This window comes from Microcaecilia unicolor, chromosome 1, assembly GCF_901765095.1.
Source record: "Microcaecilia unicolor chromosome 1, aMicUni1.1, whole genome shotgun sequence".
Lineage (NCBI taxonomy): Eukaryota > Metazoa > Chordata > Amphibia > Gymnophiona > Siphonopidae > Microcaecilia > Microcaecilia unicolor.
This window is the reverse complement of record NC_044031.1, coordinates 86,013,925-86,086,013: the sequence shown is the minus strand read 5'-3', so window position 1 is coordinate 86,086,013 and position 72,089 is coordinate 86,013,925. Positions and strand designations below refer to the sequence as shown.

Genomic DNA, 72,089 nt, shown 5'->3' with positions numbered 1-72,089 from the left:
CCCTTTCGAAAATGCCCCTCTGTATCACCTAAGTTAACCGGACACATCAAACTGCATAAAAATCAAGGCTATCTTTATCCAATTTTACTTAGGTGACTAACCTGCTTATAATCGAAATAGAAAAACGCCTATATTGTGACCCAAATCGGGAGATAGACGTTTATCTCACAAAAACGAATAAATCGGTATAATCGAAAGCCGAATTTGGACGTTTTCAACTGCACTTCGTCGCGGATGCGGACAAAGTTGATGGGGGCGTGTCGAAGGCGTGGGGAAGCCGGAACTGGGGCGTGGTTATCGGCCGATCAGAGATGGGCGCCTTTCGCCGATAATGGAAAAAAAATATGCGTTTGTAGCGAGAATTTAGGGCACTTTTCCTGGACCCTGTTTTTCCACGAATAAGGCCCCAATAAGTGCCCTAAATGACCAAATGACCACTGGAGGGAATCGGGGATGACCTCCCCTGACTCCCCCAGTGGTCACAAACCCCCTCCCACCACAAAATATGCCGTTTCACAACTTTTTATTTTCACCCTCAAATGTCATACCCACCTCCCTGGCAGCAGTATGCAGGTCACTGGAGCAGTTATTAGGGGGTGCAGTGGATTTCATGCAGGTGGACCCAGGCCCATCCCCCCCACCTGTTACACTTGTGCTGGTAAATGGGAGCCCTCCAAACCGCCCCCCCCAAACCCACTCTACCCACATGTAGGTGCCCCCTTCACCCCTTAGGGCTATAGTAATGGTGTAGACTTGTGGGCAGGGGGTTTTGAGGGGGATTTGGGGGGCTCAACACACAAGGGAAGGGTGCTATGCACCTGGGAGCTCTTTTACCTTTTTTTTTGTTTTTGTAGAAGTGCCCCCTAGGGTGCCCGGTTGGTGTCCTGGCATGTGAGGGGGACCAGTGCACTACGAATCCTGGCCCCTCCCACGAATAAATGTCTTGGAGTTATTCGTTTTTGAGCTGGGCGCTTTCATTTTTCGTTATCACTGAAAAACAAAAACGCCCACCTCACAAATTGTCGAATAAAACATGGACGTCTATTTTTTCCGAAAATACAGTTCGGTCCGCCCCTTCACGGACCCGTTCTCGGAGATAAACGCCCATGGAGATAGACGTTTCCGTTCAATTATGCCCCTTTAAGTGCTGAATATCACACTTAACCGGATAAGGGATAGCTGACTTCATAAACCCAGATATTCAAGATATTCAGATATGACCCGAAAAACGTTGACCACCACCAGCTGAATATTTAACTCTGACATTTAGGCCCTAACTCTTACAGCAATATGGCTTATGTAAGCGCTCATGACTAAGGGGCCAATACACAAAAGTCCCTGGAAAGAATCGCTTGTTATTTCCACCTCGGTTAGTATTACCAAGGTGGAAATAGCAAGTGATTCTCAAATCACATGCAAATGAGCTTCACGGACTTTTAGCATGCAGCTTGGTAGTGCCGTAGCAAGGGCGGCTGCCACCCGGGGCGGCTCACCGCTGCGCACCCCCCCCCCCCCCGGGTGCAGCACGGCACCCCCCCTCAGCGCATCAACCCCCCCCCCCCGGATGCAGCACGACAGCACCCCCCCCCCCATTAGCGCATTGATAGCTCCCCCCTGGAGTGCACTTACCTGCTGGGAGCTGCGTCGGTTCTGCTAGTTCCCTGCTCTCTCTGCGCCGGAACAGGAAGTAACCTGTTCCGAGGCAGAGGGAGCAGGGAACCAGAGGAGCTGACACCCCCCCAGCGGCGTGCACCCGGGGCGGACCGCCCCTCCCGTCCCCCCTTCCTACGCCACTGCAGCTTGGTAGGAAAAGCAAGCAGTGCATGCGCATAGCAGACACTCGGTAAGCATGGCTGCTATGTGCATGCCCAGAATGTTTCCACAGCGCTTTGCGGCTTTTATACATGCATACAGCTGTGTATATGAAAGCTATGTGTAGCTTTTTTTATTATTATTATTTTGCAAAAGTTGTTATTGGAAAAATCTTTGGGATCCCTGAACAGTGCCAAAGTCTTGAGCAATTTTTGAACAAACGTTTGCAGCTCGGGAGCCCCTCCATAATCCTGCACTTGCAACTCAAGTTAGAGAATGGGTGAAAGCCCCGGTGCCTCCAGTCACTGCTGTTGCTGGTGGAGCTCTGCCATGCCTCCTCGCTTTTCCAGGAAGGGAAGAATTTGTTCCAGCTCCAGCCATTGCTCCTGAGCCTTTTCCCTGGGATCTTGGATTCCTGGGTGCACTTTTTCTCTGTGGGACCGATCAGGAGGAGAAACAAAAGACACGGAGCTAAAAGACAGCGTGCAGTGTGACAGCTTGCATCTGGGTGGCAGCTTGCTTTTCTCCAACTCCCCAACATTTCTCCCTCCTTTGTTTGGGTTTTCGGGTAAGGATTGGATCCACCAGCCTGCCTGGACTTTTCTGTTAACAGTTTGTGCTTGCCATCTGGAAAATGTCAGCAGCAGAATCATGGGGCTTACAGCTTTGGGAGTCTCTGGCGGTAAACGAGGCATCAAGGTTCCGTTTTGCTCCCCTCAGCTCTGCACGATGGTGTTAAAGACACTGGAAAAAGCCAGTGACACTCTGCTATGGCTGCTCCAGTCCTCCCGTAAAATTTCTCCCAGTAAATGTAGGTGGGCCTTTCTGTGAATCACTCGTAAATGGCTATACGTCCCTCGGAATGCTAATTTTAGTACTGATCAGCTCACTAAAATACATTAATATGCCATTCCTGTTGTCTGCTGCTCCGAACAGAAAACAGCCAGCAGAACCCCTTTGTGCATCTCCTGCTGAATAATATGCTCGCTAAACCGGCTGGAACCAGTCAAAAAAAGCACGTTGCTTGCCCGGTAAGGTTTTTTGCTTAAGGCCATAAATGGTAAGCATATATGGCTAGTGTTCTATAATGGAAAGTAGGCGCCTACATTCATTGTATAGGTAACCCAGGTCTCACTTGTGCATTAGCTTCAGCCCCGGGGCCACAATGCAGATCAGTTCAGTTTATTTATTTATTTATTTATTTATTTATTTATTTATTTATTTATTTATTGTATTTGTATCCCACATTTTCCCACCTATTTGCAGGCTCAATGTGGCTTACAGAGTCCTGTTATGGCTTTGCCATTCCAGGATATCAGATACAATTAGAGATGTGATAAAATTGAATAAGGGAAAGAAGAGAAGATTTAGGCGGATAGGTATAGAAAGTAGACTTTCATAACTGGGTAGGTTGGCGTAGTGATTTAGTAGGGTTGTGGGTTTTCTTTGTAGGCCTTGTTGAAGAGATGTGTCTTCAGTGATTTGCGAAAGTTGGTTATTTCGTCAATAGTTTTCAAGGTAGTAGGTAGTGCATTCCACAACTGCGTGCTCATGTAAGAGAAGGTAGTTCCATGTATCAGCTTGTATTTTAGTCCTTTTTCAGCTGGGGAAGTGTAGATTCAGAAATTTGTGGGAAGATCTTTTGGCATTTCTAGGAGGCAGGTCCACGAGGTTTAGCATATAAGCTGGGGCGTCTGCGTGGATGATTTTGTGAACAATCGTGCAGATCTTGAACGCGATGCGTTCCTTAAGTGGGAGCCAGTGAAGTTTCTCTCTTAGTGGTTTTGCACTTTCATATTTAGTTTTTCCGAATATGAGGCTGGCAGCAGTATTTTGTGCTGTTTGGAGTTTTTTGATATTCTGTTCTTTGCATCCAGTGTACAGTGCATTGCAGTAGTCCAGATGACTCAGTACCATTGATTGTACCAGGGTATGGAAGATGTATCTTGGGAAGAAAGGTTTTACTCTTTTGAGTTTCCACATGGAGCAGAACATCTTTTTCGTCATATTTTTCGCATGAGCATCAAGTGTGAGGTTACGGTCAATGGTAACTCCAAGAATTTTTAGATTTTGTGAGATGGGAAGAGAACAGTATGGTGTGGTTATGGTGGTGAAGTTTTTTGTGTTATGTTGTGAGGTGAGTACAAGACATTGTGTTTTTTCTGCATTAAGTTTTAGCTGGAATGCATCCGCCCAAGAGTGCATGATTTGGAGGCTTTGGTTGATCTCATTGGTGATTTCATTTAGATCGTGCTTAAACGGGATATAAATTGTGACTTCGTCTGCATATATGTATGGGTCGAGGTTTTGATTGGCTAGTAATTTGGCTAACGGTATCATCATTAGGTTAAAGAGGGTTGGTGAGAGGGGGGATCCTTGGGGGACTCCACATTCAGGTATCCATGGGGCTGATATGTCCGTGTTCGTTGTTACTTGGTATGATCTTGTGGTCAGGAATTCTCTGAACCATTTGAGCACTGTACCTCCTATTCCAAAGTATTCTAGTATATGTAGTAGAATTCCATGATTGACCATGTCGAAGGCACTGGACATGTCGAATTGTAGGAGGAGTATGTTGTTACCAGTTGCAATTGCTTGTTTGAATGAGTTCATTGCAGACACTAGCACAGTTTCAGTGCTGTGATTCGATCGAAGTCCTGATTGGGACTCGTGTAGAATTAAGTGTTTATCTAGGTGTTTCACACTCACCTTACTCATCCATTCCACTTCGCCTGCAGTCAAGCTTGGGAGTGGGTCTGTGGTCCGGATAGCAAGCTGAGAGTTTGAGAGGCACTTGCACCCTCATGCTCAGGGGAACTCCCATACCACTTCTCCTCTCAGGTATATTTAAGAGGATACCTCGTGGGCACCAAATATGTGCATATATACTTCACCTGTCTATGCCTATCCTGTAGGCAGTGCTATTCTCGGTGTCTGTTTCTCCTTGTCTCAGCACAAATTCAATCTCTGCGGGCTCAGATCATCCTCTGGTCTGTCCCTCTGCCATCGGTGACCCCTCTCTGTATCCACTCTGGTCTTGGGACTGAGCTCTCCTTAGCTCCAATCCCCTGCTCCCTGGCTGGGTCTCTACTCTGCCCATCTGTAGCACACAGTCTCCCAATTGCCACTTTCAGGAGCCGCAACCCTCCTTTCCAGCCAATAATCACACTCCTTTCACTTAAGATTCCCATTTTCTTCTCCTGGTATCTTGGCAGGGGACCGTCAGGCAACCAAAGACCCCTCTCTATGCATAATTCCAGCCTTGATCCCTTTTGTACGCCTCCCCTCCTAGTCATTCACTACAAGGGCAACTCTTTCCCCCTGCATTCTCTTTCAAAACCACTCCCCATGGATTGGATCTCCTCCCACCCAGAGACATCCTACCACTCCAGCCCTCTAGCAGGGACCTCACTCTCCCCCCCCTCCCCCCAGGGAACTGGAAAAATCTATCACTTTAGCAATACCTATTCCATGGGGTATTACATATAGAATAGACTCCTACCAGGCCCCTGTTTATAGAATTGCATTCTAATGTGTGATGCTCATAGTGAGAGGAATAATTGAAACTCTGAATATATACTCCTTTAGATTGTAAGCTCTCTTGAGCAGGGACTGTCCTTCCCCATGTTTTAACTTGTACAGCGCTGCGTAACCCTAGTAGCACTATAGAAATGCTAAGTAGTAGTAGTAGTATAAAAATATGAGCTATAAGGAAATATCAGTGGTAATCAGCTAAAATGTCAAATGGAGGCTTTATAGGCACCACAGCGTACTGGGTTGGGAAGAAGCAGGAGGAAAGACGAGGTGGGGGATTTTGACTGGTATGAACTCCTTTCACCTTGAAGTCCTGTTCTTCTGCAAGTAAACACTCCTACAGAAAGTAAAAAGCCACTGATTCACTGTACTCTTAAATTATATGAAGAAGTCACAGGATTAGCTTAGTGAAAAGAACAATGTGTTAAGAACCAGGGAGATCAAATCTTGCTGTTTCAACTGAGTCTCCTTATGTCCTTAGGCAACCTTCTTAACTTCAAATGCAACTTAGATTGTAAGCCTTCTTGGGGAGGGACATACCAGCTTTATTTGAATTATATCTCGCCTTGTGGTCAGACTGGAAATGTTGAATAACTCAAATCCAAGGGTTGTACCTTGTGAAAAACAGAATTTGTTTACACTTTTTTTTGAAGAAAGGTATTAGTTAGATACTTTGCATAGTGTTCTGTATTTCTGAGTATTTGATCCATTTTCCAGTCTGAGAAATGTCACTATCACAAATCTCAGAAAGGGAATGAGATAAAATAAAAATACATAGATCTATATTTAAATACATTTATGTACATAAACACAAAGGAATCCTGTTTAGAAGGAATGGATCCATGGAATCTTAGCGGAGATTGGGTGGCGTCGCCAGTAATTGGGAAGCAAAACCAGTGCTGCGCAGACTTCTATGTTCTATGCCCTGATCATGACTGAATAGATATGGATGGGCTTGAATGTAAATTTTAAGGGGCTTCGATATTTGCTTCAGAACTTTTAGTACAAGAAAGGTGCTGGGCAGACTTCTACAGTCTGTGCCCTGAGAATGACAAGGACAAATCAAACTTGGGTACACATATAAAGAATCATATACTATGTAAAATGAGTTAATCTTGGGCAGACTGGATGGACCATACAGGTCTTTATCTGCCATCATTTACTATGTTAGTATGTTACTATCCTGCTTATAATCAAAAGAGAAAAACGCCTATATTGTGACCCAAATCGGGAGATAGACGTTTATCTCCCAAAACGAATAAAGCGGTATAATGAAAAAGCCGATTTTGGACGTTTTCAACTGCACTCCGTCGCGGATGCGGACAACGTTGATGGGGGCGTGTTGAAGGCGTGGTGAAGGCGGAACTGGGGTGTGGTTATCTGCCGATCAGAGATGGGCGCCTTTCGCCGATAATGGAAAAAAAATATGCGTTTTTAGCGAGAATTTAGGGCACTTTTCCTGGACCCTGTTTTTCCACGAATAAGGCCCCAAAAAGTGCCCTAAATGACCAGATGACCACTGGAGGGAATCGGGGATGACCTCCCCTGACTCCCCCAGTGGTCACGAACCCCCTCCCACCACAAAATATGCCTTTCACAACTTTTTATTTTCACCCTCAAATGTCATACCCACCTCCCTGGCAGCAGTATGCAGGTCACTGGAGCAGTGGACTTCAGGCAGGTGGACCCAGGCTCATCCCCCCCCCCCCACCTGTTACACTTGTGCTGGTAAATGGGAGCCCTCCAAACCGCCCCCCAAACCCACTGTACCCACGTGTAGGTGCCCCCCTTCACCCCTTAGGGCTATAATAATGGTGTAGACTTGTGGGCAGTGGGTTTTGAGGGGGATTTTGGGGGCTCAACACCCAAGGGAAGGGTGCTATGCACCTGGGAGCTGTTTTACCTTTTTTTTTTTTTTGTAAAAGTGCCCCCTAGGGTGCCTGGTTGGTGTCCTGGCATGTGAGGTGGACCGGTGCAGTACGAATCCTGGCCCCTCCCACGAATAAATGTCTTGGAGTTATTCGTTTTTCAGCTGGGCGTTTTCGGTTTCCATTATCGCTGAAAAACAAAAACGCCCAGCTCAAAAAAAGATAAAGGTCCATGTTTTTTTGAAAATACGATTCGGTCCGCCCCTTCACGGACCCGTTCTCGGAGATAAACGCCCATGGAGATAGGCGTTTCTGTTCGATTATGCCCCTCCAGATGTTACAGATAGGTGCCATATCCATGAATTTTCAGCAGCACTATGGACTGGATTCAGTAAATGGTTTGGGTAGTCCTTCAAAGTATATGTGTATTCCATATTTTAAAAGACAAATACACATATACCTTGTAATGTATCTCTGTCATTATTTACACCTGTCTAAAACATGCATATTCTTTAGCTAACATCATTGGACCTGGAGTTTCAAGACGTTTTTGAGGGGAAATTGTGCTTACCTTTCTGACATTCGAAACAGCTTATTTTGCCAAAATGTTGAGTTTCAAACTTGGATCTTTAATCAGCTCTTCATAGATGTGCATAATTAAGGGGATCTTTTACAAAGCATTGGTAAGCCCAACACAGGCTTACCGAACGCTAAATCAGGACTACCGCTGACCCAACATGGCCGCCGGCAGTAGTTTCACCCTGAGTATGTGTCATTTCTGGGGGAAAAAGAAACCCCCCAGAAATGGCTTGCGCACTGGTAACCCAGATGTAATCAAGCATCGCCACGTGCTGCCCAGTTACAGCTGGGTCATCATAGGAGCCCTTATTGTCACCTCAGTGGGTGGCGGTAAGGGTTTCCTGCCGTTTGGCCATGCGGTAAGAGTTCTCTTACCGCATGGCCATGTTTGTCTAGGGGCTTTTTACCTGCTGTGGTAAAAAGGGCCCTGGCGTGTGGGAAAAATGGCCCCCACAGCTAGCGCTGGGCACTTTTTCCTGCAACTTGGTAAAAAGACCGCTAAAAGTTTGCCACTTACACTGTGCCCCCTAATTTTATAAACGTTTTTGCTCAAATTTCTGACTAGCTCACAAATTTGCAAGCGTAAGTTATAGAATATGATTGGTTGTCCATGTAATTTAATTCAATAATTGGCTGTTTGGAGTTTGACAAATATTGCTTATAATTAGGGCTGCATTTCTGAAGTAGGCTGTGAAAGCTGTAAGGCTGTTTATTGTTGTTCTGATGTTTTGGCTTCTTTAATTTGCAATTTTTCAGTTTATATTTCACATTTCTTATCTTTTCATTACTTTTTATTCTTTAATTATTTTAGGGCTGAATTTTGATTAAATTATATACTCCCCCCCCCCCCCCCTTTACAATGCCGCACTAGCATCTGCCAGTACAGTAATGAGACGGAGAGTGAGTGATTAATCAAGCAAGTAACAGTATATGAGCCTGCAAATAGGTGGGAAAATGTGGGATACAAATGCTACAAATAAATAAAATAAATATGTTATTTATTTACTTTTGTTCCTACTGCAGCTCCTTGTGACTCTGGGTAATGGAGGGTTAAGTGATCTGCCCAGAGTCACAAGGAGCTGCAATGGGAACAAAAAATAAATAACAAGCGAATCATGATTAAAAATTTAATTGAAATACAGCCCTACTTATAATTGGCCTTAATTGGAGTTAATTGGCACCAATTAGCAGTTACATAACTGTGTTTAGTTAGAACATAAGCATTGCCATACTAGGACAGACCAAAGGTCCATCAAGCCTAGTATCCTGTTTCCAACAGTGGCCAATCCAGGTCACAAATACCTGGCAAGATCCCAAAACAGTACATTTTTATGCTGCTTATGCTAGAAATCAGTGGATTATCCCAAAGTCCATCTTAATAATGGCTTATGGACTTTTCTTTTAGGAAGCCATCCAAACCTTTTTTAAACCCTGCTAAGCTAACTGTTTTTACCACATTCTTTGGCATGGAATTCCAGCGTTTAATTACATATTGAGTGAAGAAATATTTTCTCCAATTTGTTTTAAATGTACTACTTTGTAGCTTCATTTCGTGTCCCCTAGTCCTAGTATTTTTAGAAAGCGTAAACAAGGGATTCACGTTTACCTGTTCCACTCCACTCCACTCATTATTGTATAGACCTCTATCATATCTCTCCTCAGCCATCTTTTCTCTAAGCTGAAGAGCCCTAGCTACTTTAGCCTTTCCTCATAGGGAAGTCGTCCCATCCCCTTTATCATTTTCGTCAACCTTCTCTATACCTTTTCTAATTCCACTATAGTTGCTATGCTATAAGTTGCATGCTCAAATTTTAGAGTGTGCAACTTCAAGGGACATGGATCTGGGAGGGGCACAGCAGCCTGGTTGCGTGTCAAGCACTTACATGTTTGGGTTATAGAAAACTATCATTAAATCATTTATAGAAAACTATCAATTTGGCACTAGCATTTATGCCAGCCTTTGAGCTGTGTGCACAACTGCTGTTATTTTGCACTTAGCGACATCATTTTGGTGCCACATTTGTGCAAACCTTTGAGAACTTTTCCCATGAAGGGTAATTTTATGAATGATTTCCAAACATAAAACGTTGATTTAATTTATTGTATTTAGAGCACTTCATCCTTGGAAACACTGGCCAACAGGACAGTATGCAATACAGTCAAACCCACTTAATATCTCATTCAGGGGACCGTTCAAATCATGTGGAGTTGATATTAACAGGAGTAGACATTTACAGTGCACTAAAAGCAGAGAAGACAGAACCAGAGGTTTTTATTTTAGCTTTTATTCAACGGAGTTGACACACTATGCAGTATACAGAACTCGAAAAGATGGTACCATTCAAATCAAATACACTGATCTGCAGCAGAAAACAATTGTGTGATTTTACAATATGTGAGATTCATTGGCCTGTTAACAAGTCCTGAATACAAGCCACAGCATTGAAAACATCCTCCTGTACATCTGTCAAATTGCCAATAAAAGCATGTACCATTTCAAAAGCACTCTCAGACTGAGCAAGTGTAACAGTGGTCATTTCTTTAAAGGTTGTTTTGTCCATGTCATCTTCAACACATTTTGCGTCCTCTAGAGCACAGTTTTCATTGTTTTTACAGCAACTTGCAGTGATTTCAAAAGAGATACCTTCTTTCTTAGTCACTATTTGTGACGGGTGTACATTTAGGCATTGGTGTTGCTTATGGAATACATCATGCCCATGGTTTCTAGTCCCGCCCAGTGCATACCCATACTCTGTCCCAAGCACACCCCTTTTGGGGGCATGTACATGTGTGAGCCATGCTGCACAAGTGCGTGCCTGGTTTGCCTTTATAAAATACTACTTGGAGGAGCATTTTCAAAAGAAATGTCTAAGTTGGAATTTGGACGTTTTACAAAGACGTCCAAATTCCGAAGCAGGGAGAAGGTCATTTTCGAAAAAAATGGACGTCCATTTTTTGTGTTTGAAAATACCATGGACGTCCTTGGATTTGGATCTTTTGCGATTTGGACGTCTTTGATTTTCGGCCAAATTTAGTTTAAAACATCCAAAGTCAAGCCATTTGGACGTGGGAGGAGCCAGCATTTTTAGTAAACTGGTCCCCCTGACATGCCAGGACAGCAATTGAGCACCCTAGGGGACACTGCAGTGGACATCATAAAATGCTCCCAGGTACACAGCTCCCTTACCTTGTGTGCTGAGCCCCCCATCCCCCATCCCCCACCCCAAAAACCCACTACCCCCAACTGTACAACACTACCATAGCCCTTACGGGTGAAGGGGGCACCTATATGTGGGTACAGTGGGTTTCTGGTGGGTTTTAGAGGGCTCACAGTTTCCTGCATAAGTGTAACAGGTAGTGGGGGTATGGGCCTGGGTCCACCTGTCTGAAGTGCACTGCACCTACTACTAAACTACTCCAGGGACGTGCATGCGCTGTAATGGACCTGAGTATGACTTCTGAGGTTGGCATAGAGGCTGGCAAGTAATGTTCATCATCACAATTTTGGGGGGTGAGAGGGGGTTAGTGACCACTGGGGGAGTAAGGGGAGGTCATCCCCAATTCCCTCCAGAGGTCATCTGGTCATTTGGGGCACCTCTTTGTGCCTTATTCGTAAGAAAAACAGGTCTAACTGAAAACGTCAAAGTTTTAGTCCTGCACATCTTTGTTTTGTTCCATTATGACTCAAAGACATCCAAGGAACGCCCAAGTCCCTCCTTAAACACACCTCCGGTACGCCCCCTTGAGATTTGGACATCCTTGCGATGGACTTCGGAGAAAGACATCCAAATTGCAGTTTCGATTATACCGATTTGGACATTTCTGTGAGATGGACGTCCAAGTGCCAATTTATGTCACTTTTTGGACATCCACCTCTTTCGAAAATGAGTCATTTAGTATATTCCCTGTTTTGAGGCACCCATGTGGTGTTTTTTGGTGTGGTAATGGTGCCTAACTTTTATAGAAGTGCCATCTAAATGGGCCCCCGCAGATTTCGCCCTGGACCCCCCCTACCGCCATCAACCCTCCCCCGCTGCCGTTGCTTACCTTTGCTGGCAGGGGACCCCACTCCCCGCCAGCCAAGGTCCGCTTGCCACCTTTAAAGATATTCTTCAGCTGGCGGGGGACCCCATCCAGTTCGGAGTCTGACGTCCCAGCACGTTGTCCTGCACGTACAACATGCTGGGACGTCAGAATCCGAACTGGATTGAGCAGCTATCAACTACAGCACGGCCACGGAGGCTGAAGAAGACCTTTAAAGATGTCGGGTCAGCTGGCGGGGGTTGGGGTCCCCCGCCAGCTGAAGAAATATCTTTAAAGGTGGGAAGCGGACCTCGGCTGGCGGGGTGTGGGGTCCCCCGCCAGCAAAGGTAAGCAACAGCAGCGGGGGAGGGTTGGCGGCAGGGGGGAGGGTGGAGAGCAGTTGGTGGGGGGATCTGGCAATGGCGGGGGGGTTCTGGCAATGGCGGCGGCAGGGGGGGTCGTTGGGGGGGGCTAAAATGTGCCCCCTCCCTCTGGCTCTGGACCCCCTACCGCCGGAGTCTAGATACGCCCCTGCTCTACATATAGGTTGACCATCTCTAAGGTCGACCTAAATGCTGAGATTTGGGCGTCTTTGACCGTATTATCGAAACGAAAGATGGATGCACACTAATAGAAATGTATCATTACACTCCCTTCTGAATTTTCTTCCCTCGTATGCTCCCCACATTCACAATCAACCCACAGATAAATTGTTATACCCTAACGCTCTCTTGCTATTATCCGCTCACCCTACCATTCCCCCTATGTCTCATCCCACAGTGTCTATGCCCCAAAGATGATTTTACTGAATTTGTCTCCTATTACTCTTCATAATGTAACCCATAATCGTAATGTAACTAACTGTACCTCCATTATTCACAATGTATTGTAAGCCACACTGAGCCCGCAAATAAGTGGGAAAATGTGGGATACAAATGCAATAAATAAATAAATAATAGCGGTTTCCCCACCCCTTCGCCGGGACTTCCTTAGAGATGGACACCCTTAGAGATCGTCATCCCCATTCAATTATGCCCCTCCACGTATGCCCTGTATCCTGTATTCTAATAAAAGAAACACTTCTGCCTTGATCAATATAAATTAAAGCCGCATCTTCCTCAAACTGAAGGGGGAGGGGTGTCTGTATGAATTAAGACAGTATTTTGTTCACATGATTTGGCATTTTGTTTAATTAATAGTTAGAGATGCAGCTGTGTTGTTTACAGATTCTGGTTTTGCATCATAGTAATTTATTACAAGCTATGCAGTGTATTCTTGTGCCTGTTAAAGACCATGATTATTACATTTCAGTGATTTGATTAAAACAAATCTTCATTTTTATGGCTTTTGTAAGTATGCCAAACCCTAATATTCCCAGGGCTTCTCTGGCACCATAATCATTTGGCAAGGAACTGTGTATGGCACTGGAAGACAAGTAGATATTTTTTCTCCTTTCTAAAGGCATCATATTAATTCTTTTCATGTTTATTTCTACTGATATTTACCATTATAATTTATATTCATTTTTTAAATGTATTTGGTAAAATAGCAACGTAGAAGATGATGGCAAATGAGGAAACTCAAATCTCATTAAAGAACTGAATCAAATGTGGTTGACAAAATCTTCTATTTGAGATATCTAGGACTAGATTCAGTAAATGGCACCCAAATTTGAGCACCAAAAAAAAATGCATGCTGAGCGTAAACAATGCACTGAGTTGGGTGTCATTTATAGAATTAACGCGTAGTGCCAGGATCTACGCCCATCTTGGGCATGAGAATTTACACCAACTGAAACAGGTTATAAATTCGTACGCATAAATTAGGTGCATGCCCCCCAAATTGTATAATACTGCATGCATCTTTAGTGAACATCCCTGACCTGCCCATGCTCCTATCTTGACCAGGCCCCCTTTTCAGTTGTATGTGCATCTTTATAAATAGAATTAATATTGCTTATGAGAAACCTCTAATTACAAATCATAGCAAGCACATTCGATCTTACTGTTCTCTTTGAACAGAGGAAAAGACTAGATGCTCGGCTTTTTGTTGTGAATTTTTCAACAGGACTGCCATGCAAACTTCCTTATCTGTCATAAAAATCTCCATTCCGTAAATTTTTATTTTTTGATAATTTTTTTCTTTTAATTTTCTTTTTGTTTGCTTTCTATCATTGCTTTATGATGTAGTGTTACTATATATCCCCCATATTAGGAACCTTAAAAATCAAGGACACTTATCTCGATTTCGATATGCTGCACATCGGTTTGCTCAACTATATGTTGACAATAAAAGATTTTACGAATCCAATTGACAATAAAAGTTATACCATCAAAGGACACATGGATTGCAATAGCAATCACGTAGTTTATATTCTGATTTGCCCTTGCCTGAAGATTTATGTGCATAATAAGGTATAGGGAAAAGAAATATATGTTTACAGAACCTGCACACGTTTCTACATTTATAACCTCGGTGAAAATGGAGAAGCTTTAAAGAAATATCAGCTCTGCTTAGTATAGTTTGAGTTACCTTAATGTTTTTCTTTTTCTCTTTTTGATGTTCCCGATTTCTTAAAATCTTGGATTCAATTTATGGACTTGAGTGTCACTTTACCTCATTGAATATGTTAATTTTATTTTCAAATATTCCATTAATGATGCTTTACTAAACAAGATTTGTTTCTTGTAAGATATTGAATAAATGAATTAAAAAAAAAAAACAACAATCTATCATCTCAAAAGGTCTCAATAACAAAATAGAATGGAAGGCATTTTTGTAAATGAGGTAATTAATTAAGGGCTCCTTTTACTAAGCAGGGGTAAGACCAACACGAGCTTGCCACTTGATATACAGGAAGTACTGCCAGGCTACCACAGCAGCCTGGCTGTATTTCCCACCCCTAGAGCACTATCATTTCCAGCACTACAATAATGTATTTATTTTTGTAGTGCCGGAGTGTACCCGGCGGTAATCAGGCAGTGCTGCATGCTGCCCGGTTACCACCGGGTTAACATGAGAACACTTACCGCCACCTCACTGGGTGGCAGTAAGAGCTCCCCCCCAAAATGGCTATGCGACAAATGCTTTACTTGCCACATGGCCATTTCCTGCAGGAAGGCGAGACTTTCCTTTTACCAGCTGCAGTAAAAGGGGGCTTCGGCGCACGTGTAAAATATGCTCTGACCAAGCACCGACCCCCTTTTGCCGCAGCTTGGTAAAAGGGGCCCTAAGTAAATGAACACGCAGAAGGCTATTGTTTGTCTCTTCAAAATGAGGGAATAAGTAAGCTAATTGGAGATTGGCTAAAGGTTGACAGCGTCTATTTTTTAAAAAGCTAGACGTCATCTTCACAGTTGTCTAAGAAGCCAAGATAGACCCAAAGGAACATTACCAGGTAGAAAAAAATGTTGCCATAAATTCTGAAGAAAATGCACATGTAACTCTGGATTTTACTTATTTGTTTTATTCTGGGCAGGACACAAAATGTGAACGGCTGGCGGTTCGTCTCCTGAGGAAGCGAGCTGTGAAACAGAGGCGCTCTGTTGAGCAAACCGATGTGCAGCATATCAAAATCGAGATAAGTGTCCTTGATTTTTAAGGCTCCTAATATGGGAGATATATAGTAACATTATGGCATAAAGTAATCATAGAAAGCAAACAAAAAGATTAAAAGAAAAAATAATTTAAAAATTTACGGAACGGAGGTTTTTATGACTGACGAGGAAGTTCGCATGGCAGTCCTTTTGAAAAATTCACAACGATAAGCCGAGCATCTGAAGTCTTTCCCTCTGTTCAAAGAGAACAGTAAGATCGGATATGCTTGTTATGATTTGTAATTAAAATATCATTAAGCAAGATGTGTGTGCAAATGCAAAATGTTGCCAATTAGCACCAATAATTGATTTAATACCCAATTGACTTGCTACTCAATTAAATTGTGTGTGCAAATTTGATGCATGCCCGAATTTGCACTCACATTTTTGAGCACCTTATATAGATCCAGGGGCTACTTCTTTGGAGTCCTGTAATGTATTGCATTTGTTTCAAGATGCTGAACTCCCTTTTTCTTTGATATTGGTTTTTATAGTTTTGCCCACTACTGAAGTTAAACTAAAAGGAATGAAGTTGCCTACCTCCTCCTCCTTTTTGTGTAATGGGGCATCTGTCTTTCGATCATGTGAAATTACCTCATCTTCTAGGATAAGTTGATCAGAGTTTGTGTTCACAATTTTCTGCCACTTTTGACTATTCTCAGACACATTCTCTTATCTATTCTCCATTCTTCAACATTCTTTTCTACCCAACATCGCATATCTATCTCCCCTCCTGCCTTTCCCTTATTTATGTAATAAGCTAAGTGATTAAAAGCAGGGATAGGCTGTCATTTGGCTTTTAGCACTTTGTTCCTGCATCTCTTGTTGAACCCACCACTCTTGGATTTTGTCTTTTTAAAGACTATTATCTTGACAATTTTATGTTCATCAGTGACTTCCTGTACAGACCCCCGATGTAGCCTTTACGCCAAAACAATACTGTGTCGGGTCTTGAAGAATAAAGGTTTTGTTCATTTAAATTCCTCGTCCTTCTGTTCCTTTGTGGGAAAGCCCTGCTGATTACACTACTCCTTTTGCTGCTGTCATTTTGAATAACACAGGAAATGTCTTTTCAAGTGGAAAGGGGTGAGTCCTTTTGGATCCCTTCCGAGCAGTTTCCTATAATGGTTTAAATGATATATTGGATAAATAGGTAAGACATAATTTATACAATTTTATAACAGAATGAAGTGCGATTTAAACAGAAGCAAGTAAATTGACAAAAAAAATTTTATTTTAGCCTGATCTCCTGAGGATGCAAGTGGCGAAACAGTGTTGTGTAGAGATCGGCCTTTTGTTGATATCCAGGAGCTATGGATGTTTCCAACACTGGACAATATAGACATGTTATCTAGATTGGTTTTCATGAGGACATTTTTGGGATTGAATACCTTTTGAGCACTTCAAGGACTTATGATTTAGAAACTGTTTTGGCATTGTATCAGCATTATCGAAGGACTTCAAGAATATTTTCTGAGCTTACTGCTACATTAATAGTTTGAAATCATATCTATCTACTCCTACATCTACCCAACTGCAAAAACACCATCTACAAATCTATCTACACAGCAGGATTAAGCTACCTTTGCTCCAAATGGTGGAACTCAATACCAAAAACCATAAGAAGCATCACAAATCTCCTCCAATTCAGGAAAGAAATGAAAGCCAACCTCTTCAAAAAATTCTACAACTAATCACAAAAATGTTGTCACCTTCCTTTCAAATCTACACTTCAAAAACTATATGAATAAACATCACCAAAACTCTACAGCTGAGCACAAAAGCTACCACTACCTTCTTTTCTTCAGATCTATCTCTTCAAAAACTCTGTGAATAACCACACAAACTATAGATGCCCTTTCCACATTGTACAACACTATTGTAACTCCACCAAAGTGTAAATTGTAAGCCACTTTGAACCGAAATTTGTTTTTGGATAATAGTGGGATACAAGAATGCATAAATAAATAAATATAGTTACAAATATAATTTTGAGTATGGTTCAATGATTGAATTGTGGGTCGTGAAGTAATCGCCATTTTAGCACTTTCACTTATATATATATATATATATCTTATATAATAAAATTCACCCTCAACGTTCTGAGGACACTGACGTCACTTCCGTCGTCAAAACGGGTTTGAAGGGTTTGTGGTGGTGAAGCCACCGAAATCGCCATCTCGGGGCCCCGCCCTCGCGTCAAACGTGATGATGTCGAGGGTGGAGCAATGGCGTCACACACCGAGGGTGGAGCAATGGCGTATGGTGCGTTCAGGAGGTGCGGAGCAATGGCGTCAGAATGATGAAGAGGTCGGTAGGGAGGGAGGGGGGGTGTTGGGGAGGAAAACCTTGCTAGCGCCCGTTTCATTTGCTCCAGAAACGGGCCTCTTTTACTAGTATATATATAATTTACATAGATTTCTACATTGTCATAGTTATTATAGGAAATGTCAGTGACATATCATGTCATTTTATGTTGTTACCAGTTTTAAAATGAACAGATAATAGTGCTGATAATAGTGCACACTATTTCAAAATAGTGCACTCTTTCCTGATAGTGGAACCACCACACATGTGCAAAACCATTATGAATGTGCAAATTAGAACACATGATCAAACCTAGTAAAATAGTTTACCCTCTATCTGAACTAGTACACTCTCTGTCCACAAAGTTCTTGTTATTATTTTAAACTGAGAAAAGGACAAAATGGCCTAATAAAAATGAAGAAAATAAAAATTCCCGTACATAACATGGGAAACAACACAAAACAAAACCTTTATGGCTTCACATTCCTAATTAAAAATCTATGATGCACAGGAAAAGCATATACTTGTGTATGAAATGCTATAAGAAGGAGATTTCCTATTGTAATTGTATAAAATAGATTAAAAATCTCTTCGTATTGGACATTAATGAACTCTTTTACCTCAACCCAACTTGATTGAATCTTATCTTCCCTAGCCCAATACAACATTTTGTACCTATCCCGTACCGGATTTGGCGAATGCCTTCACGGTATTATGTAAGCCACATTGAGCCTGCATATATGTGGGAAAATGTGGGATACAAATGTAACAAATAATAATAATTTGTATTTCATCTCCAAATGCTCTACCATCATACGTCTTCCAGTATAAACACTGTGTCCAATATTCAGCAGTAGGTTGACTGTATATCTGTAGGAAGGTAATTTTATAACAGATTGTCTAAATTGAGAGGGTAAAAAAATAACTGTTTTCAGCCTGTTTTATAGAGACACATGATAGAGTGGTATTTTCGAAAGAAAGTCAAAATTGGAACATCCTGCTCAAAACATAAAAAAAAAATCTATCTCACAGCCGTTTTTGAACAGAGAAAATCTCAGGATTTCCTGTTTGAAAGTATATAAAGAAAGATGTTCTTGTGCTCAAAACATCCAGAATGAACCAGTTTATATGTATAGTCAACAGTGGCAAACTGAATATGCCCATATAATTTTAAACAGATAACTTATCTATTAAAAGCTATACCTACTTTTGGCCACTAGCACTTGGATAAGTAATATAGAGAGTGAGACTGAACTTCTGTACTCTCCGTTCAGCTTTAAGCTTCATCCCCGGAACACTGCTCAGTTCTAAACAGGTAACTCTGGTTATATAGCAACCCATATACAAGTGCCCTAGATCAGCCAGACTTATCCATAAAAGTTCCCGAGACACTTTTTTAAAGCACAACACCTCCAACAACAACATAAATATTTTGAAGTATCAAGTCCTCTTCAGTTTAGACTAGTTATAAAGGTTCAATATTCAGTTTTAATCTAAAACAATTAGTTAGTTTAAAAACCTCATTAAACTAAATTACGAAAAAAAATATTGCTCACAACTTTATTCTTTCTAGTATCTAATGCCTGAGACTAAATGAAACTCTTTCAATATCCTATAGCTATGCACAGGTAGCTGGTTTATTATTTGGAAAACAAATATGAGTTCCTGGGATTTTTATTTTGAATAACATGCCACTATCGCAAACCAATTCATCAAGGTTATCCATTCTTCTTGCCTACACTACCTCCAATACTTGCATCCTCAAGAGGAATTGCACAACTAAGTCAGATAGTGTGGGCAAATTTAGGTCTCGTTTTACAAAGCGGCGCTACCATTTAGCGTATACTGAATGCGAAGAAGCCCATGGGAATTGAATGAGCTTCTTCACATTCAGCACACTGCTAACCTGTAGCGCAACTTTGCAAATGGAGTCCTTAATTAACTAAATGTCAGAGTCCACAATTGTTACAGAGGATATAAAGGGGGAAAAAGAACAGATAGGGCATAACCTTGAGGCATTTGTTTTCTCCGCCAAATGTTTTAAATGACTGCTTTCGTGGGCATTCTGTTTTCAATCAATCAATCAATCAATCTAATCAATCTATGTACGTGAAGTTCCACTGAGTAAGAAACAAACATTTTCACTGGTCATACGTACTGACAGCACAGCTTAGAGGAAGGTCAGTATCTCATCACTGTCACTTGTTTATCTTGGAACACAGAGTCAATATTTGATTTCTTTTAACTTACGATATATTTGTCCTTTATTTAACCTGTTTTCTAAGCAGACCTGAAGTGTTTCTGCTGTCTCCACAACCCTCAAAGATGCTTGGAGTTTCAGCCTGACTCTCCCACACTTTCCATCATCCACTTACCCGTGCTATGCAGCAGCTTCACAAATTCAGTAGTGAGGAGTACTTTCCTGAATTCTCAGTGCTTCTATTGTAAACCACCAGTAGCATAGCACTTCTAATCTACCCTCATCGGCATGCAGGCAGACTAATCAATGACAGGTCCAAGTTCTAACTCTTTCCAGAGAAGGCTGGAAGTTTCACAAAAAAAATGGTAGAACAAAAGGAGTGTCCACTATAATCAGTGGGAGGCTCTGGTGGTAACACAGAAACAAAGAAAAAATGAAGGCAGATAAAGACCATATTACCTATCCAATCTGCCCATCCATGCCATCTACTCTCCATATCACTCCCTTAGAGATCTTAGGTACTAGTCCCAAGTGCTCTTGAATTCAGACACAGTTTTTGTCTCTATCACTTCCACTGGGAGGTCATTCCACAAATTCCCCACCCTTTCCATGAAGAAGTATTTCTTCAGGTTACTTTTGAATCTATCCTCTTTCACCTTCATCCTATGCCCACTTGTTCCAGATCTTCCTTTCAATTGAAAAAAAAACCTCACTTCTGTTCATTTATGCTGCATAAGCATTTAAATGTCTCTATCATATCTCCCCTCTCTCCTCTCATATCTCATATTGAGATCTTAAAGTCTGTCTCCATACACTTTATGACAAACACAACTGATCATTTCAGTAACTACCCTCTGGACCGACTACATCCTGTTTATCTTTTTGAATGTGTAGAATCCAGAATTGTACACAATATTCTAAATGAGATCTCACCAGAGTCTTATACAGGGAATCATCATCTCCTTTTTCCTACTAGCCATTCCTCTCCTTATGCATCCTAGCATACTTCTAGCTTTCACCATTGCCTTTTCTGTCTATTTGGCCACCTTAAGATCATCACATATGATCACACCCAAGTCCCGCTCCTCTTCCATGCATAAAGGTTCTTCACCATTCCCGTAGGTTTATGTAGCCCAAATGAATGACCCTGTGACCAGTTTTTGTCTTTAAAAGGATTGGCTGGTTATTATTATAATTATAATTATTATTATTATAGTTAGTAAAGTGTGGATGAGGTGAGAACGTGTGAATGCCTGTGCTATGCATATGTACTTATTATTGCCTTGCTCTGAGGTTATAGAGCTATAGGCAGTGGTGTGCTGGAGCCGGCTCGCACCAGCTCTCCAGCACCAGTTGTTAAATTTTGCAGAATTTTGTGAGCCAGTTGTTGAATGGAGTCAGCACACAAACGTCTGTTTTTCCCTCCTCCTTCACTAGAGCTAATAGTATCATCATCTCTCCCTCCTCTATGCCTTCCCATGAGTCCAGCATACTTCTCTCAGCTTCCTACCTCATATTCTCCCGCAGGTCCTTCCCTCCTCACCACTGTCTGTCAAACACAAGGAAGTTGGATTTGGTCAAACATCACTATTCTTCCAGCAGCGCTAGTGGTAACACGCTGCCTGTCCAACCTGGAGCCCTTTCTCCACTAGATCCTGCCCATGTGGAAGCAGGAAGTTGCATCAGTGGAGACAGGACACGGCAGAGAAAAGGCTCCAGGTTGGCCAAGTAGTGTGTTACTGCTAGAGCTGCTGGAAGAGTAATGTGGTTTGAACAAGGAGGTTAGACTGAGAAACCTCCTTGGGTTTAAAGGATGGCCGGTAAGGGGAATGGATCATCCGATGGATGATATGAGGTGGGAAGCTGAGGGGTATGCTGGACTCATGGGGGGGGGAGGGGAGATGATGATGCTGTTAGCTCTAGGCATGAAGGTTTGATTGTCAACAGGAGATGACATGAAATAAAGAAATTGAAGCCAACCTGTTTCTCCTTCTCCGCGCAGCTGTCTTCACCATACAGTCAAAACCAAAGCAAGCAAACCTATGAGCATCCACGTTGTCATTCTTTATTGTTGATAGCATTTTTATTTAATTTCACTATGCTAATTTTTCTTACCAAAGTACCAAATTCTTGAACTCATTACCCCAGTATATCAGACACTCAGTCGATTATATGTCATTTAGAAGTTTACTTAAAGTCCATTTCTTTAGATCTCTTTTCAGCTAATATGAAAGACTTTTCTTTTTCATTTTTTAATAGTTGCATTCTTGTATTAATATTAATTGTCTTGTAACATTTCTTCTTAATTTATTATGTAAACCACATTGAACCTGAGCTTTCTTGGGAAAATGCAGGGTAGAAATGCCATAATAAATAAATTAAATAAATATGCCGACTTGTGCAGCATACGAATGTACACAGAGGAAGTATAATAATAGAATAGCTTTTCATAGGTAGAGTAGTAACTTATTATGAGTCATAATCAGTGTGTCATTTGGAGGGACTGGTTATAGGGACACTCTAGTATGTGTTATATTCATGTAGATTTTTTCCTCACGCAGGGGTAAGATTCAAGAGGTTGCATAGCCATTTGGAATTTACAGTAAAGAATGTTGTATATTTTAATACAATTTGTAAATTGGTTGCTACACTGTACCTTTGTACCAATAAAACATATAATAAAGTTACATATTCTGTGAGCTAGCCAGCCTCACAGGAAGAGGCAAGGTACATAAGAACATAAGCGTTGCCATACTGGGTCAGAACGAAGGTCCATCAAGCCCAGGGTCCTGTTTCCAACAGTGACCAATTCAGGTTACAAGTGCCTGGAAAGATCACAGAACAATACAATACATTTTATGCTGCTTATCCTAGAAATACTAAAATATACTGGTAGGAGAAGATCAATCAGAGTATTCGCAATCAGCAACCAGGTGGAGTCTCATCTCTTTTGCACGAATATTCACATCACTCCCTTGGTGACTCTTTTACCGTGCATAGGTTTTAATCATCGACTTAAACCACCTCCACCCTGATATTGTGAAATCTTAAACTTAACGTACCCACAATTACAAACAATTACAGTCTGTCGGGGCCTCTACACACTGAGTCTGAATTAGGGAGTTTTAATCGCTCCAGAAGCTAAGTGTCTTTAGTATATTTGATACATTTGATATATATTCACATAAGTTTGTAATTGTGGGTACGTTAAGTTTAAGATTTCACAATATCAGGGTGGAGGTGGTTTAAGTCGATGATTAAAACCTATGCACGGTAAAAGAGTCACCAAGGGAGTGATGTGAATATTCGTGCAAAAGAGATGAGACTCCACCTGGTTGCTGATTGCGAATACTCTGATTGATCTTCTCCTACCAGTATATTTTAGTAACCTAACTTCATTAGGAGTTATCTAAGCCATTTAGGTTTTTTATCCTAGAAATAAGCAGTGGATTTTCCCCAAGTCCATCTTAATAATGGCTTATAGACTTTTCTTTTAGGAAGCTATCAAAGACTGAGCCACTTTCTCCCCAGAAAATAGTGATGACTAGACTAGATGAGCCTACACTTGCTGCAATAATAGTAGAGCTTTTGTCTCTAAAAAATGTGCTTAAAGATGCAGGGACATCACAACTGAAAAATGAGCTACTCCAATTGGAAGACTAGATCACCACTTCTCATACTCATGTTGTGCATCTAGTGGCCTGCACTTCCACCATGCCAGAAAAGATAGGCTGCATGTAGAGTAAATTCAAATCGACCATGAAGTGTGACCTGGAAAACTTGAATAATAGAATGTGATGCAACAACTTTTGTATTCTAGGTCTGGAAGATACCAACCCTGTCTCATACATCAAGCATTTTTTTAAACTCCTGAATAATCAATTTGTTAAAGAATTTGAGACTGAATGGACACATAGACATTGGAGCTGACTCTGTGGGTGCTGTGGGTGCTTGAGCATCCCCAATATTGAGAAAATTCCTTGTATCTGTCCAGGGAAGGGTTATTTCCATTGGGCTTAGCACCCCCATTAATTTTGAAAAGTTGGCTCCTATGCACATAGAGGAGCATTTTCTATGGGGACATTTTGCTCATTATGTCAAAACAAAGTCCATCTAACAGCCATTTTTAAACAGGAAAAAACATCTGGGTTTATGTTTTGAAAATAGTTCAAAGTTGGACATTTTTGTATGGAAGACATCTAAAAAGAAAAGTCATTTTTCAAACTGACATGTCCAACTTATAAACATTAAAAAAAAACTGGCACAAAACAGGAAAACTATCTGGGTTTACATTTTGAAAATGGTTCAAAGTTGGATATTTTTCCATAGAAGACATCAAAAAGGAAAAGCTACTTTTCAAACTAACATGTCCAACTTATAAACATCAAAAAAACAGGCACAAGAGTGTCTTGTCTGACATCATTTTGAGAGAAATGGCTACACAGACATCCCTGTAGATCAGAGTAGCAACCTAGTGGTCAGTGCAGTTGACTTTAAACAATGGCACCCAGGTACAATTCCCACTACAACTCCTTTATTCTGTATTGTGAGCCCTCCAGGAACAGAATAATACCTCCTGCACCTAACTGTACACCATTACAATAGCCTTCAGGCCTGCAAGTGTCTCCCATATGTAGGTACAGTAGGTAGTTTGTTATATTTGAAAAACTCACAATTTCCTCCACAAATGTACTAGGCAGAGTGGGGTTTGAACCTGTATCCCCTTGTTCACAGTCTGCTACACTAACTACTAAACTACTCCTGGGAGCTGCTTGCTGCTCTATTGGATGTGCTCATAATACCTGATACTGTCATGGTGCATGGTATCCTCTTTCAGTTTCACTTTTTAAGGGAGAGAAGGGGGACAGTATCAACTGTGGGATTATGGAGGGGTCACGCCTTAATACCTCCAGTGGTCAGCTTTTGTACCTTTTTGTAACTTAGATGTGATTGAAATGGGTCTAGATAAAAATAAACCTGGACATTTTTTTCCTTTTCATTATCACTGAAAGATGTCCTAATTTCGGGCATAGCCTAGTTCTTCCCAAATGGACCCCCTTGCTATTTGGACAAACTCAGTGGAAAATGTCCCAATTCTGCCTTTTTGAAAATTGTGATTTAGACATTTTTGGCAGATGGAATTTATTTGGCGATTTTGAGATGCCTAGCAGCTTCGAAAATGAGATCCACAGAGTCCCTACTCACTTCAATTGATTCAAGGAGCGAAGTCTTCCAGGTGCTTTGTGGTATGGGCCTTGAGGTACAGAACATGCAGGTGACAGAAATATTGGGACAGGCTAAAGTCTTTTCCCTTCTGGTCAGTTCCTGATAAAGCTGCATCGTAACAAAGTCATTCATGGTTTCTAGAAATCTGCATGATTTAGCACCTTGGCTTTCACCCCAGTTCTCAAGGTCTACAAACAGGTCAGGTTTTCACAATATCCTAAATGAATATGCATGTAAGAGATCTGTTGCCTACTATCTCAATTTTATGCAAATCTTCCTCATGCACATTTATTAAGGGTATCTGAAAACCCGAGCTGTTGGCAGCCCTCAAGGACTGGGAATGTTCTCATAAAATCTTTATTCAATCCTATATTGAGATATTGAAATTTAACTACGGAAAATTGTTCTTACTGCAGTATAATGAGAAGCACCCCAAGAAATATTAATTTAACAATATTGATAAGAAAATAAAACTTTATATATATAGGAAGGCGAGAGGATCTTGTGGCCAGCTGGCAGATGGAGGGTGGAACAGTTGATCCGATTGCAGTCCTGCTTTTTCACGGCATCTGATGTAATCTTAAAGGCATCCGGAATGCTCCTGTAAGAGAAAAAGCACCAAGGACCATTGAGGAGCATCAGGAGATCCATAGTAAGACATATTTTCCTCTTCTTTTGTGGGCTGTAAAAGGACATTTCCCCCTTTCTGTTTGATTTTTGTGATGTGGAAAAGAGAAGTTAAGATCAAGCATTTAGAATAATCCTCTACTTTGGCTGGTAGTAGCCCTTTGGATAAACTTCTGCTTAGGGGAGAGTTGTTATCTGCTCCTGTGAATAGTCCCTGGTCCAGTGGAGTTTCTTTTAGTGCCACTGAAAGAACTCCCCCACCACAACCCCAATTGTTGTCTAATTCATCTGTGAGATCAGGGGAACATCAGGAAACTAATATCCCAGAGGTTTCCTTCTTTATGCCTAAAGAAGTATTGATTTCTAGTGGAGCTGACACTACTGAAGTGGTGGTATTATCAGAATCTCAAGATATTTCCGTTAAAGATATCTGGGAGGTTGTATCGTGAACTGAAAGTTATCTGAAACAGGTGGTTCCAGAATTTGTGTAAGTTACCAAGATTAATGAATGTGATGGAACCCTACCTTCCATATCATCTCAAATACAGACTATGGAATCAAGAATTGCCTCTTTACAATTGACTAGTGCTTCAGCAATTGACGGCATAGTCCTTCATTGTACGATTTATGCTATGGAAAATTCAGCAAGGGCTAGAGACCTTAGGTTCCTGAATTTGCTTAAGACTCATATGTTATCTGCTGAAATACCACTTCATAAATATTTTAAGGAAGTTTTATGTTTAACTAATTCTGAACAAATTTATTTTGTAAATTGTTACTATTTACCAACTCAGAAAGTCTTAGTTCCAGGTGAAGAGGAGGATTTGACCCCTTTGGTTCCCTCAGTGAGTGCCGATCTTACCACCTTTCTGGAGGATTCAACAGATAATATTCCATTCAAGCCACCCTCTTGGTAGTTTTTTTCTAATGAAGGTGATAAATGGAATTATGAATGTGTATTTCAAGAATAAGAGTAAGATTTGTTGTAGAAATCCTGTGCAAAAATTTCCAGACGTTTCTTGGGCCATGAAGTTAGCCAGGAAGGCTTTTTTGGCCTTGTACTCTCAGGTCTTGGCCAAGGGTGCCTCTTTTTCTTGAAATTCCCCGGGAAGTGCTTAGTCACGTATAGGGAGAATCAATATATATTTTATGATTCTTTGCAACTGGAAAAAATGTTATCAGGCTTTGATAATGTCACTTAGGGAGATAATTTGTTAATAGGTCTTTAATTGGACAGTATATCCCTTTTTTTCTTATAGTTTATTATCTGTGTTTTCTCTCATTCTCCTCCCGTAATGTGGATTTGATATATGAACATTTCAGATTTTATTATCAGATGTTATTCTCTTATGCATTGTTAATTTCTGTTGTTTGCCTTATGTTTTCTTGAGAGTGTATTTTCATAAAAGCAATCAAAAAAATTAAATATATATATATATATTTTGTTGTTTGTTTGTTTGCTTTTATGAAAATACACTCAAGAAAACATAAGGCAAACAACAGAAATTATATATATATATATATATATATATATATATATATATATATATATATATATATATATATATATAATGAGGCACCAAACATAGGTCTGAAAAACTCCATTAAATCTAAAATAAATTTCAAATTATTATCTCTTTCTGGCAAGCAATATTGGTGTCTTTGCAGATGATACCAAAATCTATAATAGGGTAGACACCCCTGATGGTGTGGATAACATGAGGAAGGGCTTAGGAAAACTAGTGGAATGGTCTGGAAATTGGCAGCTAAGAGAAATTGGGACATCAATTAGTCACATCCTTTGTTTTTCAATATAGCAGTTTACACTTAGCTTTTTCCCGTGGTCAAAACCTAAAGGAGTTACTCAGTCTAGCACAGTTGAAACAGCAAGATAATATTATAGCACCTCGAGGTCATTTTAAATGTGGACGGTGTAATACATGCAACATAACTATGGAATTTGACAAATTCACAAATCCTGCTGATCAGAAGAAATATCTTATTAGATCTAAAATAAATTGCTGCTCAGATTTTGTAATATATATTTTACAATGCCCTTGTAATAAAATATACATTGTAAAAGCTACACAGAAATTACATATTAGATTGTTGGAACACAAATCCTGCATTAAGAGGTTGCAAGCAGGATCTCCATTGTTAGCGCTTTGTGGTCTTACCAAACATGAGTCGTTCCAGAGGGCGCCTACTAAAATGATTAGTGGTCTTCATCATAAAGCGTATAGGGACAGACTTAAAGGTTTCAATATGTATGCTTTGTAAAAAAGGTGGGAGAGGGGAGATAACGATAGAGATGTTTAAATACCTATACGGCTTAAATGCACAGGAGGCAACTCTCTTTTAATTGAAAGGAAACTCTGGAACGAGGGAGCATAGGATGAAGATGAAAGGAGATAGACTCAGAGGTAATCTCAGGAAATACTTCTTCATGGAAAGGGTAGTAAATTTGTGGAAGGGGTTCCCGGTGGGAGTGGTGGAAAAATAGTATCTGAATTCAAGAGAGCTTGATCTCTAAGGGAGTGATAGGGAGAGTAGATGGAATGGATGGGAAGACTGTATCTGCCTACATTTTTCTCTGTTTCTATGTATCATTCTAGTGCATCTCCTCATGTGAACATCTTCCAAAGAAAGTCACATTTTTTAACACAACTATAATTTTTCAGCAGTATAATTCAAAAACTTATCTGAATTCCCATTTGTGAATATTTGAGCTTTCAATCTCCAAAGTACTCCTGAAAGGGATCCCCCCCTTTGCTACTACAAGTTTCTTTAGAAGAAATGAATGTTGAGGGTTATGTTCCCTTAATTCTCTTATTTGAATGAATGATTCTGTCTATACATCAAAGAATGCACCATTAAGAGTCAGGTGCTGCCATTTTGAATGATGGCAGCGCCAAGGCAGGAGTAAGTGGGCACCACTCCTGCCTCTTTGAAGGTATAGGGGATGGGAGACCTGGTGGAGGGGTTGGGGGTTGGGAAGTATCACTAGACACTCCCCACTAAACCAGAGAGGTTTTTTTAAGTCAAGGGGGTCATGAGAAAGGTAGGGGTGAAGCTAGACAGCAGGACAATTTTTTAAAATATATATCATATTAGGATGGGGAAGGAGTGTGGTGGGTGCTGTTGGGGTCATTGGTTCTGGCGACGGGCAGCTAGACTACCAGGGCAGATGCAAAAATATGCCAGCAATTTGTTTTTAAATGTCACTGTAACTGACAGGTAGAGTGACATTTTGTACTTAGCTGCAAAGTACTGCCCCCTTTTTTACTCAGTAGTAATTTTCATACTCATTAAATACTGCATCCCACGAGCAATTTTTTGCAAAAAGATCTTTGTTCCTCACACCTTTCTCCATAGACCCCTAGGGTAGAGATGGTGGTAACTATATTGCAGACACTTTAGATGAAAAGAACAACCCTCTTGCAGATCAGGTGATGAACTTATTTATGGACGTACTTGAAGCAAGAGATAAATCAGAAGTTACTGATAAAGTTAAGAGGATTAACTACAATTCAGTGGGTTCCTGTTGATAATCATGTGATAATGTTCTGCTACTTTTAGTTAGAGACCAATAAATATTTCCCATTGTATAGAGAGCCACAGTTTTTATTAAATACATTTGAGCACACCTGGATCAGTGTTTATACTTGTTTATTTATTTATTTATTTATTTATTTATTTACTTACTTACTTACTTACTTACTTACTTACTTACTTACTTACTTATTTATTATTTGTTTAGAGTTGGCTAACACCTTTTTCAGTTGTAGCTCATGGCATTGCTCCTGTCTCCCAACATAAAAGTACAGAGAGAGGGAGTGGGGGTCTGGGAGCCCAGCATACCACCAGGAATTTTGATCTTGGGTGTTGGGGGAGGTTGAGGATGCTGGGGATCCACTAGACTACCAGTGATTTTGTTTTGGGGGTCAAGGGGAGGGAGTTAGGTTTTGGGGGGATTGTGAGAGTGAGAATCCACTACCTCACAAGGTAGTTTCTTTTGGGTGTCAGGGGGAGGGAATCAGGTCTATTAGACCATCTGGGATTATTTTTATAATGTTGGAGGGAAGAGGAGATATGGAGTCTGACAGGCTCTCTCCTTATCTGGAAGACTGACCCCCTAGTGGTATTTCTGTGAGACTAACACTAGTGGCCATGGTGGCCATTTTGAGTCATTGGACCAGATGGGGCAAGAGGAGACAGGGACTGCTCTCATCCCAGCCCACTAAACCACCAATGATCACCTCCATGTATGTCTTGGGGTTGATGGGGAGACTTGGGGATCTAGGAGTGGGGGGGGGGGGGTTGGATTTACAGAATAGGGCTTTAATTTGGAGAAGGAGCTTCTTACAGCTTTTGGATTGGCGGGGACTATAGTAAGTGGAGTAGAGTGGAGGAGTTGCCTAGTGGTTAGGGTGGTGGACTTTGGTCCTGGGGAACTGAGGAACTGAGTTCAATTCCCACTTCAGGCACAGGCAGCTCCTTGTGACTCTGGGCCAGTGGCATAGCCAGACTGCCAATTTTGGATGGGCCTGAACCCAAAGTGGGTGGGCACAAAATTTTGTCTCTACCCCCCTCCCCCAGCAAAATTTAGTCATGCTAATCAGATGCATTTGTCACACAGAGTAAAGTGCTGCTTTTCAGTGCATCAGATTTCAGAAAACTTATTTAATAGCCTAACACCCTTTTCAGTGAGCTTTCAGAGGCCAAAACCTCCTGCCTCAGGTCAGTATAATGCTGTTACGGTATCCTCGCCTGACCTAAGGAAGGAAGTATTGGTCTCTGAAACTTCATTAACACAGGTACCATATTGCTTTATCCTAAATTAAAAATAAAATTATTTTCTTTACCTTTCTTGTATGGCCATTTACTTTTTCTCATTGTGTCGCTCCCAGTCTCTAGATTCTGCTTTCCTTCGTTTTCGCTTAACTCTTCTGCCACGGTTTCCTGGCCATTCTCATTTTTCTCTCCTTTTTCTTTGCTTTCTTCAATATTTTTCTGCCTCTCTCTCTCTGTCCTGATTTAATTCATTCTTACTATCCATTCTTTAATTTCCTTCATCTACTTATGGCTTTTCATCTTTTTCTCACCCTTGTTCCCCCCATGCCCCTTCCTCTTATTCTCCAGCCTTTCACTACTCTCCTTTTCCATCCAGCAGCTCTCTTCTTTCTCTCCCCATCCTTCCAGTCTCCCCTCTCTCTCCCCATCCTTCCAGTAGTCTCCCCTCTTTCTTTCTGCATCCTTCCGTCCAGTGTCACCTCTTTCTCCCTACCCTTCCATCCAGCGTCTTCCCTCTTTCTCTCCCCATCCTTCCATCCATCTACCCTCTCTCCTGATCCTTCCATCTAATGTCTCTCTCCCTCTTTCTAACCAGTGTCTCTATCACTCTACCCTTTTCTGTTCAGTGTCCCTTCTCTCTCCACATCCTTCCAGTCTCTCACCTTTCTCTCTGCATCCTTCCAGTCTCTCCCCTTTCTCTCCCCATCCTTCCATCCAGTCTCTCCCCATCCATCCATTTTCCCTCTTTCTCTCCCCATCCTTCCATCTGTTTTCCCTCTTTTTCTCCCCATTTCCATGTTTTCCCTCTTTCTCCCCATCCTTCCATGTTTTCCCTCATTCTCTGCCATCCTTCCATCTGTTTTCCCTCTTTTCTCCCCATCCTTTCATGTTTTCCCTCTTTCTCCCCATCCTTCCATCCAGAGTCTCTCTCCTCATCCATCCATTTTCCCTCTTTCTCTCCCCATCCTTCCATCTGTTTTCCCTCTTTTTCTCCCCATTTCCATATTTTCCCTCTTTCTCCCCATCCTTCCATGTTTTCCCTCATTCTCTGCCATCCTTCCATCTGTTTTCCCTCTTTTCTCCCCATCCTTTCATGTTTTCCCTCTTTCTCCCCATCCTTCCATGTTTTCCCTCATTCTCTGCCATCCTTCCATCTGTTTTCCCTCTTTCTCTCCCCATCCTTCCATCCATCTACCCTCTCTCCTGATCCTTCCATCTAATGTCTCTCTCCCTCTTTCTAACCAGTGTCTCTATCACTCTACCCTTTTCTGTTCAGTGTCCCTTCTCTCTCCACATCCTTCCAGTCTCTCACCTTTCTCTCTGCATCCTTCCAGTCTCTCCCCTTTCTCTCCCCATCCTTCCATCCAGTCTCTCCCCATCCATCCATTTTCCCTCTTTCTCTCCCCATCCTTCCATCTGTTTTCCCTCTTTTTCTCCCCATTTCCATGTTTTCCCTCTTTCTCCCCATCCTTCCATGTTTTCCCTCATTCTCTGCCATCCTTCCATCTGTTTTCCCTCATTCTCTGCCATCCTTCCATCTGTTTTCCCTCTTTCTCTCCCCAACCTTCCATCCAGAGTCTCTCTCCTCATCCATCCATTTTCCCTCTTTCTCTCCCCATCCTTCCGTTTTCCCTCTTTTTCTCCCCATTTCCATGTTTTCCCTCTTTCTCCCCATCCTTCCATGTTTTCCCTCATTCTCTGCCATCCTTCCATCTGTTTTCCCTCTTTTCTCCCCATCCTTTCATGTTTTCCCTCTTTCTCCCCATCCTTCCATGTTTTCCCTCATTCTCTGCCATCCTTCCATCTGTTTTCCCTCTTTTTCTCCCCATCCTTCCATCTGTTTTCCCTCTTTTTCTCCCCATCCTTCCATGTTTTCCCTCTTTTCTTCGACGAGGCCCGCCCTGCATGCCAGCGCCAGCCCCAGCTCCCATTGCCGGCCACTGCTGCTTTTCCTGTTGAGCAGCAGGGCCAGCGCTACAAAAAGAAGAAGCGCTAACGGCGCTAAGGATGAGAAATGTTAAAAAAAAAATAAAAGTGCGGCACCAGCAGGCACTGTCTAGGCAGCCTTGAGGCATTGGCTGCTGAGGCATTGGCTGCTGGCTCGCAGGCTCCTCCCGACGGGAGAGATCATATCTGGGGAGGAATTTTTGGGGGGAGGAATACTACCATGCCATGTCTAGACATGCTTATTTATTTATGCTTGACCAACACTGCATTACCTGCAATGGCAAATAGCATGGAAACCTGCACTATCTGGTACTTGATGTAACATATTATCATGCAGTAAGACTCTGTACTATGTGATAAATGCAGGGCAGATGTTGGGCATGTCCCCTGCCAGGGCCGGTCTTAGGCAGAGGTGACAGAGGCGGCCGCATAGGGCCCCGCGCCTAAGGGGGCCCTGCGCGGCCCGCCTCAAGTCTGCCTCGCCTCTCCGACCACCGCCACTGCTCGCCTGCCCTCCATGTCCAGCGACGCGACTCTCTAGTCCTCGTTCCCCTGTTCCCCCTCCAGCCGTCTGAGCCCCTCCCCCGTCTGAGCCCCCCCTTGCCCGACCCGCCAAACGACCCTCATCTACCACCCGACCCGCCGGCACCTCACCTGACCCAGCATTTTTAAAAAAGCTACAAGCGGCAGTGCCTCCTCGCGTCTGTAAAAGAAGAAAAGTCGCTTCGTCCATTGGCCGGCCTTCCCTCATGTCCCGCCCTTGCGGAAGTTACATCAGAGGGTGGGACATGAGGGAAGGCCGGCCAATGGACGAAGCGACTTTTCTTCTTTTACAGACGCAAGGAGGCACTGCCGCTTGTAGCTTTTTTAAAAATGCTGGGTCAGGTGAGGTGCCGGCGGGTCGGGTGGTAGACGAGGGTCGTTTGGCGGGTCGGGGAGGGGGGCTCAGGTGGCTGGAGGGAGGGGGAGCAGGGGAACAAGGAGAGTCGCGTTGCTGGACATGGGTGGAGGGCAGGGGGCAAAGGAGGGTCACTGGACATGGGTGGATGGCAGGGGAGGGGGTTTCTGGACATAGGTTGAGGGCAGGGGCACAGGAGGGTCGCTGGACATGGGTGGATGGCAGGGGAGGGGGCTTCTGGACATAGGTGGATGGCAGGGGAGGGCAGGGGGCACAGGAGGGTCACTGGACATGGGTGGATGGCAGGGGAGGGGGTTTCTGGACATAGGTTGAGGGCAGGGGGCACAGGAGGGTCGCTGGACATGGGTGGATGGCAGGGGAGGGGGCTTCTGGACATAGGTGGATGGCAGGGGAGGGCAGGGGGTACAGGAGGGTCACTGGACATGGGTGGATGGCAGGGCAGGGGGGCTTCTGGACAAAGGTGGATGCAGGGGAGGGCAGGGGGCACAGGAGGATCGCTGGACATGGGTGGATGGCAGGGGAGGGCAGGGGGACAGGAGGGTCACTGGACATGGGTGGATGGCAGGGGAGGGGGGCTTCTGGACATAGGTGGATGGCAGGGGAGGGCAGGGGGCACAGGAGGGTCACTGGACATGGGTGGATGGCAGGGGAGGGGGCTTCTGGACATAGGTGGATGGCAGGGGAGGGCAGGGGGCACAGGAGGATCACTGGACATGGGTGGATGGCAGGGGAGGGGGTTTCTGGACATAGGTTGAGGGCAGGGGCACAGGAGGGTCACTGGACATGGGTGGATGGCAGGGGAGGGGGCTTCTGGACATAGGTGGATGGCAGAGGAGGGCAGGGGGCACAGGAGGGTCACTGGACATGGGTGGATGGCAGGGGAGGGGGTTTCTGGACATAGGTTGAGGGCAGGGGCACAGGAGGGTCGCTGGACATGGGTGGATGGCAGGGGAGGGGGGTTTCTGGACATAGGTGGAGGGCAGGGTAGGGGGGTTTCTGGACATGGGTGGATGGCAGGGGAGGGGGTTTCTGGACATGGGTAGATGGCATGGGAGGGGGGTTTCTGGACATAGGTGGATGGCAGGGGAGGGCAGAGGGGACAGGGGAGTTGCTGGACATAGATGGATGGCAGGGGGGACAGGAGGGTCACTGGACATGGGTGGATGGAGGAGAGAGAAGAAATGCTGGACATGGATGGAGGCGAGGGAAGAGTGAGGAAGGAGATGAGGTGAGGGAAAAGGAAGAGAGGAGAAAAAGTGCACATGGATATAGAAAATAGGCAGAAGCTGGATCCACTGAACAGTCAAGTCTGTGGAGGACCCAGCTTTTACTTACGGATGTAGGGCAAGAAATGAAGAAGAAAGGCGGAAAGTAAAGAAATAAATGGAAAGGAAGCCCTGGAAACGGAGTTAAGAGGACAGATAGCAGCACTATCGGATACTGAGCCAGCATGATCAGAAAAACAAAGTCACCAGACAACAAAGGTAGAAAAAACTATTTTATTCAGGATTTATTAATTGGAATATGTCAGTTTTTGGAAATGTGCATCTGTGATATTTTTCATGTACGTTTCAATTTTTGTAGTATTGCTGCATGCTGAGTCTGACTTCTTGAGGTAACTTTCCATTTCAGTATTTTGCCTTCATGTATTTTTCAGGTGTGATCAAGGAAGGTGCAGTATTCTGCTAGCTTATAGTTTGAATCCCTTTTTGTTTTTTGTTTTCACTAGGTTGTGCACTGGTGTTTTAGAGCCAGGTGTAATTACAGTTGCCTTCCCACACCACGCATAAGGTTGTAGCTCATTCTGTCCTTGGAATTAGTGCTGTTTATGGTTTGTTAAGGTTATGAGTGTGTTTTTGCACAAGTTTGTGTATAGTGTTTTGCAGTGGAGAGATTGTGTGTTGGCCCTACTAAGGTGGCACCAAACATCAGAAAGGGTGTAGAGCCTAAATCATGACACACTATCTCTAAAAGGGTGTTTTGTGGCTCTGCATGAGAATTGTGGTATTATGATCCCTTGCTAGCTTCATATTGTTGACGGTCTGCATTTTCCGTATGGCTGGTATATTGGTGTATAAGGTATTAATTGTGACAATTTGTTTTTACTTATTTTTTTTCTGTGTGTTGTCAGACAATTATGGATGACAGACAGAGTCAGAGTCTTCTTGAGTCAGAGAGCTGTGGTATATATTTTAAAACAATTTTAATACCTTGGTGGTCTATATGTTTTTATATTGTACATTATATTTCACACATCACTTTATTTTATTGCATATCTTTTCATTTCATTTTTATTTTATTGCATATATGGGTTACAGAGTAATAGGGGAATTTGAAAGTACTGACAGAGTAATAGGGGAATTTGAAAGTACTGAATCTTTTCTTAATATTTTTCCTTTATTCTCCTTTGTTATGAGAATTGGAACTACTAATTGTAGTGGACTTGAACTGAATAATTTCTGGGGAGGGGAGGTTTCATGATAGCATTGTGCTTATTATTTCAATCAGTTTTTTTGTACAAGTTTAGCTTCATTTGTCTTTATTTGAAATTTCATAAATAAAAAATGTTCTAAAAATGAAATAATCTTATCAATGGGGTGGAGCTAGGGTAAGGACGGGGCTACGGTAGGGGCGGGGCTACGGTAGGGCGGGGCTATGGTGGGGCCCCACCAAATTGGTCTGCATAGGGCCCCGCACTTGCTAAGACCGGCCCTGTCCCCTGCATTTACTACACAGTCTTTGCACTTTCCATGTGTTAATTTTTCCTGTCAGTGCACAACTTACCACTCTTTAGTAAATGACCCCATACGTGTTAGTATATAGGGTTCTTCTCTCACAGTAAATGTTAGTAAATAGGGTCCTTGGCTGAAAGGTTTTGGCCTATAATGAATCAATTCTATAACAGACATGGGTTCAGCTTGCTCTTGTATGTTCCTAAGGATTTATTGTTATGGTGTTTACAAAGTGCCCAATATTCAATGGATTTATGCTCCTAACTTTGAGAGCTATAAAAACATAAGAACTTAAGCATTGCCATACTAGAACAGTAAATTGGCCTCTTTGAAAATTTACCAGGACTGAGTACATAAATTTTCTTTAAAATTTCACAAAAGTCTTAAATTTAGGAGCATAAAAGGTAGGTGGCAAAAGGGAGTGGATAAAGGACAGGGAAAAGAAGTTAGGAGCTTAGCACTGACTTTCAATACTAGGCTCATAAATCTAGGCAAACCAGGGGAAGACTGACCATTTGTCCAACTGGGAAGTGCCTGAGGACCCAGAGGCTCTGCCCGGATGCCTAGCACACCGCTGGTGATCTATTGGCCTCAGCAGGGGAGGAACATGTTCTTTCCTGCCCGGCCTGCTGGGCTGCTGCTATGCCCCCCCCCCCCCCCCCCCCGCCCTGCCTAGCACCACCGTATTTTGAAAATGGTGGCCGAGACTGTCAAGCCCCACAAGACTACCGCGGGAAGTGTCAGTCACCATTTTGAAAACACGGCGGTACCAGCAGGCAGGAGAATAGCAGCAGCGCAGCATGCAGGAAACAACATGCCCCCCTGTAGAGGCCACCAGACTACCAGGACCCCTCAGGTAGGACTAGGGCAGCGGGGGCATTGGCTGCAGCAGCAGTGGTAGCAGGGGGTGTCAGGTGTCATGCAGTGGCCAGGTGGGAGGGACAGACCACCCCCAGTCCACCCCCAAGGCACACAAATGGCACAGCATAAGTTTTAACCTCCAAAATTAAGAGGAATTTTCAGCTGGAAAGTTATGCTCCTATGTTTGGCAAAAATAGGACAGAAATTTAGGAGGCTAATTTAGGAGCAGAAATTTAGGAGTTCAGCTTTTTTTTAAATATCGGGCTTATTTGCCCTATTGTATGTCTCCTCCATATGTTTGCAATAAAGCCAAATTTGTTTCTAGAAACTAAAACAACATTTTTGTTTTCTGGAGCAGAACCTATTTTCTGTAAAAACATAATTACAAGGAATTGCATTACCAGGATAAGTATGAAGCCCTTAATTTAATACCAAATATTGGGTTACTTTAGACTCCCTAATCCAAAATAAGAGATTAGTATGGTCTTTCGAGGATTTATTTCAGGATATTTATTGCATGCATAGTAATCTAAATTTCCCACAGCACAGTTGTGTTAGCCAAGGCCATGGGTTTCAAATGTCAAAGAATTTAATTGTGCCCTGTGAAGATTTTTTTTATTATTTTTATGAGAGGTGGGGGAAGGGGGTCACATTTTCACATTTCCAGAAACTTAAAATGCTTTTCACAGATTGAATAAACAAGTTTTCCATTACAGAACTCTGTACTTTGAAAATGCAAGGTGCTCCAACAGATAAGGATTCCAAATGGGGAGGGGGAAGGGAAGCTTGATGTGACTCTCAGATCAGGCAATTTCACTTTCTAAAGACATTTTATGGGGTCTGCCTATAAGGCATATCTTTCTGTATTCAGTAAAGCAGCTGCATTGGCAGCAACAGATAGACTGGAACCAGAGAAAGTAAATAAAAAAAATCCTAAGTGTAGGAATTATTTTTCCCAAGTTACACCTAGGTAACACATTTTCACATGCCTATTTTACAAAGAGGGGCATAATCGAACAAGGCGCCCAAGTTTTCCTGAGGACGTCCTCGCAGGATGTCCCCGCGAAGGGGCGGGGAAACCCGTATTATCAAAACAAGATGGGAGCCCATCTTTCATTTCGATAATACGGTTGGGGACGCCGAAATCTCAACATTTAGGGTGTCCTTAGAGATGGTCATCCCCGATTTTCGGCGATAATGGAAACCAAGGACGCCCATCTCAGAAACAACCAAATCCAAGTCATTTGGTCGTGGGAGGAGCCAGCATTCGTAGTGCACTGGTCCCCCTCACATGCCAGGACACCAACCGGGCATCCTAGGGGGCACTGCAGTGGACTTCATAAATTTCTCCCAGGTGCATAGCTTCCTTACCTTGGATGCTGAGCCCTAGAACCACCCTCCAAAAACCCACTCCCCACAACTGTACACCACTACCATAGCCCTAAGGGGTGAAGGGGGGCACCTACAAGTGGGTACAGTGGGTTTCTGGTGGGTTTTGAAGGGCTCACATTTACTACCACAAGTGTAAAAGGTAGGGGAGGATGGACCTGGGTCCGCCTGCCAGAAGTGCACTGCACCCACAAAAACTGCTCCAGGGACCTGCATACTGCTGTCAGGGAGTTGGGTGTGACATTTGAGGCTGGCAAAAAAATATATAAAAAGGTTCTTTTTAGGGTGGGAGGGGGTTAGTGACAACTGGGAGAGTAAGTGGAGGTCATCCCCAATTCTCTCCAGTGGTCATCTGGTCAGTTCGGGCACCTTTTTGAGGCTTGGTCGTAAGAAAAAATGGACCAAGTAAAGTCGCCCAAGTGCTCATCAGGGACACCCTTCTTTTTTTTCCATTATAGGTCGAGGACGCCCATGAGTTAGGCACACCCCAGTCCCACCTTCGCTATGCTGCCAACACAACCCCATGAACTTTGGTCGTCCCCACGAAGGAAAGCAGTTGTGGACGCCAAAAATCGGCTTTTGATTATGCCGATTTGGGTGACCCTGTGAGAAGGGCGCCCATCTTCCGATTTGTGTCGAAAGATGGGCGCCCTTCTCTTTTGAAAATAAGCCTAAAAGTCAAACACACAACTAATTGTTTTTATAAAATACTAGCATAGGTGTGAAAGAGTGTGAAAGAGCATGAGCAATCTTGTCTAGCAGATGTTTAATTTTTGGTGTGAATAATTATATTGATTAGCTTAATCAGTATGTATTGCTGTTTCTTTTTTTTTTTATGTAAAGATATTATTGTACATTTTGTATTTCTTCTACTCTTTAAACTCCCTAGGGCCATTTGCTTGGATTAAGCAGTATATAAACTTAAGATGAAGCAAGATGGCGACTGAGAGGGAGCTTTGAAAAGACGCTCCATATTTCATACCTCTATTTTCTTCTGAACTCCTGTTCGGCATGCCTAAGAGGAGGGGCAGGCAAAGAACCGGTCCCGCGGTTCCAGCTTCGTCGTCTTTTTCTACTTTGGAGCGTTTTTTTGTTCCGGGAGCAATGTCGGGAGCGAATGCTCCGCTGACGGAGAGAGTGGGGGAAGGAGAGCCACCTCTCCGCCTGGAGACGCAAACAACGTTGAGCCCCGAACAGCGGTTGGCCCCGCCTATGCCGGCAGACATGCCGAGCAGGGCTCGAGAAACCCCTAGTACCCAAGTGGTGGAAGGGAGACTTGGAGCAGGACCCATCTCGGATGAAGCTCTGCCGAGAGTAACAACACACGAAGTGTTGGAATTGCAGGAGGGGAGATTCTTGACTGGAGACCAACTATCAAAGGAGGCAGGGCAACTGGAACACTCTATTCTTACGAATACATCAAGTAAGTTTTCAATTGGTGAGAAACCAGAAAATATAACTTTGGATGTCATTTGGGAAGCATTAAAGAATTTGGAAACTTTATTTGTACAAAAGCTTTCCCCACTATCTGACCAATCACAGACTTTGTTGAATAAAATACCAATACTAGAAGGACGAATACAAACTGTGGACAAATCTGTAGAAAATAATATGAAAGAAATGCAAAGGTCACAACAAGTGCAAACTAATATAATTAAAGAAAATCAATATCTACAGAATAAAATAGAAATGCTGGAGAATGCACAGAGAGCTAATACACTCAGACTTATAAATTTTCCCAAGCAGCCTATGATAGCTCCATTAATAACTTTTAAAAGATATTTAAGTGAAGTTTTGAAGATACCGGAAAAGGCCTATCCGCCTATATCAAAAATTTATTTTCTACCACCTTATAAGAGAAAGGAGAACCAACAATTGGTAGAACAAGGAAATGAAATTCCTTTTGATACTTTGGATTTAAATTTGACACAAACTTTGGAAGATGATAATCTGGGACTAACACCAATGACTTTAATTGTCTCACTTGTATTACAACCGGACAGAGACTGGCTACTTAAACAATTTTTTCTTCATAGAGAACAGCTTTTTTTGAATTATAAAATAAAAATGTTTCCGGATATCTCTAAGGCGACCCAAAAACGGCGTAAAGAATTCCTTAAATTACGCCCAAAAGTACAACAGCTGGGCGCTCTTTGTTGGTTAAACTTCCCATGTAAATGTGTAGTTAAATTGAACTCGGTCAAATATATATTCTTTGACCCTATTCAATTTGACTCCTTTTTGAGTGCAAAAATTGCCCTGTTACCTTCTGTACAGTTAAGACAAATAATTACATCAACTCCGTGATTAAATAGATACTCCTAGAACTCTCTCTCATTCCTTAGTTCCTTATAGAAAGAATTTGTAATTTATTCTTTATAATTACCTGAATATTGTGGTTTGCCTCCCATATTGTGGACTATAGATGAATGACTTAATGTGATTTAAAATGTCATCTTATATTGTAAATTTATTTTCTTAAGTAATATGTTTTCCTTTTATTTTATTATTTCAATGTAAGATGAGAATTATGGAATTACTTTTTTTTTTTTTTGTTAACTTCTTTTTCCTTTGTTAATGCATCTTTGCCAAGCAAGATTTAGTCTTGTAATTATTGTAAAATTGTAAAAAATAAACTTAAGATAAGATATGTAAGCACCAGTGCACCTCAAATACTGTGTGCAATTCCTATCACCACAGAATTAGAAAAGATACAGAGAAGGGCAACGAAAATGTTAAAGGGGATAAGACAACTTCCCTAAAGGGAAAGGCTAAAAATGGCTAGGGCTTTTCAGCTTGGAGAAGAGATAGCTGAGGGAACATATAGTAGAGGTCTATAAAATAATGAGTGGAGTGGAATAGGTAGACATGAATCGCTTGTTTGCTCTTTCTAAAAATACTAGGACTAAGGGGCACACAGTGAAGCTACAAAGTAATACATTTAAAACAAACCAGAGAAAATATTTCTTCACTCAATGTGTAATTAATCTCTGGAATTCATTGCCAGAGAATGTGATAAAAGTAGTTAGCTTAGCAGGGTTTAAAAAAGGTTTGGCTACTTTCCTAAAAGAAAAGTCCATAAACCATTATTAAGATGGACTTGGGAAAATCCACTGCTTATTTCTAGGATAACCAGCATAAGATCTGTTTTACTCTTCTGGAAACAGGATATTGGGCTTCATGGACCTTCGATCTGTCCCAGTATGGCAGCACTTAGAGCTGATGTAAATTCTAGCACATACTTCCCCCAAGAGAACACATAAATTAAGGAATTTAGGGCTCCTTTTACAAAGCGGCACTACTGATTAGCGGCGTGCTGAATGCGAAGAAGCCCATTCAATTCCCAAGGGCTTCTTCACTTTCAGCACACAGTAATCAATAGTATCGCTTTGTAAAAGAAGCTCTTTATAATTTATGTGCCTAAGTGCAAATTGCAGCCGTACTCCATCCAAACTATGAATGCCTACAGTAAACATATACACCATGAAACTTATGCGCTCACTTTAACTATAGTTAGTATTTTATATGAGGTCACTGGCTTTTATGCATGTTCTTACCACCTAAAACTAGGTGGCTCCTTATACAATTACCCCTTGGTGTCATAAAAGCCATTAGAGTTATCAAAAAATAACCCCCATTTTTGCAAACATACAGTATTATAATATAAACAAGTCAGAAGGGAGCAATTTTCAAAAATACCTTTATTGATTCAACGCCTGCAAGTACCTTTCCCTGCAGACTTTGTACCAGTTCTCAAAATGAAAATTGTTGAAGGGAAAAGCACTGGTACCATTGCACCTTCTTTTTTGACCTTTATGATTTCCAGTAAAGATAAAGGACTAAGGGCCCCTTTTACAAAGCTGAGGTAAAAAAGGCCCTGCAGTAGCGTCAGCACATAGATTTGTCTCATGCCAAGGCCCCTTTTTAGCACAGCATGAAAAAGATTTTTTTTAAAAAGGAATTGGCCATGTTGTAAGTGAACCACCTACCGCTCGGCTATTTCCCGAAGGAGTCCTTAGAGTCCCGTGGCATAGCCACGGGTGGGCCAGAGGCGTAGCCAGGTTTTGATCTCAGGGGGCGCAGACTTTTATAAAATAGGCGCCAGTTGGGGTCAGCTAGACAGCAGTGTCTGTGTTGTTGCTCAAGGGCTGTTGCGGGCACTGATTAATACAGTCTGTCTCTGTTGCGCCCTGCCTACAAGGAAACAATAAATTACATCAGGAGGCAGGAGGCAGAAGAGGTCCCTGGACTGTCCAGAGCAAGCAACCTGTCTTCTTAACTACCTAACACACACATTTATTCCACTGCTAGACACCTTGTTAACATTAGAGTAGCCATACTTCTACTGCATACTGAGTGGAGGAGTGGCCTAGTGGTTAGGGTGGTTAGGGTGGTGGACTTTGGTCCTGGGGAACTGAGGAACTGAGTTCGATTCCCACTTCAGGTACAGGCAGCTCCTTGTGACTCTGGGCAAGTCACTTAACCCTCCATTGCCCCAGGTACAAATAAGTACCTGTATGCAATATGTAAGCCGCATTGAGCCTGCCATGAGTGGGAAAGCACGGGGTACAAATGTAACAAAAATAAAAATAAATACTGGGTCAGACCAATGGTCCATCTAGCCCATATCCTGTTTCCAACAATGGCCAACCCAGGTCACAAGCACCTGGCAGAAACCCAAATTGTGACAACATTCCACAATAACAACCTAATACAAAATAGGGAGCCACAAAAGAAAAAAAAACAACAAAAGTTGAAATAGAGACACCCTCTTCTCTGCCCAAGGAAGCCAAACTCTATAAACAGTGCAATACTGGTAAAAAAGAAACAGAAATGCATTTTCTCCTGTACTTTGCAAAATAAAAATTGAAAAAAATGTACCTTTTACAAAACAGGTATTTGTATTTTCAAATGTAAGCCACATTTAATCCGACTTTGCTTGGGATAATGTGTGATATAAATGTGTAAAAAAAAAAAAAAATCCTTTAACCTCCACTTTTTAAGACACTGTCTATCCTGCTGGGTAGTGATGGCACAAGGAAAGCAAGTTTGGTCCAGTGAAGACTGACTCAAAATAACCTTTCCTTAGATGGGCCCTAGTATTACCATTATTAAAAACACGACCATACTATGCCTCTGTGGCTATGTTCCACTAATGTTAAATGATTAACTGGATTTCTTGAAAGGATTATATAAACGTAGGATGCAAGACTAGGGACACAAATATACAGTGATCCTTCTCTCTCTAACTCCCTGACAGCAACCCTTGAATTCCCTCAGGCCCCCACGATTAAGACCCGCACTCCCAAACCTCTCTACTGGGGGTCTCCACAGTGCCTACTGTGGGGATTAGACCAAAAGCAATCACTAGTCTTTCCTGACACTTCCAATACTGAGTTCAAAATGGCAGTGGTTGACCCCTAGTGAAGAGCAATCTCCAGTCTTTCCTGCCATGTCACGGTGCTTATAATGGCAGATTAACCCCTAATGGTAGTACCGTGAGACTACTGCTACGGGTCAACCACCACCCTTGTAAACCTGATGCTGGAAGAGGTCAAGTTGCCAATTATACATGCTTTACTCTCTAATTTGCGAAAGCAATATTAAGAAATTGCATAGGCCAATATCCAGACTGACCTATAAAGTGTAACTTATTCTATTATGTCTTATTAAAGCCATTATTTTATTTGAACTGTGTCACCAAAAACAGTATCCTTTATGAATCCCTTAATGATTTGTTTATATTAACTTTATTCAGAACGCACATGAGTTCCCACAGTGAACATTTCATGCCGCCTAGTGCAGACCATGCATGCTACCTGTAACTTTCTCTTTTGTTGCAAAAGAACAAATTACAGTCAATTAGCTAAAATTGGCAACCTCTTTCATTTAAACAAAACAGCAGCAGTGTTGCAATGAGAATTGTAGCAATGATATTCCCCTTACCAGCTGGTTCTTATATTCTCTACATACTGTAGCTGTGAGACATAATTACATGACATAAAATAGAACTAACAAACAGATTGGGATTTTCAATTTTGCCTCTTGAATTTATTCTGCTTTTTACAGTCTTCCTTTATCAATCGCTGGGAATACTATCATTTCAGATTTGACAGAATTTCCAGACTCTAATTAATTACATTTTTTTCACATCCTTTTAGGAACCCTTTCAAATGTTTGCCTACCTATACTACATCATTTACAAGCAGAAACAATTCTGACATAATTTTCAACATAAAACTAGTTGTTTCAAATTATCATAATTTAACTTTTTTTAAACATGAAGACAGCTGGGCTGAATCCCAGTTGCCAGAAGACTGGGATACAACCCCTTCCCCACCTATATCTTAGATCACAGTGGAGAGAGGAAATGGGAGGGGATGGAGTAGGGACAGGGGATGAGAAGGCTTCGGGGTTACCCCTAGATCTGCTACTGATTGCCTGCCTGCCCCAGGGACCATGGAGCCACAGTGGAGTACTGTTGAGAGCAATACAGAAAAAAGTCAGTTATCTTTTTTCCTTTTGCTTCTCTTAGCAACTGGAGCATCTGCTTTCTCTGTAACAGGTAAATGGCTGTCTTTTTTTCTCAAAAAGAAATGGCTGTGTTGTAAGTAAACCACTTGCCGTGCAACCATTTCGGGGGGGCACTTACTGCCTGTTGCCACGCGTCAACCCTTTAGTAAAAGGGCCCCTTCATGCCAAACTATTTGCTGGCATCTAACTTTACATAAGGACATAAGAATAGCCATACTAGATCAAACCAATGGTCCATCTAGCCCTGTATTCTGTTTCTAACAGTGGCCAATCCAGGTCACAAGTATCTGGCAGAAACCCAATTAGTAACACATTCCATGCTACCAATCCCAGGGCAAGCAGTGGCTTCCCCTTGTCTATCTCAACACCAGACTAATTTCAGGGTCGGTCTTAGGCAGAGGCGACCAAGGCGACCGCATAGGACCCGCGCCTAAGGGGGCCCCGCGCTCAACTCTGCCTCGCTCGTGCCTCCACTCTGACCTCCGCCGCTGCTTGCCTTAGTCGCCTGAGATGATCCCCATTCCCGCAGCTTGGCCGCTCCGCTTCCGTCACCACCGGCGTGGCGCCCACTCCCGGCTTGGGCCCGCTGAGCCCGCCATCAGCTCCTGAGTCCCCAGACCCCGGCAACTAACTGAGCGATGCCAGTAAAATCTCAGTTCACTTTTACCCGTTCTACACCACTCAGGATTTTCCATACCTCAATTATAACTCCCTTCAGCCGTCTCTTTTCCATGCTGAAGTGCCTTAACCTTTTTAGCCCTTCCTCATATAAGAGGAAATCCATCCCCTTTTCTAATTCCACTATATCTTTTTTGAGATACAGTGACCAGAACTGAACACAGTAATCAAGGTGAAGCCACACCATGGAGCAATACAGTGGCATAATAGTGTAATAGGGGGTAAAAAAAATAGAAAAAAAAATATATATATATATATTTTTTTTTTTTTGTACTTACTTCGGGCTCCGGGATGTTGGGGCTGCTCGGGGCAGGAAAGTTAGGAGGTGCGCTGCAGGGAGCAGCATTGAGTTTTTTTTAAACCCGGGGACAGTTCAGAACGTCCCCGGGTGGAGGAACTTGGGGCTGGTTGGGGCTGTTTGTTAAAGTGCAGCGCTTTAGGAGCACTGCAGAGAGGGCGCCATCATTTTTTAGCTCCCGGGGACGTTTGGGCACGTCCCCGGGTCAGATGGGGCCAGCGGGTTTTTCTTTTCCCGGGGGCGCCGTTGTTTTAAATGCCTGGGAGCGCCGAAGAGCAAGGGAGGCCTGTTCCAAGGCCCGAAGATAAAAAGAAGATGGCCGACGGGAGGAACGCGATGTGCGCGCGTGTGCATGAGGCGGCGAGCCTCAAGCACAGATCGGGAATGCGCGCCGCACCGGAGCTCCGTTTAGGCCCAAGCTGGGGCCTAAATTTTCGGATGGAGCTCTGAGGGTTTTTTCATTTTTTCATTTTTTGGCTCCGTTTTTGGACTGGGACCAGCGGGACCGGAACCGATGGCAGGCGTTTGGTGAGGGAAAAATCCTGAAAAAGGTAAGGGGTCTTTTGACCCGAAATTTTAATTTATTTAATTTTAAAATGTGTAAATTGCGTTTTTTATTTTTAAAAATTTGGGGTTTTGAGTTTTTTTAAATTTGGTTTTCAGTTTTGGGGTCGGGGAATTTTTGGGGATTTTTGTGGCGGGTTAGATTTTGAATTTGAATATTTTTAGTGGAGGTTTTTGGTAGGGTGCTGTTTAACGGGGTTCTGAAAGAGTTAATTTTTTTTATTCGACGGAGTAGGTTTATAGGGGGGAGTTTGAATTTTGGGGATATTTTTTGAATTTTTTGGGGATTTTTAAAAGGGGTTTTGGGGGAAAATAGTGAGGTATGGTTTAAAAAGGGTTAAATTTAAATTTTGAAATTACAGCTAGGTAGGGAATAAAAGTGTTATTGAATATGGGAATTTTGGGGTAGATTGGAAAATGTTTAATTGGGTTTTTATTTTAATTATTGATTTCCCCATTATTTTCTATGGGAAATCAGTAATTAAAATGGGGATTTAGCACTGCTGGCCAAGATTCCGCCGGTCAGCAGTGAAGCTCGGAATGTTGAGGGAGATGGCTGATTGGTTGGGAAGGGCTTGGAATGTCACCGAAAACTCCGTATCCTTGGTTACGGAGTCATTGGCGGTTGGCAGAAGGAGTTGGGACAGCGAAGAGAGCAGATGTGTGTTGGTGGAGTGGATTTTGTGTGAGGTAGAGGAAAGATAGCTAGATTAAATTAGACTTGGGAAGGGGGTGATTAGTAAGAAGGGAGTTTAGTGGAAAATTATATTAAGCAAAGGAGTGATTGTGTTATCATTTAATAGTTTAGGGGAATTTTAGGAAAGTTAGGATTAAGTTAGAATTGGAAATAGAATTGTTGGGGTGGAGATTATTGGGAATTAATTGAATGAGTGATTTAAAGTGTTGAAAATTATATATTGAATGTTTTGAATGATATGATATAGGTTATGTGTTATCTGATCAGTTTATAAATTAAGAAGTGATTGAATGCATTGGAGTGTGATTGGAAAAAAATTTTATGTTCCTGAAAACTTGCGTCACTCCTTCAGTAGTATAGGACATAAAGAAAAACATAGCATAGGGGATCTAGAATAGGAAAATTTAATTATTTTGATTTTAAAGCTAGTTTTGGCCCAGTCTTGCTAAATAAAGAGATCCCTTTAGTAAGGAAAAGAACTCCTGAAATATATGTAAGGAGCTAGGGTTTTTCTCCCGTTTAAGTTATTTAAGATAGGTTTAGGAAGAAGATACAGAAGACGCTGCATCCGCTAAAGAAAAAAACAACGGGCCCCCACGCAAGAAAGACCTTTGGTGTGAAGCAAGAAGTGGGACTGAGCTACGCACTGAAAGGAAAGTGACTTCCAAAAAGAAAGAAAGAGGGTAGAAAAGAGGGGTACTTACCTGGATCCATCGGGAGGGTTAAGGGTAATTCTGAAAAACAAAAGGAAGTTGACACAAAGTATCAATTCTTGAAAACTTGGAGAATTTGAGAGAACATTATTCCACATTTCTTTTAGAAAGTAATAGTTAATCTGATAATACTTATCTGATATCTTGTAGCTGGGAGGTGAAGGGTTAACCTGTTGACAACAAAAGCACAAGTTAAAATGAATCTGACATTGCTGTAGAATAATAGTCTGATATTGTAGCATAAATAAGAGGTCTTAATTTAAGGTTTTAAAGAGTTATATTTCACGGTTTTGTTTAACTTTAAAACTGAATAAAACAAATTTATTGTAAACACCGAGGCTTGCTTCTTTCAAATCTGACCGAGCCCAACAAATTAGTTTTTTTCCTCCCATCTCTAGCATAGACTTGGGACGAGGATAGTGAACTGTGTCCTGTCCCTTTGCTCCAGGGTGGGTGACATTCTCCTGGCTCGACTACAGGAAAAAGGGGAACTCTGTCACCTAAAAGCTAAAAATCAAGCTTCTCGGAGCAGGGGGTCCGGATTACAATAGTATTCTTGATTTTATTTACCATTTCTTTCCTAATAATTCCTAACATCCTGTTGGCAGCGGCGCTACAGCTGGCCGGAACCGTATTATCGAAAAAGATGGCCAGCCATCTTTTTTGTTGATAATATGATTTAGCCCGGCCAAATGCCGTGGAGTTCGCCGGGTTTGAGATGGCCGGGTTTGTTTTTCAGCGATAATGGAAAGTTATGTCGGTCATCTCAAACCCCGGCCAAATTCAAGGCATTTGGCTGTGGGAGAAGCCAGCATTTTTAGTGCACTGGCCCCCCTGACATGCCAGGACACCAACCAGCCACCCTAGGGGTCACTGCACTGGACTTCAGAAAAGCTCCCACGTGCATAGCTCCCTTACTTTGGGAGCTGAGCCCCCCAAACCCATAACCCACAAATGTACTGCACCCACTAAAATTGCTCCAGGGACCTGCATACAGCCTCTAGGACTTATTGCTGCTGTATAACTTTGGCACACCAGTTCACACCTGAAGACTAATCTCTCTGAAAAAGTCCTTTCTTGAAATAACCACCTTTACTCACAGTTAACTACAGATCAGAGGTTGTGCTCCACTGGCAAAGAGTCCCCTGGTACTAAGATTAGCAGTAGGTCAGAGCTGGCACAATGGTGTACAATGCCCTCTTTCAGCACCATTCAAGGTAAGAACTGCGTTCTCTAACGTGGGTAACACAGGAAAGGCAACTAAAACTGGCTTACAAAAATGGCCACTACCGCATGGACTACAACAGGAAACAAAACAGGGCACACTCTGACCCAGTTAGCAGGGGGGGGGAAGCACCATGGGAGTAGAGCCCAGTACCCTACACCCACCACAATGCATTGCTAATGTGACTCTGCAGGGCACCTAACAGAAAAGGTGTCACACTCACCTGAGAGCCACATCGCAACCAGGGAAAGGCTGTCTGAGGATACAACACATTCTGCTGTCATGGAGGTGGGTACGGCATTTGAGGCTGGCATACAGGCTGGCAAAAAAGGTTTTTAGTTTTATTTTTTTGTATGGAAGGGGGTTGGTGACCACTGGGGGAGTATGGGGAGGTCATTCCCCATTCCCTCCAGTGGTCATCTGGTAAGTTGGGGCACCTTTTTGAGGCTTGGTCGTGAAAATAAAAGGACCAAGTAAACCCGGCGAAATACTGCTTAACGCCGCTTTTTTTTCCATTATCGGCGAAAGCCGGCCATCTGGTAGCCACGCCCATGCCCGCCCATGTCCCGCCTTCACTAATCTACCGACACGCCCCCTTGAACCTTTGCCAGCGAAGCGACGGGAAAGCGGCGATGCTGTCAAAAATGCCGCTTTCGATTATACCGATTTCACCGCTTTTAAGAAATCGCCGGCCATCTCCGATTTGTGTTGGAAGATGGCTGGCGATCACTTTCGATTATAAGCTGGATGGTATCCTAACGGGTAACACGGATATGACGCTGAGGTTTCCAAATACAAATACGGAAGTAGGAAGCAATAGCCCTCTTCCGATAGAACGGAAAGAGTATGAGATAGGTATGTTGAGCTAAGACGATGTTTGCAACTTAGTAAAACTAAGAGGATAATTGTTTGTATGTATTGCAGTTGCTACAGCACGCCAGGACCACGGACCCTGAAGCAGGAAGTGGAAAGGATTCCGAAACCTGGACCAGAGTCGGCCGTGGCAAATAGAGACAGCGTTGGAATGAGCAACAAGGAGTCCAAGCAAAGATAAGTGACTCCGGATTGATATAAACAATAAAGGATAGGAGGTTTTTTAAGCCAGTGATGACAGAGAGAACTCCTATGAATTAAATAGCCTTAAAACTACGTTTCGGGAGTCTGTTGAGGCTTTTTCCTCCTGTAGAAGAACACACAAGAACATAATACAGGAATACCTAGGTACTGCTTGTAGATACATTTAATAACTGATCCTAGGTTCGCTAGTTTTGAGGAGATTTGGGGTAAAGGGGCAGCATCCGAGGGCCCACTGCAATAGGAGTCCATTCTCCCATAAATTCCATCTAGTTCAAACATTTTTGTCTGCCTGCTCCTGGTTACAGTAGTCAATTTGAGCTGCACAACTGTTCTAAAATTTAATGATCAAATTTAAAACGCAGCACGTCAGATTCCAAAGTGAGCTGCATCATGTGCAACACCTTATTTTGATGCCTTGTCTGGATAGAATTGAGAAAGAGAGAGATCAAAAATGGTGAAAATCCCCAGATAGTTGCAAATGAAGCCTCGTAGCACTATAACCTGCCTTAGCCACAAATTTGGAAAATGCTGTTAATAAATCTAAATCCTAATTGAAATCTATTATCTCTAGGAGAAGCCTATTATGATTGCAAAGAATAGTAGGAGATGAGGAAAAAATAGTACCAATATAATGCCATTTCTAACAATTCATAAAGTCTCTATGGTTAATAAGTTGATTTAATGTGTGTTTAAATAGTTGACTGAACCATGAACAGATCTTTATCTGTTCTACTTTTCTGCTTGATAGGCAGATGAGATCAAAATGACTTAAACTAGCAGCATGTCTGAATGCATAGTACAATTATTTTTCTTCTATCATATAATGAAAACTAGCAAATGATCTTCAGGTTTCTTTTAAAATCAATGAAGTACTAAAATCTAAAACTAAGAGGCAATCAAAAATATTCTGTGGCATTTTAGATCATTAAGAAGGCAATTTTATAAAGCTTATGAGGCAAGTATGCACACAGAAATGTTTATTAAAATTTGATGGATCGCTTTTTTAATGCATAAGTCATATGTGTGTGTGTATTGAGAACTATAAGTTGCATGCCATTTTATAAATAGACATAATGGACCAGATTCAGTAAACAATGCATAAAAATGGCTACAAACAGATTGCCTTTCTGGGGGGGGGGGGGGGGGGGGGGTTGTAACTACATTCAAAGCAGGTACTTATTTGTACCTGGGGCAATGGAGGATTACGTGACTTGCCCAGAGTCACAAGGAGCTGCAGTGGGAATTGAACCCAGTTCTCCAGAATCACATTTCACTGCACTAACCACTAGGCTACTCCTCCGCTTAGTGCACAAAGCTGAGCTATAAAACTGAGTGCTCTTTATAGAATAGTGCATAACGCTGATCTCCACCCTGAGGAGTAGCTTAGTGGTTGGTGTAGTGGGTTGGGGATCTAGGTTCAAGTCCCACTGTAGCTCCTTGTGATTCTGGGCAAGTTATTTAACCCTCCATTGCTTCTAGCTACAAAAACATAGATTGTGAATCAACTAGGGACAGAGAAGGTACCTGCGTAAAACAACTGTTATCTGTTTTGGTTGTACCCACAAAAAGACAGTGTATCAAATCCATGAAAAAGAGGTCATTTTAGGAAGGGCGCTATTAACATAAGGTAATGCTTACCATATTTACTATGCTAAGTAGGGGCTGGGATAGGGAGTGGTTTGGGCAGGTATAACGTATTGTCATGGATAGCAAGTTTTACAAGAGGATTCCACACCAATTAAAAAACAAAATTCTAGATGTCACCATTTGCACCTGCCCCCAGGGCACATATAATTGTTTGCTCTACGGGCAGGTGCCAGTGCCAAGGCTCAGCCTCCCACTATTCCCCTAACTGTGCCCTTCCAACCTCCGATACCCCTTGCATCAATCTGAGGCCCTCTGGCAGACTGCCCCAGCATTGATCTCCATCCCCTGCTTTACCCAAGGCACCTGGTGTCTAGTGAGAACAGAAGTGATGCCCACTCATTTGTGCTTGTATGGTCCTGGTTTCCAATGGGCACCGCAACCCCTAGCAATAATCTTGCAGTATTACCACTAGGAGTCAAGCTGTGTTCGGGAGCAGAGTTTGGATGAAGCACAGGTGGTGTCACAATTTATACATGTTGTTCATAAAATATCCACATACACATACAGCCAAGTGTCGACTTTTCCTACAGCAGGTCTGCACATTCAGTGCTGGATTTATCTCATTGCATGCAAGGATTATTGTGTTATCAAGTGTAACATAGTAACATAGTAGATGACGGCAGAAAAAGACCTGTACGGTCCATCCAGTCTGCCCAAGAAATGTGCCACCTTTTTGTGTATACCTTACCTTGATTTGTACCTGTCTTTTTCAGGGCACAGACCGTACAAGTCTGCCCAGCACTATCCCCGCCTCCCAACCACCAGCCCCGCCTCCCACTACCGGCTCTGTTATCCAATCTCGGCTAAGCTCCTGAGGATCCATTTCTTCTGAACAGGATTCCTTTATGTTTATCCTACGCATGTTTGAATTCCGTTACCGTTTTCATCTCCACCACCTCCCGCGGGAGGGCATTCCAAGCATCCACCACTCTCTCTGTGAAAAAATACTTCCTGACATTTTTCTTGAGTCTGCCCCCCTTCAATCTCATTTCATGTCCTCTCGTTCTACTGCCTTCGTATCTCCGGAAAAGGTTCGTTTGCGGATTAATACCTTTCAAATATTTGAACGTCTGTATCATATCACCCCTGTTTCTCTTTTCCTCCAGGGTATACATGTTCAGGTCAGCAAGTCTTTCCTCATACGTCTTGTAACGCAAATCCTATACCATTCTCGTAGAGTATATCATTAAACATAGATTTGGATCAAGTACAGGCCAACAACAGACTCAAGCATGGTCTGCCAAGTGGCCAGCCAACTCTACTGACAGTATTTTCATCATGCAAATAAAAAGACTGTCAGTATTATTTCAAAAATCCATATTAATCTTCAACACTACAGGACCCTTTTAAAGTGTGGTGCGTTTTCGGATTTACCATGTCTTAACAGTAAAAGGTAACCCATGATCAGTGAAAAAGCAATAACCCCCAGATTCTATATAGGTGCTCAAATTTGTGTGAAAAAAAGGTGTGGAAATTTGGGTGCGTGACAGAATTCCACATGCAATTTAATTGAATAGCGAACCAATTAGCACCAATAATTGGGCACTAATAATCAATTATCAGCACTAATAGTAAACAGAATTTACATGTGCATCTTGCTAGGCATATTCTATAAAGATACGCTTGTAAATTCTAGTGAACACATCCAAAAAGGGGACATGGCCACGAGAGGGACATGGGAAGGTCTGGTCATTCTAAGAATTTGCATGCACTGTTACATACACCCGATCTGCACCTAATTTATGTATGGTGATTTACACCAGGTTTCAGCTGGTGTAAATCCTCATGCCTAAAAATTAGGCATAGATCCCTGTGCTAGCCACTAGTCTATAAATGACGCCCAACTTGGAGTGCAGTTTTTAGAAAAGCGCCTACCACTCATTTTTTTTCAGTGCTGCTTTTCAGCACCATATATAGAATTTTGTCTTACAAACACTAAGGGGCCCTTTTACTCAGGCATAGTAGGCCTTACGCGGGCCTACCGTGCACTAAAAGGGCACTATCGTGGGACATGCTGAGGCATCCCGCAGTAGGTTTCCACTTTGTGTGCGCTAATGCCGTGCTGGAAAATATACTTTATTTTCCAGTGCAGGAGGTGTGCCCATGGGTGGACAGTGGGCTTGCCTGTGCTGATCAGGTAGTGCGGGAGCTCTTACTGTCTCCTAAATAGGTGGCTCCTGTAGTAATGGCTATATGCTAATGGGGAAATTATCATGGCCATCACAAAAAAAATGCCACATTGTGTGGAAAACCCATGCACTGACACCAATGCTGGCTACTTTTTAACGCGTCTTGGTAAAAGGACCCCTAACTCAGGGAGCAGTTCATACCCATGCTCTACCCATAAACTACACAGCTTCCACCCAGTAATATAGCATGCAGTTAACATGCAAATTAGTACCGAAGTAACATCAGACAATCTCTGGCATCTAATTGTGGAACTTGGTAAGTCTTTATGCCCCCAGACGAAAAAGATGTCTGAAGAAATTTCTTTATTAAATGGGAAAATGAAGGAAGTAGAAACTGAAATTAAATCTGTGGCCTCACAAACTGAAAATCTTGAGAAAGAAGTTCAGCAGATACAAACTCTGTAAATAACTACTGTTAAAGACTTGGTTAACCTAAGGAGAAAATCGGAGTTTCTTGAAAATTGTTTAAAAAACAATAATTTATGTTTTATACATTTTCCTCTGCAACCTCTGATTTCTCCGAGGGAAATGTTAAGAAATTACTTTAAAGAAGTCTTAGAAATTGGGGAAGATTAGTTTCCTCATATTTCCCAGGTTTTTTACATTCCTGGTAAAAGAGAAGAGCAACATGTAAATAATCAAGCATTAGATGTCTCTGCATTGATAAAAAGCTCTGATATTGATCAAGTAACTGCTTCAACTTTACTTGCTACGGTAGCGTTGACCTCAGACAAGTCATGGATATTAAAGAAATTTTTTCAGAAAAAAGAGAAAACCTTTAGAGGTTTACAAACTCGGATATTTCCTGACTTGTCGAGGGACACGCAGAAGTGTAGACAAAAGTTCTTGCAGTCAAAACAGGAGACGCTCCAGTTAGTGGCAACGTTTTACCTAAAATACCCATGTAAGTGTTTGGTAACTTATCAAAATGTTAAATACGTGTATTTTGACCCTTCCCAACTGGGTTCCTTTTTAACATCAAAAAGAGCTCTTTAATTATACATGTTGTCAGACTCCTGCTCCTCTCCGGGCTGTCTGCGCTCTAGTTGCACCTCTCCGTGCTGTCTACCATCCAGCCGCACCTCTCCGTGCTGTCTGCAATCCTTGCAAGTTATGCAAACCTCCCTCAGGCTTACACCGTTGTGTTCTCTCCAGCCAGTAGCCCACCCCCTAGTTCAACCCCTACCGGCTACTGGCAAGTATCTGTTTCCTGGTGAAGTCCCACTCCTCATAGACTAGCCGCCTAGGTTCTTTCCAGTCCGGCTATTAAGTCCCCGACCAGGCCTCGGGACCGGGACCGGGACCTGTTCCTGGCACAGGCCCCTTTCTTTAGAGTCTCTATTCAGAATCAAATGCTTATCACACAGTTCAGCTTTTCTCAAGCAACACTATAAAGTTCCAAAGTTTCCCCTACGGTATGAATTCCTCTAGGTTTAGCACTGCATACTGGCTACACCTAGAGACCCACCTCCCTCATTTGTCAGCACTAACTCCTGACAACCACCCACCGGGTTAAAGAATTCATACCTTTTGTGATCCAGTACACACAGCCCTCTTTCTCCTCTTCTCATGGCCCTGAGCAAACGCTGAGATATCCATTTCTTCTGTTTCCCCTCCCCCTTCCCCCCCTTGCCAATCCATCTGTTCCACCACTCCCTTCTCCCACAGGTGTTCCTCATCCCCTCCCTCTGACTTCATCTCCCAATCAACCTCCTCCCCCTTCCCCCTCTGAGAGGACTTCTCCTCCCACTCCTGCTTCCTGCTCAGCTCGGGCTTCTGGGACTTGTAGTTCTTATAGTCCCACTCTTTCTTCTTTTGATCCCTGGCGGGCACAGATAGCCCTTTCCTCCACCACCCCTCCGGTTTGCCACCCCCTTTCTCACAATGTACCAAGCCTGTTAAGCTGAAGTCTTGTTTTGGCTTAAATTATATTTGAAATATTTGATTTCTTTTCCTTTTATCTCCATTTATTGAAAAATAGGACTCCGTATTGTGGACTTTAAAACATCTAAAAGGAAAATTTTCTTTATTGAATTTTAGGAGCCTTTGGGCAAACTAATTTCTTCAGCTGCTTTTTTCTTGTCAAGTAATGATACTTGTGATTTGTAACCGAAATATCAATAAATAATAAATAAAAAATAAAAAAACATGCAAATTAGCACACACCTTGGTAACAGTTATCACACTTGTGCTGTAACAGTGCATGCTAATTTTCACATTTATTGCTTAACACACTTTAGTAAAGGGCCACTATGTTTATAATATAATGAGAATTACTGAGGATGCATAAATAAATAAAAAAAACTCAATGGATAAAATTCAAATCAAATTATAAAAATCACTATCAGTCCAGGTACTGAAAACAGCACTCAGTGGCATTTAAAGGCATTCAATTGGCTCTACTGTACCAAACATTTTAAGGTCACCAAGGCATCATTTGATCCAATAAAAGTTCCAGCAATTCAAAGTATGCACCAACTGATACATATTTTTGACATATTATTGTATCCCACAAATTAGCAAGTTCAGAGAAACATGTTGGGTTATGTGCTGATTTTCAATAAAGCTTTTCAAAGAAACACAGAACTCTAAATGTTTTCATATTTTGTTCTATTTTTTGTTTTGTGTAAACTGTTTTGCTTTTCTTTTGGTTGTGGTGTAGCTGTCTCTTTTCTTGGTAACTATCTATATAGTGCCACTGAAAATCTATAGATAGTGGCTGGATAGGGAAAATATCCAAATAAATGGCCCCTTTTGCTAAGACCAGTGTGGTAAATGTGGCATAGTTCATTCAGGTCCCCTTTTACAAAGGGTCGGTAAGCCCAATGCGGGCTTACCGCTCACTAAAAAGGAACTACTGCCAGGCTACCGCAACAGTCCAGTGGTAGATTCCATGCCCAGCTCGCCATCATATCTGGCACTACAAAATAAATTTCTGTATACCCAGCAGTAATCGGGCAGCCCTTACTGCCACCTCAATGGGTGGAGGTAAGGTCTTCCCTCTGAAATGGCCATTTCTTAAAAAAAGGAAAGACCTACCTTTTATCCACTATGGTAAAAGGAGGCCTCACCGAGCATCAAAAACACATGATGACACGTGCAGGCCCCCTTTTGCTGCAGCTTGGTAAAAGGGGCCATCAATTCAAATGAGTTTCATTGCATGTGCCGTGCAGGAATCACTAGCATGGTTTAGTAAAAGGGGCCCAAAGGCAGCTAATATCTGGATAATCCCCTTCAAGCACCAAGGCCTTTCAACAGAAATTACTCCTAAACTTCAAAGCTTTTAGTTATGTCCCTAAATTTAGGCCTACCATTCAATTTCCTAGATTTAGGAGCCTAATTTTAGGCTGAGAACCAATGCTAAGCTCCTAACTATTTTCCACCACCCTAAATCTATACCATTCCACCTACTTTTTGGCTCCTAGATTTAGGGGTTCACTGAAATTTTGAACATAAATTTAGGTACTCAGCCCTAAGTCATTTTCAAAGGCGCCAAGTTAGAAGCCTAACTCTCAGATATTATGAGCCTAAACCTTTGAAAATTGACTTCTTCATTGGTAAGCAAAGAAGGAGAGGCTAAAGTTCTACTGGATGGTATCTGAGACTCTCCTAACAAAGTCTCCCATCTAGATAGGAAAGGTTGTGCTGGGGGACCGGGGATAGGCCTCTGAATCCAGGGAAGATCGGTGGTATCAGCCATGTCTATCAATATCAATGCCTCAGCATCACTATAAGCAATACAGTGTGCTATAGAGCAGCCATCATCAGCTGGATGGAAGTAGCACCACAGATCTGTGAGAGTGAATCATAGAAAAGCCAAACTGCTTCATGCTTGTGGACAACTAAGACCATGAGTTGCAGGACTTTCTGACAGTGTTTTGTTTATTGTGAGGAATGTGTTCCTAACAAAGGGGTCCTTTACTAAACCACAGTAAAATTTGCTTGATGCAGGGTTTTACTGTGCAGCACCTTTTTTTGGGGGGGGGGAGGGGGCATTCTCTCAATTTTTTAATTATGTACTGTGTGTCTAACATTCAGATTAATGTGTGGTCCCTGCTCATGGTTATCGCAGAAGCAGTTAGTGCTTTCTATTTAGGAGTCAGGTGTGGTAGCCGTGTTAGTCCACTTTTGACGAAGAAGGGCAACCTTCGAAAGCTAATCAAGAAATGTATTAAGTTATGTCCAATTTAAAAAGGTATCATCTTATTTTCTTTTCCATGTTTTATTTTGTTTTATTTCTATTGATTATCTATTTAGGAGTCAGTAAGTGGTGCCATGTTAACTCTGTGTTAGGCAGTTAGCATATTGGTAATTGCAGCACGTTAACTGCCAAATGCCTTCCATGTCCAGTCTCTGCCCATGCTACGCCCCTGACAGAAAAAAAGCGTAGCACCTGCACTAGCAGTTAAAGCAGGGTGAGCCAAACATTGACAGGGGAATGGCGTCAAATATTAGGCATTACTTCCGCACTAAACTTTCAGTGTGGACAAGCATCTAATGGATACAAGGTGCCAAAGTTGGGCAAAAATGGCAGATCCATGTGAAAAAAAAATCATTATAGGTTTGCTCACTGAATGCACCAAATTTAAAATTAGGTAGAACTATATCATAGTTTTTTAAATCTTTTTTTGCACTTTTCCTTTAAAAGTCCAGTTTTTAAGAAATTACTTAGCTTTTTGAAAAGAAGTAGGGCCATTTTGATAAGGCAGTGTTATACTCATATTACCATGGAGTAGCCTAGTGATTAGTGTAGCAGATGTTGATCCTGTGGAAGTGGGTTCAATTCCCACTGCAGCTCCTTGTGATTCTAGGCAAGTCACTTAACTCTCCAGTGCCCAAAGTGCAAACTAAGTACTTACATATAATATGTAAACTGCTTTGACTGTAACCACAGAAAGGTGGTTTGTCAAGTCCTATCCCCTTTCCTTGCTTGCAAGGAATGGTAGCAAAGCACTATTATTGTGCAGGAAGCCACATGCTGTGAAACAGAGGGGCTCAGGAGCCATACAGAATAAAGCTACTTCACAACAGCTACTCAATTTCTTAAAAACTGGACCCTTAAAGGAAAAGTGCAAAAAAGGTAAACAGAACAAAAGGTACAACTATGATATCAAGATCAAAAAGAATGGTGGGAGGTTTTTGACTTATGATGAATCAATCAGCAGCAATGGTATAATAATAGCACTGTTAAAACTGAAGTCTTTCCTCCACTGTGAAGCGAATTTTATATTTGGTGCCTACAGAGAGAAAACATGTTCATTTTGTTGTTTAACTTTTAATTGGTTTGCATGCCAGTTAACATTGAGTTTAGATCAGGGGCGTAGTCAGACCTCTCTGGGAGGGAGGGTCAGAGCCCAAGGTGGAGGGGCACTGTTTAGCCACCCCCCTCCGTCGTCGCCCCCCCCAGCCGCTGCAGCCGCCGCAGCTGCCACATTGGACCCCCCTCCCGCCACCAACCCCCCCGCTGTTGGCCCCCAGCCGCCACAGCCGCCACCACATTGGACCCCCCTCCCGCCACCAACCCTCCCCCGCCGCCGTCACCGCCCGCCCCGCTGCTGCATCAGATACCTCGTTTGCTGCAGCCAAAAAGAGTCTTCTTTAGTTCAGCGCCGGAGTAGCGCCTTCATTCAAGGAAGTTCCTGCTGTGATCAACTGTTTCTGACGCCTTACGTGCAGGACGGGGGAGGGTTGGTGGTGGGAGGGGGTTGGTAGCGGGAGGGGGGGTTCAAGGGGATCATCGCCAGGGGGGCCAGGGCTAAATCTACGGGGGCCCAGGCCCCCTCAGGCCCGAAGTAGCTACACCACTGGTTTAGATCCATGTGAAAACACATTTGCCCATTTATGAACTAGCACCTAAGTGTTTCCGCATGGATCTGCAGAGGGGGTGTGTCCATGGGAGAAGTATGGGTGGGTCAGGGCTGTTCCCTTAAAATGTATGCAATGTTAGAGAGTAGTGAGGATCTGCATCCAACTTGCATGCTGAGATTTACACCTGATTTCAACTGGTGTAACTTCCCATGCCCAAAGCTGAGCAGGGATTCAGATGCTACATGCTATTCTATAAAGAGCATCAGTCCAGGAGCACCCGTAATAGAATACTGTTCAGCGCCAAATTTCAAGCACAGTTTACTGAACCCAGCATTAAAATACTTAATGCAGTTTAGTAAAATGGCTCCAAAGTTTGTTGGATCCTTCCTGTGTGAACCCTTCCTTGTTATGTGCTACCACAAAAATTACAACCTCAGGACCAAGAAAGGGAAGAGAACCCAAATGTGTAACCATATTTTAATTATTCACATCTACATATATAATTCTCACCTCCAACGTTCTGTCCTGCCTGGGACCGTGGCTCCTGTGGTCTGCTAGGCACCATCATGACGTGTGCCCCTCACGCCCCTCCCACCGAGTTCCAGACTCCGCCTTCCTTCCGATTTCAACACACCCTCCCCCGCATTACAGACCCCTCGACCCCCTGCCGCGACCCCCTCGACCCCCCCTTCCAGACTAAAACACTCCCCCGCCGCCGTCGCATAACTGTGCTGACGGGGGACCCCAACCCCCGACAGCCGAAGTTCTCTTCTCGGCTACGCCGGGGTGTTGCTTCATGAATGATCAGCTGTTCAAGTTTCTGTGCGTGCATCTGACATCAGACACATGCACAGAAACTTCAACAGATGATCATTCAGCAAGCTGCACGCCGGCACAGACGAAAACAGAACTTTGGCTGTCAGGGGTTGGGGTCCCCCGTCAGCACAGGTACGCGACGGCGGCAGGGGAGTGTTTTCATCGGGAAGGGGGGGTCGAGGGTGTCACAGCAGGGGGGGTCCAGGGGTCCATAACGTGGAGGGGGGTGTTGAAATTGGAGGGAGGGGGGAGTCTGGAACTCAGTGGGAGGGGCGTGAGGGGGCCTTGAAATGGGTGGGTGGGAGGCTGGGAGGCCTGTGTGGGTGGGTTGGAGGGAGGGAGGGAAGTCTTTAACTGGGAGGGAGGCAGGCCTTGAACTGGGAGAAAGGAGGGAGGCTGGGAGGGTGGCTGGCCTTGAACTAGGAGGGAGGGTGGCTTTGAACTGGGAGGGAGGTTGGGAGGGGGGTCTGGAACTCGGAGGGGACAGAGCGAGACAGCGAGGGAGGGTGGGGGATTGCTTTGCTAGCGCCCGTTTCATTTCATAACGAATCGAGGCCTTTTTTTACTAGTTTATTTTATATTTTAAAAGTTACAAGTCAATCAGCATTACACTGTACTAATCCCTTTGTGCTGTTGCCTTCAAGGAACAAAAAATTGATCAAATCATATCAAACACAGAAGGTAGAACAACAAATTTGTGGTCAATTTTGCCAATTTATTAAATAAAAGTATATTAAAGAAAAAAAAACATGAACATCACAGTTTTCTCATAGTTTGCCAATTTAATGTCAGAATAAAGAAGTCAATTTTCAGCCTGCTGCCAGTTTGTAGATTTAAATGGATAAGAAATCTGCCAATTTTCAGTACCATTAGCCGTGTAAGTGGCTCTGCTAAAAATCCACATATAACTTTAAACAGATTTTATATGTTTAAAATTCTACCAGCTGTGAATATGTTCAGAATGGAATGCATAAGTTATATGGAATATGCACAGTTGGATTTCAGTTGGATATTAATGGAACTTTTCCCTAATGCCACTGGGCGAAATATGGATTCATGTTGAGATGTTTCTTGCTTACCCACTAAATGGTAATGGAAGCTTGAAACATGTTTAGGTACATTAAATTGATATAGAGGCCCTTTTACTAAACTGCGTAAGCCTCTATGTGCACCCAACGCATGCTAAAATGGAGTTACTACTCGGCTACTGCGTGGCTTTTGTGGTAATTTCAATTTTTGATGTGCGTCCAATATGCACGTCCAAAAGATTATTTTTAGACGCGTATCAGACACGTGCCAAGTGGCATTTGATGCACGTAGGTCATTACTGCATGGTTACCACGTGAGACTTTACTGCTAGGTCAATGGCTGTCTGCCGCATGTCCATTTTCAGCAAAAACTTTTTAAAGGCGTTTTTTTACAGGTGCACTGAAAAATGATTCTGCATGCGCCCAAAACACGCATCTACACTACCACAGGCCATTTTACAGCACGTCTTTGTAAAAGGGCCCCATAGCGAATAAGAACTGAAATGAAATTTAATGAAATATATAAAAGGAACCTTTTTTCAAACAATGTATGCAACATGGTTATATGTCTCTGATTTATGCAGATATACCTCAAAGATTTACCTTCTGATGGTCTGACTACGTTGCATAAGTATATAAGGGACTGTTTTGGTAAGTTTTGCTAATAGGAGCTGAATTATGTCACTATTCCTAGAATCCTTTTCTTCACCCATGGACCATACCAAATCCCACCCAAATCAAAAGTTAAACACTAGTGGCAGCTATATTTTTAGCTTTAGAGATTATGTGGTTGGCACTCACCTCCAGCTGCCTAAGATCTTTTGAATATTGACCTGAATAAGATATAATCGGCAAGATATTTATGTTCCCAACTTCGAGTGATATGCTTATAAATAGGCTTCTTTCAAAATTATGTTCAATGCAATTTAACCAGCCAGAAACAGCTCCTGGCTGGAAAAATCTGTTCCGGGCTAACCAGTCATTTCAGCAGCTGTTAACCGTTTACCCCTGAATTATATATAGCGCACCTAGAGATCCGTGTCAAAATGCATATGGAATCTATAACAATGCATGTAACTTAATTGGTTTAACAAGCTAAGTAGCATTGATAACAGCACTTAACAACCAATAATGAGCACTAATTGGCAATAATTAGAATTTACACGCACAACTTACTAAGTATATTCTGTAATGCACTGTGCCTGACTTCTAATGTGTGCAGACAAAAAGGGGCATGGTTATAGGCAGGGAAATGGAAGCTTCATGGGTGTTCCAAAATTTACATACATAGTTATAGAATACGGTCCTCTGCACCTAAATCTACATGCCAGGATTTACGCCATGTTTTCGTTGGTATAAATGGATCCACGTATTTTAGGTGCTGGGATATCAACTAAGCATATCCTATATAATAATTTGTACCTCCAACATTCTCTGGCTGGCTGGCTATCTGGGTTTGTAACATCTCCTGACATCAGCAAGCCTCCAACGTTCCCTTCCCTCTCACTGTCCCGCCTTCGCGTAATGATGTAATGATATCAGAGGAGGGCGGAACAGTGAGAGGGAAGGGATCGCTGGAGGCGAGCTGACGTCAGGATGTTACAAATGGAACGGAAGCCAGCCAGAGAACGTTCAGGTACAAATTGCAGGACATGGAGGGGAGGAGAGAATCACGGGACATCGAGGGCAGGGGAGGGCAGGGCAGAGGAGAATCGATGGACATGGAGGGCTTGGGATGGGAGGGGAGGGGAGGGGAGGGGAGGGAAGAATCACTGGACATAGAGGGGATGGCAAGGGGAGAGAGAAAAAAACGCTTACACGAGAGCCTTCCTAGGGCCCGTTTCATTGTTGACAAAACAGGCTTGGTTCCATTAGTTCTATATACCACACCTAAATCTATGTGTGGAATTTTTAGGTGCCATATACAGAATCCACCCTTAGCATCACTGAAAATAACTGGTTAATGCCAGATTGCAAAGTGGCTATTTTGGGGGGGCATTCCAGTGATGGAGTTGGCACTTGATTGGTTAAGTACTGATATTCAGCAGTTAACCAGCCAGGTTAACTGCATAAATGGGACAGCATGAAAAGCTGTCCTATCTTTATACAGTAATCCTTAGCTGGTTAAGAGCTGAATATTGGAATTAACCAGCTATGCATTAGCTGGCTCCATAAAAACAGATATTCAACACTAAAAATATCTGGGAATAACGCCAGCAGCAGTCAGGAAAATGCTGAGTGCTTCTGGCTGACTGTCGACCCTGACAGGCCTTAATTTATGAGCATAATTTTTAAGCTCCCAAATTAAGAAGAATTTTCATCTGAAAAGTTATGCTCCTAAATTTGGCTGCAAATAGAGCACAAATTTATGTGGCTAATTTAGGAGCATAAATATAGGAGTTCAACATTTTCTAAATATTAGGCCCAATATATGTGAAAACATAATACCATATTACTGAAATCTTAAAGTAAAAAGTAAGGTGAGGCTACATATATTTTTAAAAAAATAATAGATCCATAGAGCATCTGGAACCAAATGGGGTGGAGGAACACCAGTCTTGACATCCAGAGATGGCCAGTTCAAATCCCACTACTGCTCCCTGTGATGTTAGGCAAGTCACCTAACCCTCCATTGCCTCTGGTACAAAATTAGATTGCGAGCCCTGAAAGGACAGAGAAATACCCAATGTATCTGAAAATAGTTCACCTTGAGCTCCTAGTGAAAAAGCTGTGAGCAAAATCCAAATAAATAAAATTTGTAGATATCATCCAGCTCTGTTGTCAAATTTTGCTCAAAGATCAAAAATGGCAATATTTTACCATTTGGAATATCCATACCATTGTTATATAACTGATAACTTGTTCTTGTTTTAAAAAAATCCCTTTTATTGATGTACCCATGCATGCTACAGTATTTTCTCTGTTCCATATCACATCCTAAGTTATAGCACCAAAAATGACCATTGGAACTTCACACTTTTCCCATTTAAATTTATTTATTTGCTGCATTTGTACCCCACATTATCCCACCTATTTGCAGGCTCAATGTGGCTTACATTGTACTGCAAAAGATATAATTATGAACAGAGTAAGAGGTTTGTTCTAATTTAACATATTACTATACAAGAATTGAGGAAGATATGTCTGTAGAATGCAGTCAGAGTAATTAGAAAAATTTGAAGTGCACGGTGATGTAGCTGTTGATCTACTATACCTTGATCTGTGAGATTGTAGTTTTGAAGTTGGCCGTACTTCCTGCTGCAAAGCTGTCCCTGATTAATCCCCTCCTGATTAGTTCGAATGATGGAAGAGCCCCTGAGGATGATGGAAGAGCCCCTGAGGATTTTGGTTTGCTTTCACTCTCTGCAGAAATGAGAAACAAATAGTTCCTTCCAGTGTCACTCTTGTCTTGTGTAAAGAGGATTTGTACAAGAAAGTCCCAGGTGTAAACAGTATTGAAAAATTGTTCTGAAAGATTAAAGCTTCTCTAATGATGTGACCTTAAACGAGTCTGTACTGGCAGGCTTCATTCTTATCGTAGAGATAGTGAAAGGAACTGAAGTAACAAAAAAACAAATTGAGTGTCTATGGAAAATATAAGGCATATCAATATTATTATATATCAGTATTATTACATATATCAATATGTCAATATGCATATGCTGTTAGGATTCAAATACTTCATGTATATTTCATACAAATAATGAACTGCATATTACCTTATGTACTTGAATGTAACTCACCTTGAGCTACTACTGAAAACATTGTGAGCAAAATCCAAATCCAAAATAAATATTATGGGGGCAGAAATTAAAAAAAACTATAAGCTAGTTTTCAAATAGAAACTCCCAGTAGTTTCCCTAAAATTCAGTTGTAGGAAAGCAGGTATAAAAGTACTTGTGGGAAATTATTAAAAGGCTTTAAGAATTACATTCTCACATGTACTCTCCTTCCCTAGGGCTGAATAACATTGCATTAACCCTAGGCAAACACTATTGAACCTTTTGGAGGTCCCTATTATAGATCCCATTTACTTAGGACTAGATTCTGTAAAAATGAGCAGTGAGTGCCATTCTATAAACGGTGCTCCGAGTTGGGCTGTGCTGATCTAGGCAAAGTATAGTGTAGCTAAACAGCCAGCTAAACCACCCCCAAGTAGATGTTTTACCAGTAGACTCTCAATTCTTAAACAAATCTTTTTTATTATAGTACTCATAATAAACAAAGAAATTCTAATTTACAGTTGTTGCTTGGACAGAATCATTGCCTTCTGCACAGTCTGTATCTAGCCACCTCTGAGGCAAGGAGATGGTCAGAACCTCAGCCCACCTAATAGGAAAAGCTGTAACACTCAAATGAGAATAAGGGGGAGTAACTCATGGAAAATGAATGGGGGGTGACTTGGGGAGGTGGTGAAAAATGTTGATGGAATTACAGTAGATTAAGGAAGGATCAGCCCCTAGAACAGCTGCTGATCACAAAGGCATGCTGAAAAAGACTCGGCTCCCTCATGCAGCCCACAAGGGCAAAGAGGGGGGGGGCTGGCCCAGTGGCATACCAAGGGGGGGCGGTGGGGGCGGTCCACCCCGGGTGCATGCCGCTGGGGGGTGCCGCGGCGCGCATCTGTCGGCTCCAAGTTCGCTAACTTCGCTCGTTCGCTGCAGCTCCCTCTGCCCCGGAACAGGTTGCTTCCTGTTCCGGGGCAGAGGGAGCTGCAGCGAACGAGCAAAGTTAGCGAACTCGGAGTCAACAGGCACGTGCCGTGGCACACCCCCCCCCCCCGGTGGCGTGCACTCGGGGGGGGTGTCATTTCGCCGGGGGGGGAGGTGTCATTTTGCAGGGGGGGGGCGCGCTGCAGCCGGGGGTGGCGCATTGGCGATCCATCCCTGCTGTCATCCAGGCTAGGAACACCACTGAGCTGGCCCCCTAGCTCAGAGCTAACAGCTAATAGGGAAAGCTTACAAAGAGTCATTCACAGGATATTGCAAACTATAGGGAAAGCAGTTCTAATACACAGTTCTATCTATACACAGACAAAGCATTTGAATACAAATAATACTCATATAAATATTCATAACAATGCACCCCTGCCACCATGAATATTACTACTACTACTACTACTTATCATTTCTATAGCGCTACTAGGGGGACAGAACACGGGCATCATTTATAGAATGGCACATAGCACCGTGATCTGTGCCTAACTTTGGGTGCGAGGATTTACATTAACTGAAACCTGGCATAAATCCTCACATGTAAATCAGACACAGATCCCCCAAATTCCATAATACTAAGCAAATCATTTTTGTCATCCACTGTCTCTGCTACAAACCAACCCCTAATATTCATGGATTGTAATTCCTAATCCCTTAATTGTCCTGTATGTCTGTCTTGAATAGATTGTAAACTATGTAAAGAAGGGACTGTCTTTCACATGTTTGTGTATAGTACTGTGTACCTCTAGCAGCACTATAGAAGTGATAAGTATTAGTAATAGTAGTAGTGGATTCCAATGGTGGGTCATCACAAACAGTAAGATTGAAGCCAAAGGGTGAGATTTATAGGTATTGTGTTAAAGGTATAAATCTAGATATACTGAAGTGTCCAACGGACTTTATGAATGAAAGAAGCAACAGAAAATAATACATAGACAATGCAGAGGCAATATTATGATACTCTTCCTCTGGCTGAAAACTTCCCTTCTCTTAGTATGCATATGGGTACATTTGTACCAGTGAATTTTTCAGCAAAATTTTCAAAGGGAAACTCTCTTTATAGATACTGGCCCTGTCAAGGAAAGATATAGAAACTCCCATACTCATAGGTAGATGTAAATAGCTTGTTTACTCTTTCCAAAAATACAAGAACTAGGAGGTACGCAATGAAGCTACTAAGTAGTAAATTTAAAACAAACTGGAGAAAATACTTCTTTGTTCAATGTGTAATTAAACTCTGGAATTTATTGCCAGAAAATGTGGTAAAAGCAGTTAGCTTAGCATGGTCTAGATAATTTCCTAAAAGAAAAGTCTATAAGCCATTATTAAGATGGCCTTAGGAAAAGCCATTGCTTATTTTTAGAATAAGCAGCATAAAATCTGTTTTACTGTTCTGGGATCTTGCCAGGTACTTGTGACCTGAATGGCCATTGTTGGAAACAGGATACTGGGCTTGACGGACCTTCAGTCTGTCCCAGTATGGCAACCCTTTTTATGTTCTATCCTCAATCATAAATACACATTCTCTCATTTCTCAAATGTACACATATGCTTCTAGTCTTGCCCTGTTTTTTGCTGTTCATGGTCTTAGTCATTGAGCAACCCTCTCCTCTACAAAGAGCTCTGCTCAAAATGTAAATTTATAGATGTTGCTGCTGGCTGTTTTCCTTGGTCTGAAGCACCTCCTCCCTCCTCATAATCCCACCCCCCCAAAAAAAAAATAAACACACACATACACATACTTCCATACTTCTCTCCTATTCCTACCCACTTCCAAAACTGGCTCTCTCCAAAGTCAACCCTGTTCACCCTTGCAGAACTCAGTCCCCCCCCCCCCCCCCCCCCCCCCCACCACCACATACAAAAAATTCACTTTCAGAGTGCAGGAACTTTTCCCTGATTCACTCACTCACTTTTCTGTGACTAGAACTGACTTCAACTGCTTCTTCCCATCATGCCTTGCATTTGGCTGGATCCTACCTACTCTGTCTGCTAGGGATAGGCAGAAGAAAAGTTTTCCTTTCGTATCACTTCCCATGTCATTTCCAGGAATGTTCATTTTATTCGTTTTCATTTGGCCATTTTTTTTTAACATAGAACAAATTGGAGGAGGAGGGGTTGCACTGTATGTTAAAGAGGGAATTGAGTCAAACACAATAAAAATTCTGCAAGAAACAGACAGCAACATGGAATCCTTATGGATAGAAATTCCATGTGTGAAGGAAATGAACCCTAGGGGGCATTGCAGTGGACGTCAGAAAACGTTCCCAGGTACTTAGCTCCCTTACCTTGTGTGCTGAGCCCCCCCAAAACCCACTCCCCACAACTGTACACCACTACCATAGCCCTTATGAGTGAAGGGTGGCACCCATGGTTTGTGGTGGATTTTGAAGGGCTCACATTTACCACCACAAGTGTAACAGGTAGGGGGGCGAAGAGCCTGCGTCTGCCTGGCTGAAGTGCACTGCACCCACTATAACTGCTCCAGGGACCTGCATACTGCTGTCATGGAGCTAGGTATGACATTTAAGGCTGGCATAGAGGCTGGCAAAAAAAAATTTAATTTATTTTTTTAGGTTGGGAGGGGGTTGGTGAACTGGGAGAGTAAGGGAAGGTCATCCCCGATTCCCTCCAGTGGTCATCTGGTCAGTTTGGGCACCTTTTTGAGGCTTGGTTGCAAGAAAAAGTGAACCAAGTAAAGTCGCCCAACTGCTCGTCAGGGACGCCCTTCTTTTTTCCATTATCGGCCGAGGACGCCCATCTCTTAAGCACGCCCTAGTCCTGCCTTCGCTACGCTGCTGACATGCCCCCGTGAACTTTGGTCATCCCCATGATGGAAAGCAGTTGAGGGCGCCCAAAATCGGCTTTCGATTATGCTGATATGAGCGACCCTGAGAGAAGGACAGCCATCTCCCGATTTGTGTCGGAAGATGGACGCCCTTCTCTTTCGAAAATAAGCCTGCTAGTGTACCTGAATGTAACTCACCTTCAGGAATTACTGAAAAGGTGTAAGCAAAATCTGAATTCATGTCATATTTAACTATTATTTTTTTATCAGCAATATCCATAAGAATTCTGATATGTATAGTAAACATATCTCTGTAAAATTAAGTGACATTTAAACTGAAAATAAAATGGTTTATTACTATCTGTTTCGCCTTGTCAATGTATGTACTTGAAGACATCATTGTAAATCAGAAACTATTTGGTTTCTTAACTGTTAAGCCTATAACCTCTTATGTTTTATGAACAAACATCATAAATATGTCTCATTACAGCGTGTAATGAGACATATTTATGATGTTTGTTCAAAAAATCAAAAGCTAATAGAATAATGTGAGTTAGCTAGACACATGTGTATAGGAGAATTGTGTTAACAAAAAGATAACACTCAGATTCCTCTGATGTTCTGTTTTATCAATAATTCACAAGTTATATTAACAATTTGTAAGAGGTTAATTATTTATTGGACCCAATTAACTTATTTGTCTCCACTTAAGCAATTTGCTATGATCATTGGGAGAATTCTTAGAATCCTGGCATGTCAGGGGGACCAGTGCACTACGAATGCTAGCTCCTCCCATGACCAAATGGCTTGGATTTGGTCATTCCTGAGATGGGCGTCCTCGGTTTCCATTATTGCCGAAAACCTGGGACGACCATTTCTAAGGACCACCATCTCCAAGGTCGACCTAAATGTTGAGATTTGGGTGTTCCCTACTGTATTATCGAAACGAAAGATGGGCGCCCATCTTGTTTCGATAATACGGGTTTCCCCGCCCCTTCACAGAGCCATCCTGTGAGGACGGCCCCACGAAAACTTGGGCGCCCAGCTCAATTATGCCCCTCCACGTATTCACAACCTATAAATTTGGAATCACAAGTATTCATGATCTCACCTTTTCACTTCACTTTAGGTCAGATCACTAAAGGGGTTTTTTGCAGTATGTTCTCAGACATGGAGTCAGACATGGTTTATCCATGCTTGGATTAGAGATGTTTGAATATATAGGCATCTACCTTACAACCAGTGCACTAATATGCACAGAGTGCTATCCTGTTAATATTACATCCAATTTGTCAGTAATAAACTTGACATTATGCATGAGATGACATTACCTAATCAGGCAGTTACTGAACAACACTGACATAGCAAATGTTCTCCATCAGCTGCATTCTTTGTACTGCACAAATACAAATCGCTCTGTCTCAGCTAGATGTGCCATTGTGCATCCTTATTGTTTCAGAAATCCTTCCTAAGCATGTGCAGAGAAAAGCCACACCAAGGGATTTTTGGTTTTTTTTTTTTTTGTTTTTTTTTTTTTTGGGGGGGGGGGGGTTGCTACTAAAGTGGGTTAGGTTTTTACACCTTAAAAGTGCAAACATCAGTGCATGCTAGGTGCAGAGACTGAACATGAATTGTTGGGGACATGCTCAGTATGTCCTTTGCAGTTAACATATGGACATGTGATTAGCATGTTTAGAATCTAGTCGAAATTACTGTGGCTGCACTTATTGCTTCTTATTGAGGAGGTAGTAAGTGAAACCATGTTAACTGCACAAAAGAAAGTTAACGCATGTTAATTACTGTGCGCTCACTGCATTATGTAGTCCATGCCCATTCTCTATTCATGTCTTGCCTAGCTCTTGCCCTCTAATACAACATGCAGTTAATGTGTGAATTAGTGTGTGCAAATCATCATTCTACTGTGATAACTGTTAGTAACAGCTTAACACACTTTAATAAAGGGATCCCTAATTCTTTCATCACTGCTTTTAAGTCTTTCAACCTAAGTAAAAGCTTTAATTTCAGTCTACTTTTGATGTCCATTATTGGTGGGTCAGAAATGACAAAAAAACACATTAAAATCAATGGTAGATTAATTTGTTCCAGTTTGTTGTAGTTTACGAAACAACCTGCATTGATAGTCTATATTATTAGGCTACATGCCATGCTTTTTCTAAAATTGATATTATTCATGGGCATATTTTGGGCCGGCTCATTTTAACATCTTTGTGAGTGATACTGCAAAAGAACTGTCTGGTAAGGTTTGTCTCTGAGGATGATACCAAATTCTGTAATAGGATAGACACCCGGGGGGGGTGTCTATCCTATTACAGAATTTGGTATCATCCTCAGAGACAAACCTCATGCTATCCACACCCTCTGGGGGGGGGGGGGCAGAGGGTGTGGATAGCATGAGGGATCTAGCAAAGCTTGAAGAATGGTCCAGAAATTGGCAACTAAAATTTAATGCTAAAAAATGCAGGGCCATGCACTTGGGCTGCAAATATCCAAGGGAACAATATAGTATAGAGGGTGAATTACTTCTGTGTATGAAAGAAGAGCAGGATTTGAGAGTGATCTATCTGATGATCTTAGTGGCCAAACAAGTACAAAAGGTTGTGGTCAAAGCCAGAAAAGTGCTCAGGTGCAAAGAGAAAGGAATGGCCAGCAGGAAAAAAGAGGTGATAATGCCCCTGTATAAGTCTCTGGAGAGGCCCCATTTAGAATACTGTGTAAAATTCTGGCGTCCACACCTTCAAAAAGATAAACAGGATGGAGCTGGCCCAAAGGGTGGCTAAAACATTGGTCAATAGTCTGTCACAAAGCATATGGGGACAGGCTTATAGATCAACAAAAGTACTCAAAACAAGCGGAGGAGGGTGGAATTATATCAACTTG

At 42.4% G+C, this 72,089-nt stretch overlaps 1 long non-coding RNA gene across 1 annotated transcript; it reads left to right on the top strand.

Moving 5' to 3' along the window:
• The first annotated feature begins 27,958 nt into the window (after positions 1–27,958).
• LOC115460064 lies at positions 27,959–53,685 on the top strand. Its single transcript, XR_003940365.1, has 3 exons — positions 27,959–28,029; positions 52,450–52,456; positions 53,674–53,685. It is a non-coding gene; the product is annotated as an uncharacterized LOC115460064 (long non-coding RNA).
• Positions 53,686–72,089: the final 18,404 nt, after the last annotated feature.